Below are 72,089 nucleotides of genomic sequence, written 5' to 3'. Positions count from 1 at the left end.
TCACGGTTTTGATGATGATGGTGGTAGGATTTCACCCAAAAACAACATGCATGTTGTTAATGGTGAAATCCAAGGACCAAAACCTAAGTCAAAATCAACATAATGCCCTTTTATACAAGTTTTGGGTAAAAATCACCACATGTATCCAAATTTTTCTATCAAAAACGATTTTTGAACATTTAAAACTCATGAATGGTCTTCAAAACAACATGCATGTGATGATCTTCAAGCTTAGACGCTTGATGATCAAAGTTTGCTATTAAAAAGCTTTCAAATATGTTAATGAAGGATTTATTTCCAAATAAATATCTAAAAATAATTTTCTGACTGAATCCGATTTTCCCAGATTTTCATCAGTAAAATAAGATGCTATGTAAATTTCCAGAAGATAATTCGTTTTTGTCGAATTATTATAATTAATGAAATAAAATAGGGCAATAAATCATATAAAATACTTCCAGTGGTCTATAAATCCGGAATAAATTCTTAGATGACCCCTTTGGTGAATAATGACCCCTCTTTAAATTTCATCGATTTATGTTGCTGTTTAGTATGAGTTTAGATTTTCTTTTTTTTTTGGGTATAATAAATCACAAAACCACTTTAGGGAGTTTTAAAATTGTATCTAACAATTGTCGTAGCTCTTACCTGTGGTGGGAGACTCAGAAAAATAACTTCATAATTTTTCATCATGCCTTCCTATTTTTCCTAATTTTTGGTAATTATAATGTCCTAAAAATAGGAAAAATAGTTCTGATTATCCAAAATTCATAAACGTTTACCAGAACATCATTTTGTACAGTAGGAGTTTACATAAAAATTTTGATTATTTTTATCTACTGTATACTATTTTTCTCCTATTTTCTAAGGTGAAATACGCTTAAATACACATAAATATCCAAAACCGGATTATACAATATGAAAACCACTTTTGGTATTTTTACCAGATTACTTACAATGTAAATGATGCTAAAAAAAATTTTTGTAATTTATTTTAACTGTTTATTATTTATTCTTCAATTAATGATTATTTAAGGGGATGAAACAAGGAAAAATAGAAATACCCACTGAAAAATATCTTTTATATTTTTTCCAGTCTAGTGATGTATAATAACAGTTAAATCAAAAGTTTGGATAATTTTGGAAACTTTTTTTCGATTTATTTTAATTTTTATTATAATAAATGCACAAAAATCATAAAAATTGGTTAAACAGTTTAGAAACCCATTTTTATATTTTTCACAGATTAAGTATGGGTAATGTCAGTTTTATAAAAAGTGTGGGTAATTTTCCTAACTCATTTCTATTTTTTATGAATTTTTATCTATTTAGAGAATTAAATATATGAAAAATGGTTATACATATCCATAATTCATGAAAATTTTGCTAGAAGTCTTTTAAAACATTTCGAACCAAAATTTTAAGTTTGGTAATTTGTATTAACGTTTTACTATTTTTCCATGATTTTATGATTATTCAAGGAATTAAATGGTGAAAAATAATTAGACAAATCAAAAAGTCAAGAAAATTTATCTTAAGGTCTTTGACTTCAATTAAAACTGAAATGAAAACTTTGGGAAATTTTAGAACTAAATTGATTTAGTTTTTGAATATTTAATCATTGGAACGCCTCTAAAATGTTAAATATTAACATTCCAATAATAGAAATTTTTCCACTTAAATTGTTATAGAACAATTGATTCTTTGAAACTTAATTTCCACAGAAAAATGTTTGTAACTTATCAATATTAAATTTTGACACATAATTGGCATAATTCTATTGTAGTAGTAAGTATACTAGTGTTAGATTTCGATTAGAGACTCACTAGCGAATACCATTATTGTAGGAATCGATAGTGGTACGAGTGGATCTTAGCGCAAGGCATCATTTGCATCATCTCAATACATATTGTGAGTATTCACACACTCCCTATTTTCGATTTTTATGTTTTGGAGTGGAAAAGCATGTCCGAAAATCTAATTATTGTTCATTGTATTTAAATTGATTTGTATCAAAATTGGTTGCTATATTTCGTATGTATGTGTATGTTACTTTAATTCATGAGGAGTGTATCGCGGTTAAGTCCCTGGAATCTCTAGACGCAACTCATTAACTCTTTTGAGCCTATGGTTATTCTGGATAGCGCTATCAGGAGGTTGACAACTCCTCACTCGCACGATTCGCTTGAGTGCATTTTACGAATCTTTATGCGCACATGAAACTTGTACTCTCATGTTAGCAGCGACACTTGTATACTTATTTTAGCAATGAAACTTGTATACTTATTTTAGTAACGAAACTTTTATGCTTATTATAGCAACGAACTTTGTTTCTCACTATAGCAATGAACTCTATTTCTCATTACAACAACGAACTTTTACTACTGGAAACTTATATACATGTTTTAGCAATGAAATTGTTTGCTCCTTGTAGCAACGCAATTGACAGCTCATTTTAGCAATGAAACTTGTTTACTCGTTTGAGTAACGAACTTTATCTTCCATGAGAATATGAATGTTGCATCTTATTTGGGCAACATACTTTATCTCTCATGATGACAAAGAACTTTGTTTTTACAAACTTATTTACTCATTTTAACAATATACTTTTATTATTGGAAACGTTTATCAAAACTTTGATTTCAATTCATGGAACCAATATTATTTTGTTTATCTGTGAGTACTCACCAACTATTTCTATAGTTGACACTCGTTTTACATGCTTTTTCAGGAATCATCGAGTAAGTGGCACTTAGGGACACTTCACTTTTAGGAGCATTCGCATGTGTTGTATTTCAATTTACATTGTAATTTCTTTTAAAAGTTGTTCAAACCCATTGTAAAATTGTAATGATTTTTAATACTATGGTTGGTGTTGTCTTTTAACTTTTGCTATGAAACCCTTTGTACTGCCACGCCCTGCGTTTCCGCTTTAGCGGGGTGTGACAATGTCGTGGACTCCTTCCAGGGTCTTACTCCAGGATACCATGGGCTCCCCCCAAGGTCTTATACTTATGTGTCATGGCCTCCCCCCATGGTCTTTCTGTAAAGCCATGGGCTTCCCCACATGGCCTGACATCCAAGTGCAATGGGCTCTCCCCATGGCCTTTACCTAAAAATCCATGGGTTCCCCTACATGGTCTTACATTCATGTATCATGGGCCACCCCCATTGTCTTTACATGAAAAGCCATGGGCTCCCACATATGGTCTTGCATCCAAGTGCCAAGGGCTATCCCCATGGTCTTTCATGAAAATATCACATAAACAACTAGTATAACACATAAAATATAACCAACTAGTATACCATATATCAGTACATCAACTAGTGTACCACATATCACAAAATGGGTTGGCCTTGGTGCCTTTGACCCATTGGTATGGTGAGGAGACTCACTTCGCACTACTGAAGTCACGTGGATAAAACTCCAGCTGTTGGTTGATAGATTTCCGAACTGTCAACATCAAAATAACACCTTATTAATAATTGGGTTCTAATACATATCCATAATTCCATGTTTGGGGTAAAAAGACTATTTTACCCTTAACCTAACTTGGTCCAAAACCAAGGCCCAAACTCACACTCTGAAGGCACAAAAGCCAACTAATCAACAAATGCCCAACATATGGCCCAAAATTTCCAAATTTGGCCCAAACCTCGACATGGACTTATCTTATGGCCCAACCGTTTATCCTAGTCCAAACACTTGGCATTCCGATGGTCAAATATCTCACAATCATCGAGGCCCAATTATGGCCTACCTATGGCCAAATTTTCGAAATTGGTCCCAATCCTTTCCAATAGGCCTTATCTTCAAGCCCAATAATTTCCTTACTCCATAAACATGTTCTTGGATGGCCCATCAATAACCCAATCACCAAAGCCCAATAGAAAGGCCCAACTCAAGGCCCAAGAAAAATTAGGGTTTTCACATAAAATGACGATTAGGGTTAAGTATTCTTACTTAACCTATTAAGGACTTAATCCATTAAGACCATCACCCTATTAGGTCAAACCTACAATGAGATCGGGCATAAGTGATAACACCAATCCAATGGTCTAAAAAGCGGGACCTGACAAATCCAAGCTAACAAATCCAATAGTAGGGTTTCCAACCCAATTGATGCCAATTAGTCAAACGGTTAGGTTTTTAGGTCAATTAGGGCTTTATTAGGTCAATTAGAGTTAAATAAGTTGGGCACCACCCACTACCACCTTGGGTAGTGGTGGTCAACGACTGAACACGATGGTGGCCACCACCTCGTTGTGGCGGTGGTTATGATTCTAAATCAAAACATATCGAAACATCCCAAAAAGCAATCTAATCGCACAAAAGAGCACATTGCCACCCAAGGTGGCGGCATAATGGCGGTGTGAGGTGGCAGCCACCACCTCACGGTGGTGGTGACGGGTTTTTCAGCCAAAATAACAACATACATACAACAAAATATCCAAAATAAACATGCAATATAACACACACACACATAGCCGCCCTTGCGGTGGCAGACGGTGGTCGGAGGTGGTAGCCACCACCTCACGGTGGTGGTGGTGGCTTTTCTCGTGATCTCTGACCAAGAAAACACACACACATACACAACTCAATCTTAACAACAACCCACGTCAATGTATGCTAAAAATAAAATGAACACAATCTCCCACATGAAGGCATGCAACGGTCGGAGGGTGACTATGGGATGGAGCTGTCGCTGGAGCGACGACGGTGATCGTGACTGAGGCATAGCAACAGGAGGAATGGGGGAATGGAATGGGCGGGAACCATGGAGAACAACGACATTTGCAACCCCGAACCTCATCTTCGCCGGCAGTGAGATGGGGACGATGGTCGTTCCAGTGCATTCTTCGGTGGCTCACAACCCAGTCATGATGAACATAGCGTGTTCCACAGTCCTCGGCGGTCCTCCGGTTACCCACGACTTCCGGTAGCAAGGTTGTAGTGGTGGTGATCGAACTCGACTAGGCGACGGCGGCTGAGAAGTCACAAATGGAAGGTGGCGGCTGTAAGATAAATTAGATTTAGGGTTTAGTTTGGATAAGGTGACAGGTTATACCCGATCACATGAGATCTTTGTTCACAAATACGCTTTCAGCCCCTCTTTATCTCTTTCTTTAGAATTAAGGGAAAAATGACCTAAAAGCCCAACGAAGTTTCTAAACCATTCAAAAAACACCAATCATGTTTTGTGTGCTCAAAAAAACCCAACGAACTTAACATTTTGTCTAAAAAGTCCAACAAAGTTCAAAACCGTTCAAAAAATCCCAATTTTGTTTTGTTTAAGTTCGTTGGGTTTTTTTTTAACAGTCAAAACATGATTGGAGTTTTTAAACGTTTTGGAAACTTCGTTGGCCTAACAAGTCATTTTTCCGATACGGTAATAAGCCACGTCATCTGTTTCTCTTATTTGACTTTCAGGAAAGTATAACTTAGTTGGACTTTTTAGACAAAATGTTAAGTTTGTTGGGTTTTTTTAAACAGACAAAACATGATTGGGTTTTTTTGAACGGTTTGAAAACTTCGTTGGGCTTTTAAGTCATTTTCCCTAGAATTAAATCCAAATATTACCATTCATCCCTCAACATTCCTAAATCCTTTCAATTTAAGTCCAGTAATTTACAAAACACCCCCTGACTTCTAAAAATCTTTACAAAATAAATCCCAGAGTTGCACTTTAACCCTCAAAAATCGAAATCATATCATTTGGCTCCCTAAAACCAACACCCCTCTAAATATTATTGGTTTTCCTATAAAATAATCATAATAATTACATCTCGAGGCTTAAGAGTTTATTATTTACTTAAAACGAAATGTTACAAATCCAATAGACCGGCCTTGGTGCCTAGACCCAAAAGTAAAGTGAGAAGAACTCGCCTTGAATGCAGAAGATCACTGAAGAAATCCCAAGCTGATGCCCTGTCAGCTTCCCGAGCTATCAAAACCAACAACACACCCAATTAGCAATTGGATTCCACACTATAATCAATAATCCTTACTTAGGATCAACCCCATATGGGCCTTATCCTAAGCCCATAATTTTCCTTATTATAATTTAGATTAGCATCAAGCACCCCTTGGGACAAACTTGGTCAAAGACATAAATCAGAAGTCAAAGTCAACGGTCCAAGTTGACCCAACTCGTCGAGTTGTCCTTCAACTCATCGATTTTCTCCATCAACTGCACAGATCGGGAAAAACCAAGTCAACTCGTTGAATTGACCACAAACTCGCCGTGTTCCTTTATCACTCTAAAAATGTTGGGGAAACCGAGCCAACTCGTCGAGTTTATCCAACAAACTCACCGAGTTCGCCTGAAACCCACCTCCTAACACATTAAGCATTTAATCCATGAGGACATGACTCCAAAACATAGATCTGACTTCCGTAAGCTGGAAAACGACCTAAAGGTGCCAACTTTACGTTAATGCATGTCTAAATGAAGTTCTTAAGCTTGGAATAAACTTAATATATGACTTATTTCATGCATAACACGGAAATCCACATAAATTTTGCACCTTTAAGCTCAAGGGTACCAAAACCAACTCGGATATGAAGGAACAACCACTAAAATGACTTTGCTCCATCATCATCCCTCAAATGATGCGAAAACACAATAAAACCTAAAATAAGTAGATCTAATCATCCATAAGTCATGGTATGAACTTTATACCTTAAAGTGACTGCATGAAATAGAGTGATTCTGGATCCAAGACTTCCTTCTCCAAGCTAGAAACTTCAAGATCTTGTAATTCCTTCACAATGCACAAAAGGAACACCAAAGTTCTTTCCAAGGCTCCAAAAACTTAACAATGGAGGCTACAACTCATTTTAGGGTTTGGACAACTATGGAGGCCGATAAGGAGGCCAGAAGAAAGACTTGAGGAATTTAAATAGGGTGCAAGACCCTAAAAACTAGGTTTTCCTTCACAACTGCCAACTCGTCGAGTTGAGGCTCTCCAACTCGTCAAGTTGGTTCATTAATACCTCACAATCCATTCATCTTCAACACGACGAGTTGGTCCCTCCAAGTCGTCGAGTTGACCTAGAATTAGGGTTTTTCTCAACAATTCCTCTTCAAGATTTTAGATGTTACAACTCTCCCCCACTTAAATTTGATTTCTTCCTCGGAATCAATCCTTACTAACACTCATAACCAAAACAAACACTTGAGTAATGCACTCGAAAATTCTGCACATAAACGACCTTCCCAAAACAATCAATCCCGAATGGAAACTATCAACCGGAAGAAGAACAACCCATGATCTCATGCAAAGACCCAACCTTGTATATCCGCACTTGGGTATCAAATTGGTATGACTCCCTAACAGACTTCCTAAACTAATACAATTGGTAAAACCATGACACTTGCCCATCGAACAATCTATCCAACCTTTGATGATAACAATTCCATAAACATACAATAGATATAAAATACAGACTCCCTCGATTGTAGGGCTGATACACTATTGCTAAAAGTCCGGAAACTCATCACTTTACCTTCATTCACGAGATGAAACCACCCTAGAGTGCAGATACATAAGCTAGACTCTGAATCCTACAACTGATGCATTTGATATATACAGATTTCTTTACCTCATCTGCTCTGGATACGGACCTTGCACGATCCCACTCGCGATTCCCAACACGAGTTCCCACTAATAGCCTGCTCGAAAATGGCTACACATGATACATCCTCACGGAATCTTCCCTAAAACTGATTAATATCCATTAGAATCTATCCACAGTCCCTTACTGGAGCATAACTAGAACAATGAAGAATGATCCTTGAAACACACCGACTGCACACTTAACACAAAACAGAACCACATGATGAACCCAAAATCTTAGCAACCCATGACTCTTTGCTATGCCATTACCAACCATTTCTTTGATGAGCAATGATAATCAAACCATGAACTTCTATGATACATCCAACCCTTATCGGTTCTGGTGCACCCTCATTGGGTACCCACTCGATACAATCACTAAGAACTTGATGACTTATGACTGCATAAGAAATTTCCAACTTGAGAATCACAATCTAACAACAGCTCGTGAAAAATAGAATTATAATGCATACATCCTACAGAGACTTTTTTTATACCTGACTGATACTTTCCCGAATCCTTACTGCTTCCCTTATCCAACCAACCGATCTACGACTTGCCCGACCCCCATCAACGCATCCACACCGAAAGCACTCCACGCAGAAGAAATAAACCATTAAGATCACTAGGCCCACAACCTATGACTGGAATACCCCTACAATGTCCTCAAAATAGGCCTGGATTGCCTCTAAGCCCACAACATGAGTCTGGTATGCCCTCCCTGTCCCTCAGCCCATGACTGGAATGCTCCTAATAACATACCGACACTTTCATCATCGCATCATTGGCCCAACACTCCAGGCCTGAAGATACCCACCTCATTGCATTACCTTGAAGGGACCTAAACAACTCCGTTACAATTCCAATTAAGCACCAAAAAATAGATACCAAGCAAAACCTTATGAAAACAAAGTCGCACATAACCCACAGATAGGATAAATGTTGCACTCTTGATCCAAATCGGAAGCTGAAACCCAAGAGAACCATGCACATAATTCGAACCAAGAGCCCCAATGCCCTCTTGCTCAGCTCAGAAGGAGCACTCCCATACACATACTTAAGAAACACATAATCTCTTCCGAAAAGAAAAGAAACACCAGAGATAATCAAAAAGGCCACCTTACTTAAAACAGGAAATATCCTCATGATCCGTCAAACAAGACCCCATACTTGTGAGACTGAATGGATTCCATCACTATACCACTAGCTCGAGAAGACCTTTAAGATGATCCTGAAGGTTACCAAAACCTGATTCTGCTATGAACCAAGCCCCCACTCTACCATTGAGGGTAACCACACCTAAAGACTGAAGGAACATAGAATATACTGAATAGGAAGGTAGCTGATGTATTCCTTGACCATTAACTGTCACCACTTCAATCCTTTGGAGAATTCCCACAAAATAATGAACTCAACGACCAATGTTCTAGGACACCTTGACACCTAAACTAGAGAAACCACAAATAACCTGGAGCTGAACATACCCGCTTCTGAAAAAGGGACCGACCAACATCTGCCCAACAAATTTGAAAGCAACAAAACAAATAGCAAACTGACAAAACCCTCAATGGATGATGCTCAATTTGAGAATCTCAATTCTCCCCCACTTATAACTCAAACCACCACCCACTGGTGGTGAAACCAAAACATAACCCAAACAGCCTAACCAGGTACAACCATACTTGACCATGAAATGAATATCATCCGCAGAATGGTCCTCCAGATACGGATCAAATGAACCCTAAGAAAACCTAAATTTCAACTTAAAGCCTCTGAATTTCCCATAATGACCACTTATAAAGCATAGGTAACTTCCGATTTACGATCCAAACATACACCCCTTTCTTGCAACCCACACGAAAATCCGACACCTAACTTTCCCATCTCCCAAGGATACGACCCTTGCTCACATCACTAAGGTACTCGTGCCACATCAACCACTTGTGCCCACTGGCACTGACATACTGTCACCAACCACCATGACCAATAGACCTCAAACTGAGAATCCAATCTAACTTGCGAGGTCGCAAACCTGCCCACTCATTCTAACTCGAAAAAGAACAGAAGAGCAAGATCCTTGTCACTGATAATGACAATCCAATCTAACAATCTGCCACTTAAATCCCAGATGTGATTTCCAAGTTGATCATATCAACAACTCCCTCACCATATCTAGAGGCCTGAGGCACGACCTCTAATAAAACCCTTGAGACTTCCAATCAACATACTAATCTAGGTCTGAACTACTCAACCCACATCAATTTCGCACAAGGCCCGAACAAACACAAAACCCATCCTCGCTTGAGTAGCCCAAGCCAAAAGATCGATAGATATAGAACCAATGCCTCAAACCATGGTATCCAACCATGCTATCTTTCCAGACCAGCCCTTAGATTCCCCGAATCGAGTATGGATCCTATGCTTTCAGTAGTACAGGCCCAATACTACCTTCCACACCTATCCATACTTTCCTCAAGAATTATCTTGGGTCCTGCATGACCTAGTCATAATATTCCTGAAACCTGCCCAACAGCGAAACAACCGCACTAAAGAGCTCCCTAGGCTATCCTATGGTTCCACACTTCTCTGCCATCAGTTGCTGAAGAACAACTCACAATGTTAATTGGTTATTCCATGAATACAATCACATGCAACAAAGCTCTGATAATCCTTCGAGTAACAGACTCATCCCTACAATAGTTGGACTCAGACAAGAGCTGTGCAACAGGGTCAAATCCTTCACTTTGAGATTATCCAACCTTTTTCACATGTGACTTGACATATTCACTTAATGGCTGACTCACATAACTCATGATTAGCACAAAGCATGAAGCATTCGTGTAGAGGATCCGACTGCCACTAAAATGCAATAAGATTTGACAGATCCTCCTACAAAATCCTCGATCTCAGACTCCTAGCATCTCGTGCGCATCTTTGCCCTTCCCTCACTCCCTTAAGAGTGGCTAACCCTTCCTCATGCCAACCCGCTATGAACTGCGCCCAAACCAGGGAAACCATCACTACCTCATCCAATAATGTGACTGGATGGCTGACCCCATACGGCTCAACATACCATAATTGCCACACAACTCTCCATTGGTGCCAGAAGAATATCGCCTGAATACAGTCACATACCCCACCATTCAATCTTAGATCCTTTAAACCATGTAGCATGTGACTTAGTGTAGCTACTCAATAGCCATTTCACATGCAAAAGAGTCACACAACATACAAACAAAGGAACTCTATAGGATCTAAGGCATCACATAGTCATGCAATTATATCATGAAAATACTGAAGATCCCTAGCCTATCACTAGCATGATATTCTAACATAACACAATATCAAATAATAGTATGGTATTTTGGGCTCTACTTACTAGCTTTGGCTGATCGTACACATCATATCCTCCTTAAGTATTTTGAAAACCATTTGAAAATCATTTTGAAAATCTTTTTCCTTAGTTTGAGACTGGATTCACACGAGTGTTCCTCCAATTCACTCAAACCAAGGCTCTGATACCAACTTGTAACATCCATAAAAATTTCTTAAAAAATTAAATTTTTCAAAACAACCATTTTTCTATAGAAATGTTTACAAAAACGTTGTTCCCAAAACGTTATTTAAAAATCAGAATCTCTTTTAACATAGTTTTCAAAACATTCACATTATCAGAGTTTCCTTGACATTTAAGTCCAAAATGCTAGGATGTGTATGGTCACACATTCACGTTACGACTATCCACCAAAGTACCTGAAACCACAAACCAAAACTGTAAGCACGAAGCTTAGTGAGTTCCCCCAAAGTACCAACACCCAAACAGATAACATATACAAATAACAGCATGCATTGGGTCCACATCTAAAAGACTGGATTACCTTTGAGCCCACAATATGATTCTGGCTTGCATATTGGGCCCACAACTCACATCTGGCTTGCTCTTAAGCCCACAAGATAAGTCTGGCTTGCCCTCAGGGCCCACAACTTTTGTCTGGGTTTCTCCCTATACCAATCAGTTATCAGACTAAATTATCAACGTATAGCCCTCAACACAAGTCTAGCATACCAACCGGGTCGTCAGCTCGTATCTAGAATGCTATTGACCCTTAAGTATGAGTCTAGCATGCCTTACCCGACCCTCAGCTCATATCTGGATTGCTCCAATACCCTCAAGCCCTCAGTACGAGTCTGGCATACCTAATGGGTCCTCAGATCATATCAGGAATGCTATTGCGCCCTCGATATGAGTCCGGCATGCCCTACCCAACCCTCAGCTCATATATGGAATGCCCCAAGGTTTGTTGGCTACAACACGGAGTAGTACAACCAAACCCAACACAACATACTGACATATAACATATAAACATATAAACTGTCTACAAGTTGTCAGGCAGATCTACAGATCAGTACTAATAGCATCATTCTATAAACCAGGATCCAATCTAACAGATCACTACTATATAATAACATACTATCACATACCAGGATATCTAATCCAATGGACCGACCTTGGTGCCTTAGATCCAAAAGTATAGTGAGAAGACCTCACCTCGAATGCAGAAGCTCACTAAAGAAATCCGAAGCTGCTACCCTGCCGGCTTCCCGAGCTATCAAAACCAAAAACACACCCAATTACCAATTAGGTTCCATGCTATAATCAATAATCCTTACTTGGGATAAAATGACCATTTTACCCCTGACTCCACATGAACCAAGACTGAGGCCTAAAACCAAAAGATCCACAAAGGCCCACTGATGGCCTAATTTTCCAAATTGGGCCCAACCCCATATGGGCCTTATCCTAAGCCAATAATTTTATTTATTACAATTCAGATTACCATCAAGCACCCCTTGGGAAAAACTTGGTCAAAGACATAAATCAAAAGTCAAAGTCAATGGTCCAAGTTGACCCAACTCATCGAGTTGTCCTTCAACTCGTCGAGTTTCTCCATTAACTGCATAACTCGGGAAAAACCAAGTCAACTCGCCGAATTGACCACAAACTTGCCGAGTTGATCCCTCCAACTCGTCGAGTTGACCTAGAATTAGGGTTTTTCTCAATAATTCCTCTTCAAGATTCTTGATGTTACAAAGGAACATTGTTCAATACCAACATCACCTTGTTGGGAAGGTGAGGGTGGATTATATGGAGACTCCTCGTTGGTGTGTGTAGTTGTTTTTGAAACGTCGAAGAGTACTCATACAAGTGGGCAGGTGGGGTAAGATGATGACCAGAGTTAGTTGAAAAGTCTTTGACAGACTCGTTTGGAGAGGAAGTGTCGAATTTGGCTCTCTTTTGGCTTTAGGTTTGGAGGGAGAGGTTTTTCTTTTGGTAGCCTTCTTTTTCTTTTCCGCCAGTTGAGATTGGCTTGGCCACATCCGAGGTGGGCTCAACAGAGATAGGGGTAGAATATGTAGGGCTATACACAATCAAAGTCTCCAAGTGTTGTTTCAAATGAGGGGACTCGGATTTTAGGTTGGCCAACATGTGTTTAGGAAATTTATGAATTGGTTCGAAGGATTCTTGGTTCGGAAGGCGATAAGACTTAATTGATTTAAAATATAAAAAAAAACCTTTTTTATAATTATGTCGACTGGGATTTGTTCTTGCCTCTCTCGATATAGTTGTTGAATGGTCTGAGCCCATAATCTTCAACTCGATATCTCTTGTGGCTTTAGTTTGATAGTAAACTTCCAAAAGTGTTGCCATAAGACTTCCGTTAGATCGACGACGTTTGTTTTTCCTGAGAAGATGTTGTACACGACATAGAGCTAATCCTTGCTCATTGTGTCCATGCTTCTACGTTTACCAGACAAACCTCGGAGGATTAAGTGCATAAGGATTGTCAATAGCCCAGGTACTGCAGATTTATTAAATTTATTTGCTTTGAACTCTTTAGCTTACCCAATGTGGTTGAGAGATGTCTGAAACTCTTCAGATGACGGTTCTTGTACTTTGAAACCGTTAGGGTTTTCAGGAATCCCAATAGCCTTGAAGAAGGATGATTTGTGAATAGGTACAATACGATCACCAGTGATTCTTATCTCAACAACTCCGTTTTCAATCTTGATTCAGTCAAAGGTTGTGTGCAGGAGGCGAAGAGGAATGGGTGGTTCAAAAATTTTGCTGAGCAGAACTGAGATGGGATGGTGAGCTACAAACTCGATCATGAACCTGATAGAATCACCATAGTCCATGGTATCTAAGGAGAAGAGTTGAGTGGTATCATGGAGAAATGGTTCAGTGGATGAAGATGAGGCAGAACCTTTGGAGGTTTTCTTGTTGGGAGCGGTTTTGTTGATTTTGGGATCGGAGTATGATGACGCCATTGTTGCAGGTTATCAGAGCTCAAAGAACAGTTTTCTTGTAGAGAGATGGAGATGAAGGTTTTGAGAGCATAAAGTGACAAATGGGTTTTTGAAGGATTATTATAGTTTCAAGATAAAGTGGGTTAGGTTGAAAAAGCGTAATGATGATACCCGGATACGGATATGGTCCACATTAAATGTGCTGCCACAATTAGAATGAGTTTACCTGTAAAGATCGAAGAATACTATGGCAAGACATGCAAAATGGAAAACATCATTTGATTGACATGATTTTAACTTTATGGAGACGTGTGCAAAAAGGTGTGTTTTTCTATGATTAAAAGATAATCATCATTAATAAAATATAACCGATTGAGTTCTTTAAGAAAACGTTTCAAAAAAAACAATGAAAAACATTTTGAACTTCTTTTCAAGAGAATGATCTTAGAGCCTAAAAGTTTCTAGATGATTTGACAAATGGATCTCGGAGCATGAAAGTTATGAGATAGATCGTCATAAGATACTTCCCAGTTGAAAAAGAAAACACTTGTACATGATATAGAGTCCAAGATTGCATAGACTTAGGTTGAATATCAGATATAAAAGGAAGGAAGATCTTAGAGGACATATTTAAACAGATTTTGAAGGTCTGAGATGAGAAGGAATTGATCTCGGACAGGGTAAGATACAAAAGTACATTACCATTTCGGAATTGAATTCCAAGTTGAACTTCCTAACACACTTTATGATACAGATTCCAAGATGCGATAAAACAAAATACCAATGTGACTATATTGGTCATGAACTTCCAAAGATTGAGTGAGTTGTACAACTTATGAATAGAAGAAGAGGTTAGATTAAAAGACATATAAAACGCTCCTATTTATTCCGAAAGGCAACGATTCCGAGATGAGAAATAGATTTGACATCATAATTATTTCACTTTCTAATGATGGCATCAGAGAGACCAAGCCTCTTGAAAGAAGTGAGGATCAGGCAACATCATACCCATTTTGTTCAAAAAACCATTGATTTGGTTTCGTCTAATTCCTTAGTAAAGACATGAGCAATCTATCGTCAAATCGAACAAAAATAAGTTTAATGTTTCCATTTAAAACATGATCTTTAATGAAATGGTACCGTATATCGATGTGCTTCATCATGAAGTGCTTAATTGGATTGTGTGAAATCGCAATGGCACTTTGTGAATCACAATAGATGGGAATTTGTTGAAACCATTGACCATAATCCATGAGATATGAATTCATCCAAAGAACTTGAGAGGAACTAGTAGCAGCAATGTATTCCGCTTCGGTTGTTGATAGTGCAATGCGATTCTGCTTTTTAAATGAACAACTAACTAGTCTTCCACCCAAAGATTGGTAGCCACCAGAGGTGCTTTTTCTGTCCAATTGAAGACCACCATATTTCAAATCAGAATATGCTTGTAGAATGAAACTCTCATTTGTTGGGTACCAGATTTCGAGACTCTTTGTACCTTTGAGGTATCAGAATATTTGTTGAACAGCCAAAAGAGAAGACATCTTTGGATTAACTTGAAATATGGAACACAAACATCTGGAGAATATGATGTCCGAACGACTTGTTGTTAGGTAGAGTAGCTACCTAATCATTCCTCTATACTTCTTTTCATCGACAGCAACACCAGATGGGTCCGAGACGATCTTGTGTCCGAAACCCATAGGTACCTTTGTAGAGGCACATGTGTCCATTGAACACTTTTTAAGAAGTTTAGAGTTGTATTTTTATTGGTGAATAAAGATTCCTCTAATGGTCTTTTTTACTTGGACACCTAGGAAGAAACTTAGTTCACGATTCATGCTCATTTGGAACCGGCTAACCATTAATTTGGAAAAATCAGCAACCATTGAAGAATCCGTGGATCCAAAAATGATATCGTCAATGTAGATTTGGACCAGCATGAGATGCTTTCCATTTGATCTTCGAAACAGGGTAGGATCGAGAATTCCTCTTTGAAAACCAGAAAACTTGAGAAAGTCGATGAGAGTCTCGCACCAGGCGCGATGAGCTTACTTGAGGCCATAAACATCTTTTGGGAGCTTGTAGAAATAGTTCACCATTAAGAAAATCACCCTTAACGTCCATTTGGTAAAACTTAAAGCCTTTATGATGGCTTCAAGACGTGCAACAGGAGCAAAGGTCTCGTCATAATCAAGTCCTTCAATATGTGTGAATCCTTTGGCCACCAATCTTGCTTTCTTTCGAATGATAACTCATGCATCATCTATCTTGTTAAGGAACACCCATCTCGTACCTACAATGGGATGATCTTGAGGAGGAGGAACGAGAGTCCATACTTTATTTTTGTCGAATCCTGCTAACTTTTTTTTGCATGGATGTAATCCAGTCAACCAGTTCAAGTGCTTCCTTGATGTATTTTGGTTCAACCGTTGAGATAAATGTCGACAAATGACATTCATTTTGGATGTTAGTGGCAGAGCGAGTTTGAATATCGACATTTAGATTTCTAATGACCTGGTTTGGAGGATCATCCTTGGTCCGGATGTGTAGTCTATGAAGCTCTTATATAGTAGATGATCTGACATAAACAATGTGGTTGTGTTGCTTCCCCTGAATAACTTGAGTTGGAGGATGACGCTCCCCCTGAACTTCTAAACCAGAGATATCATCATTTTCGTCCAAAAAGTCAAAGAAGTTGGCGTTGTAGTTTTTGTTCTCCGGAATAGGATTGAAATTAGCAAATCGATCCGCTGCATCTTAGAATCCTTCAACATTTGATTCAAGAAAGGGAAAACCATTCCTCCCCTCAACTTGAGAAAGTTGAATTGGTTCGGTATCAAATGGAGGAAATATAGGAGTCGAACCAGAAACATTTTGTGAGATAGGAGCTATAACGAATGATGATTTTCATGATCGAGATTCCAAATCAAGAGCAGTTTCTAATGGTCCGAACAAGGTTTCAAAATCAAACTCATAAATTATTTGAGGATTCGGACATCATGGCGATGGAGCATCGGGCTCCATGATGTGGGTTGTGACATGGGTTGGGCCAGAATTCAGAATGTAATTGTCATCAAATGTAACATCAAATCTTTCTTCAAGAACATGAGTTTGTCGATTCACAACCCGGTAAGCTTTTGATTTTGCTGAGTATCCAAGAAAAGTTGCTTCATCAGCTTTGGGCGGAAATTTCATGAGCTGATGATGATTGTTCTTGATAAAGCACTGACAGCGAAATACATGCAGAAAGGAGATACTCAGCTTTCTACCATTCATGGCTTCATATGGTGTTATATTGAAGCGTCGATTAATGATGTTACAATTCTGAGTAAAACATGCAATTGATACGACTTCAACCCAGAGATACAATGAAAGATTTACAAAATTGAGCATCGATTGACAACTTCAACTAAAGTTCTATTGCGTCTTTTGACTATGCAGTTTTGTTGAGGGGTGTAGGGAGCTGAGAAATTGTGGTCAATTCCTTTCTCGGATAGGAATTTCTCAATGGTAACATTGATACACTTCATGCTATTATCACTTCGGATTCGACAAACATGCAGTTTCACTAGAACTTTAATACCCTTAATGAAGGATAAGTTCCGAGCTGGTTTCTAGTTTGAGCCCAAGGAAGAAAACTTAGGTTAACCTTGTAAAATCATGCATAATCACAAGAATGTATTTTTTTATGATGTAGACTTTCTACAGTGGAGGGTCCACATAGATCAATACGAAGCAGTTCTAACGGTTCGGAGAGAAGACAGAGTTGAGGCTTGCCAATGATCATCTTGATGTCAAGAGGATACATGTTTTTGTTGAGATTTGACTTGATTAGACATTCGTTCCAACCTTCGGTCATGACATAGATGTGTTTCTTGTAGAATATAACTCATCGATTTGCATCAGTAAGTTGAGCTACACAAATTAGATTGTGCCTCAGGTCATCTACATATGGAACGTTTGATATAGAGAAGTTTCCATTGGTGAGGATGCCATAACCTCAGATTTGAGATTTGGAGTTGTTGCCATATGTCACATAGCCAAAAATTTTGGTGAGAATTTAAGATTGCATAGGAAGTCTTTCTGCCCCGTCATGTGCATGGAACAAGCACTATAAATATACCATATTGTATATTGTTCCGAAGTACAGAGTGCCCGCAAAACTTAGTGAAGTTTGGAGTTTTTAGGCGCCGAGTTAGGTTTTGGGACATGGGCACGAGCTTTGGACTTTGGTAGTGACCTTTGAGCAATAGGAGTTTCGGAAGGCTTGTTCCGAGATCCTTTTGGAAAAAAGCACAATTACAAGGTCTTTTCGTTGATCCAGAAATCATATTCAATGATAGGTTGTTTTGGAACAACTATCCAGAAATGATATTCAATGTTACTTGAGGTTGCAAAATATTTTTCACTCTGAGTTCTCCACTCAAATTTTTGTTTTGAATTTTTTGAAAATGTTTGAGTGACAGTGTTTTTAACCAAACCTTCTTTGTACGAAATTTTTGATTGTGTACTCAGTTTTGAAAGCTGTTAAGGTTTAAAAATCATACCATCGGATTTAGCAATGAAAACAGAGGAGACAGTCTGAGGAAGGTTATTATTTGTGAGACAAGTATCAACAATCCTTTTCGGTATGGGACTCATAGCTTTTTTTTAACACATATCATATCCTCCTGTCCTACAGTATAATGAGCAAACTCATCACAGTCTGTTGTTAGTCAAACAAATGATCAGCTGTTGATCTAGAAAATCTCTGCACTAATCAATTAATTAAAACCCTAATTAATAATTAGGCCATAAACCATAACTGGGTATTTAGTTCATTTGTCCAACACCCAGGGTAAAAGACCATTTTACTCTTTCCTCACTTGGCCAAATAACTGTGACATCCTCAATTTCACTGCTAGAAAAGACTGATTTTTTTATGCTTATTTAAAAATTAGAGTATCCTTTTTGAGGAATAATATTGCATAATTTGTTCCCAGAAAACATGATAATGATATTATCAAAGCATTTCCGAAGAATGGTATTTTATTTATATTAAAATATCGTGATGTCATCTTCAATACATAACATAATCATAACAAAATATTACAAGCCTTACAGTAATTAAACTAGTGGCCTAATACTCCTTGAATCTCTCATCAGAATGTTTTTTTATATCGCTACCTGTGATACAGTAAATTGAGTGGGTAAAGTTGGGAAACCTGGTGAGTACGTAGGGTTTTCAACCCACAATCATATAATTAATATGTTTAATCATCAAACAATTAACCCAATTTCCTATCCCCATTATCTTCTTTATTCATAAGGATTTTCCCTAAGGATCATCTATGCTGACAGTACTAGTTCATGGATTCCTCCATGATACTTTTCAGTAGGTATTCTTCTATAATTATTCCTAAGGATTTATCCTATGGAATAGGCACGAAGTCCATCACTGCCAGGGTTTAGCTAACAGGCACTAAGTCCATAGCTTCCAGTGTTATCTATTAGGCACTAAGTTCATAGCTTCCAGTGCTTATCTAATAGGCACCAAGTCCGTATCTGCCCTGGGTTTATCTTCTTTATTGAGAATATTATTTTAGGTAGTCCACCCACAATACATCTCAATGGGTTTTTAGAGTACATTTGATGAACACTTACTTAAAAAATATCTATAAGCTGTGTGTCTGCTAGCGTTCCACTGGATTGTCTAGAATAGTCCATGGCTGTTATCTATACTCTGCTAGATGCCTGGTCTCTATTGGGCCTGGTCTCTTGCCCTATCTATGGCATGGTCTCTCACCACTATTCTATCTCTGGTACGGTTTCTCATCATTATTCTATCTCTGGTATGGTTTCTCACCATTATTCTATATCTCGTACTTAGTGTTAGGATCCAATCACAAAAGTATTTAGAATTGACAAACGAATGAATGGATAGATAATTTTTATGATTAAAATAAAAAACACTTTCACAAACAACCAACGATTAATATTGAGGATTAAACGTTGAGATGTTTCAAGATATAAAATTCAATTATTATTATTGTTGTTGTTGTTACCAAGTTTTGTCATGAAATCAGAGTTATCCTTTACGATCAGATCTAATTGTAAGAAAGGAGTAGAATCAGACTCACCTGTTATTGGACACATTTAAATGTGCAACAATGATGTAAAACCGACACATTGATGGCTGATCATGATTGTAGAAAATTGCACGGATCAAACTCCTATCCTTAATGGTTTTTACTTCGCTTTTATCGGTTGTAAGCAATAGAGTAAAACCTTAGGAGTTAATGCAGATGTATCGGTTTTATAATAGCAATGGAAAACAATAAACACAAAGTGAATACTCAGAAACCAAGAAGAAATCGCCAAGACGGAGAGCGATATATATATATATATATATATATATATATATATATATATATATATATATATATATATATATATATATATATATATATATATATATAGAGAGAGAGAGAGAGAGAGAGAGACAGGGAAAGAGAGAGATGTGAATTTTTGTGTCTGGAATACGGTTCCTAAGGATCTATATTTATAGATGTCGAAACCCTAAAAGGCAGCTGTAACAATTGAGAATTTTCTGTTATTGATTGTTACTAGGAGTTAGGATCGACTCATAATGACAAAAACTTCCCATATTGAAGGATAATATGGAAAGTTAAGTCGAAAATAATGTAATCAAAAAGTTAAAATGGTTAGTGTATTTGGAAAATACGCGGCCTAATGATCCCAAAAATATAAACGTCGAGAAAATATAACTCTGGTTGGAAGAGTTATGATTTTATGACAAATAGAAACCAACCACATTAGTAATGTTATTGACATCAAAAATAGAAAACAGAGAATGGTTGAGATTCAGCTAACACTACAAAAAGAAAATTAGGTTTAGGTGATTTTTGGTCACTTAACTTTTGGTTTTGTGCTCATTTGGTCACTTAACTCTTTTTAAGTTTTAAAAAGGGTAAGAAACAAAGTTCATATGAAGAAAATATGAATTTTTAAAAAGGATTTAAGAGTGCACGTTAATGTGCACGCTATTTCCATCGCCACGTTTGACCTCCAGATTCATTGGAGATTTGGAAGCATGGACCACCAGAAGGGTGGCATGTGGCAACATTCGGATGGGCCATCAAGCAAGTGCACACCGCGATGGAAGAGTGCCTGACACGCAGAATCACTATAAATAGAGGTGCTTGCCTCCTGGTGTTTCATCTCAAACCAACCTCCATACTCTCTCTCTCTCTCTCTCTCTCTCTATATATATATATATATATATATATATATATATATATATATATATATATATATATATACTTTAATACCCTCTCGATGGCAAGAAACTCTGGTTGCAACGGTTTAGACGCTTCCCATACAGAGTGAGTTCACAATTCCTATTTTACTACTTTAAAATGTTTTCACCGGGGGAATACATGCTTAAAAATGATTTTGTAAAACATTTATTTTATAATTTTTAAATCATTTTATAATAAGCTAGATGCCTAAGGATAGGATAACTATAGATACAATGCCTAGATTTAAGTTATGATTTGTGTCTAAAGAATATGATGCCCGATAATCTAGGAGTATGTATTACCTAGATGTTATAATGACAAAATCTCTAGGAAACCTTAGTACCTAGAAGTTATTCTAGACAAGATTTAGGATATGCATTGAACTTAGTTGTTACGCTGTCTAAATATTCTGTCAAAATAACAATAATTAGGGTATATATATATACACACACACACACATACATATATATATATATATATATATATATATATATATATATATATATATATATATATATATGTATATACTTCACACTATCTTTGTATATACCTCTCCTATGTATATATACAAAAATCATTTGTTGATATATAACCGGAAGAGGTATATACAAAGATAGTGTGAAGTATATATATATATATATATATATATATATATATATATATATATATGTGTGTGTGTGTGTGTATGCGTGTGTGTGTGCATGTGTGTAGGGTAATAATGATAAAGATAAAAGATAAAAGCCTAGGGTTAATACATTAGTGAGTTGGTTATTAATCCATTAGTCTTGATAACATTCGGCATATCCCCAATACCGATAATCGTATCTTGCTAGAGCTACGAAGTTATGTATAGATCTATATGGGGTTATGACAACCCCACCTGTGATTGCTAGTCATAATTCCGACATGATACATTCCATATAAGTTACTATTCGACGTCCGATGCAACGTTGTAACTAGGGTTAAATTTACGGTCGTAACGTTAAGTAGAGGAGCTCACATTAATAAATTGAAAATTTGCTTGGAGTTTAGATTTCCATTAGGGACGCCTGCTATGGTAATTAAAATACGTTAGGATCGTTAGAAATCCTTAAAGGATAGTAAATTAGGGTTAACGAAAGATAATCCTAATTAAAATACGTTAGGATCGTTAGCTATCCTGAAAAGATAGTAATTTCAGATTAATAAAAGATAACCTAAAAGATAGAAGGCTAGGTAAATAAATAGAAAAGGTTTTCAAAAAAATAAAAGTATTCTTAAAAGAAATTGAAATAAAAAATCGTGCACTCACCAATATTATGTTGACTTTGAAAATGCATGTATTCTCAGGTTAATAGGATTGGTGCTCTTTATACCATCACACAACTCGGTTTTTCCACCAAAGGCAGGACAGTGGCTGTGACATCAGCAAAAAAAATTATAGGTCGGCCCCTAGAAACCCAAGTGCGATGCCTTGTTCTCCAAGAAATCCTTTTTTGTGCCTTCCAAAATATTCCTACATAAATTGCGGTGCGAGACTACTGTCATGACGCGATTTCCACGAACCAGATTTGGTGCAAATCGACCGATCCCGAACCTAATAAAAAGTAAAGCTCCATAGACCCCATCGACGAATGCGTCGTACGAACTGTCAAGTGTGCCTAAATTGTGACATTTCGTGTAGTTGGGTCGTCGGCGAGGAGCGCATGTGTGGGCTTGGCCCATCTCTTTATCCACTTAAAGCCTTTAATGGTTTATTAAGAGAAAATCATTATAAGCCCACTAAATGTTTCTTCCCTACAAAAATACAGGATGAAGGAAAATATCCAACTTGCTATTATGCCTTCATAATTTCCAACGCATTGTTTAGAGAAAATTCTGGCTAATTTTTAACATTCGAATATTAAGGAATTCAATAATCCTTTTAATTAATGTGTGAAACTAAACATTAGTTTTGGTTGAGCAGTGTATCAACTAGAAGATGCTAGTGTAATTTTGAGCATGATGTATGCAAAGAATTGCACTCGACCAGACATTGCATTTGCTTTAAGAAAACTTAGTCAATTTATTGTGAATTCAGGGACCGAACACTGGATTCTAGCGGGTAGATTATTGGAATACCTGGAAAGGACAAGTACCTTTGAATTGGTATATTCGTCACCTAACGGCATAGTAGAAGGGTATTTTGATGCTAGCTAGATAGATCACACAAATGATTCAAAATCCAAAAGTGGTTGGATTTATACTCTAGCCGGGGGTTCTGTTTCTTGGGAGAGAAAGAAACTAACATGCATAGCTCATTCAAAAATGGAAGCAGCGCTAATTGCCTTAGCAACAATAGGAAAAGTGGCAGATTGGATTTGAGATCAACTCATGGATATCTGTCTGTGGGATATTCCAATGCCATCTATACCCATGTACTGTGACAATGAGACCACATTGTCTAAAGTATACAACACGGTATATAATGGAAAGTCGAGGCATGTAGGTCTGACACATAATTTTGTGAGAAAACTCATCAAGAGTGGTACCATCAAAGTTGTCTATGTCAATAAAAGTAGGAACTTAGCAGATCCGCTTACGAAACCTCTGGCGAGATATTAAGTTACACCTACCACGAGAGTCATGGGTCTAAAACCACAATAGAATTGCTTAGTGATGGAAACCTAACTTGATATTAGTACTCCTAATTCTAAAGTTTAAAGGGTAACAACGAAGTAACTAACGATAGAAGGTATTATTATTAATTATATATATATATATATACACATGTGAGGTATGATAGTATGTCGTTGCCGAGAACGAGGTTGAGTAATGCTCTAAACAATGTTTTAGAGACATCTAAGCAACGAAGATGTTGTAAAAGTTTGCTTATATGTTCTAGAGGTGGTTTCGCCTTAATTGTAGATTACTGGTTTATCTTCTAAAGGGTCATGAAAAGGATTTATAGCGCATGACCATATTAGCACTCAAGGGTTATGCAATGAAAAAATGTGATGTGTGGTGGTAAACCAGTGAGTTCATCAGGTTTGTGGTTTAAACCTATAAGGATATTATTGAATCGGTCTCTTCTTTTTTGTCCTTATTAAATTAGGGTTTAATCTTTATGACATCCAAGTGACATCATTTGTCCCAGTTTAAGGAAACTATCCAACTTGTTAGGGTATTATTGGAAATTATGAAGGCATAATAGCAAGTTGACTATTTTCCTTCATCCCACATTGGTGGGGGAAGAAACATTTAGTTGGTTTATAATGCTTTTCTCTTGTTAGTCCTTTAGAGGCTTTATGTGGATCAAGAGATGCGCCAAACCCAAAAACGTGTGCCTAGCCTAGCTTATGATGTGAGTGCGTGAAATGGCACGATTTAGGCGTACTTGGCACTTTGCATGACGCATCAGTCGCTGGGAACTAAGGAACTTTTATTTTTTGCAGGTTCAGGATCGGTAGAGTTTGACTGAATCCGATTTGTGGAAATCACATTGTGGCAATGAGATCGCACCGTGATTTGCGTTAGAATATTCTGGAAGGTTATCACACCCCAAAACCGGAATGGCGGAAATGTTCGGGGGTGGAGGACGTCATGTTTAGTATCACAAGACATGCATCATAGTAATCAAAGTAATAAACAACCATTTCATTAGAAAGAACATGTTTACAAAGTATGTGGTTCACATAACATAGACAAAAAGTAAATAACAAAACAAGACATGAAGCTATACTGCTCCATCTTCTGAATTCCCAGTACGCGTACCTATCTACTAGTTTCCTGAGACTACAAGTTATTTTGAAAGAGTAGATCTACAGTTAAGCTGGAGAGTTCATAAGATTTTAGTGATGTAAGTAAGCTGTAAGAAAGTTGTAGTAAGTTGTAAGTTCTGTTTAGAAAAGTTCGCCTGTTCCTATAGAAAATCCTATATTTCCTGCTTTGATGAAAGATAAGTAAAAATGACTCTAAAATCCTTTCTATGAGTAGTAAGTGGATAAAAGATATATAAAACCCAGAGTAAACAAATAATCGATTGTGTGTATCTACCTTAAGCCCACAACTAAACAAGGAACATGGAATGAGGCGGAAGACACACCTCCCATTGGTTGTTAGATCATCGTTGTATATAACCCTAGCATATGCACTTGGTACTCACGGAGTTAACTGTAATAGTTCCTTTATATTTGATGAAAAGATCCTTTAAGAAAACCCTTATTTCTTTTAGTAAAAATTGGTAACCATAATGATCTCTTAGTTTATACTAGCTTTATATAATCTAATATCGAACAGATAGTTAATTGTGTGAATCTGCTCTAAACCCACAACCAAACAAGGAACGGGAAATAAGGCAGAAAGCAGACATCTAACTATCTATCGGGTATTAATTATATATAACCCTGATGTATAAACTAAGGTATTATAGAATTAACCACCTAAGGTCCTTTAAGTTATTTTGGTTTAATAAAATGGATTAAACCCTTTAATGGTAAGTTTCTAGTTTTGTATACCAAATGTTCTATTTGAAAAGCATGTTTTGTACTAGAAAATGTGCATTGAATTAGTGTCCTATGACCTGACCCATACTCGGTACCCCTTATGATGACTTGGTGTATATGGAACATATATATAGCTAAGATTGAATAGATAGTAGGCTGGGTGAATCTACTCTAAGCCTACAATCAAACAAGGAACAAAAAATGAAGCAGAAAGCACCATCCTATTGATGGGTTTTGAGCATTCTAACACTTCCTAAGTGTACATGCAACCCTAATAACCTTGGATCTATGTTTGTCTAATTATCATGCAAAGTTGAATTCCAAGGTTATATTCCTATCTAGCATACATGGGGAACAATTTTAACTTGAATCATAGATAGAATAACTTACCTTGTTGTTGCTTGTGTTCCTTGAAACCTTGTGAGCCTAGCACCCCAAGTGTGATGCCTCAAATGCTTCACACAACACCAAATGCTCTTGGAAAGACTCTTGAGATAACACACACTTCAAAAATCGGCCAAGCCCTCTTGTTTCTTAGTAGTGCCGATTTTGGTGGAGAATATGCTTCTTATATAGTGTTGACACATCTAGGGTTACACCATGTAAACCCTAATGTGTCATGACTCTTCATTTTCATGACCCATGGGTTTGTAACTCCCATGGAGTATCCATGGAGCATCCTATGGGTAGAACCCAACTTGATAATCCATGGAGCTTCTTAGTCCACTATACAAGATATGGATGATTTACACAATCAACCCATATATTTAATTAGTTATCCTTTGATCACTTAATTAATTCCAAATTAATTCTTTGATCAACTAATCAAATAATATTATTAATATATTAGAACTTATAATATATTAATAATCTCCAAGTGTTATTTCTCTCATTTAGTCTATCCAATTGCATGGTGCCATGCAACCCAAATGGACCATGCCGGGTCGGGTCAAGTACAAGCCCGAAATAGTTATGGACTTAGACACTTTATCCAACACCTATTACCTGTCGGATCCGATTAATATATATCCCTGATGTGTACACTAAGGAATCATAAAGTTAGCATTATAGGTCCCTTTCTATTGAATGTACTAGACTTGACTGTTCTGTTCTTCGTTTGAAAAGATGTAAGTTTTCCCTAGTTTATAACTATCTTAACTCGAAAATAGTTGGCATTAAATTTCAAGTGGAACTGTCACAATATGAAAGTAATGGGAACATGTAACTACTCATTTATCTTTTGAATTGACATCCCGACGTATTGATTACCTTAAAACAAGTTTGTTTTATTAAGGTCATAATGTGATGAATAGTACCCATACTATACGCTCTCCCTGCAAGAGATTCTGGGGACCAAACGTGACTTCCGCAAACAAATTGCTAGGCCGTGTAAATTCACATTAAAGTTATATGAACATGTATACCCAATTTACCATCACCTTTTGTTTAGAGCAATGAGTTAGTGATTATTGGTATAATTAGATCCTATATTGTTCTCCTGCTATAGCATTTAGTATGTTCTTTCTGTTTATAGTATCTTAGTATGTTCCTTCTGTTATCGTGTATTGTATCTTCCGCCCCGTTTCTCTTTATAGTATGTTCTAGTATCTAGTATGAACTGAACCCCTAAACTATACCTATTATAGTTTACTAGTATGTTTACTTGAACTATTATTGAAAAGACTCATTTATATACTAAGTTATGATTGTACTTTAAAAACAGAATTTTATAAACTATAAAGTAACATAACTTAAAAAGAGTTTTTGAAATGTTTTGGTCACTTATAAAAACATAAGCAAGCATTGAAAGATGTTTATATCAAACATTTACACAATTATCAATTGTGTTTAACTTATATTCCCCCCTCCCCTTAAAAGCATTTAAAACAGTTTAAAAGATTGATTATAGGGGTATGAACTCACCTTATGTGGGTGATTCAATTGCAGATGCGTGTAAGGATGAGAAGTTCCACGAATGAACTCCCGAGACACAAATGTGTCCTAAATGACATATAATGGCATATATTGGCATGAATTATAGTGTTTAGAAGCAACCATATACAAGGAAACACCTTTAGGGACTAGGAAACACTTGAAATGAAGTGTTGAATCACATGTGATTGATCAAAGGAGTGGTCACGACCACCAAATGGTGTCTACGGCCATGGTTTTACGGCCATGGAGTTTACGGCCATAAATTCATGGTAAAACATGTATAAGAGGGTGGTTTAAGGTCCTCTCTATCATCCCTTAGGGTTCAAGGTCTAGTGCTTGGATATAAGAAGGGTTTGCGGCCAAAACATGACCAATCCATGGGTTTACGGCCAAGGGAGAGTCCATGGCCGTAAACTCATGATGTTTATGAGCTTGATAATGTTTTCAAGGCTATGATCTAGTGATTAACAAGCCTAACTAGATGATAGATGGAATACTCACACTTTTGAGGGCCTTTGGGGAGTTTTTGGCCACCAAGAACAAGTGTGTGTTCTTGGTGAAAGATGAAGATTATGGAAATCTAGACAAAAGATTTGGTTTCATGGATGAATCAAGAGATAACAACTTAAAGGTGGAAGAAACACTTGCGTTTTTGAAGATCTAGGATGAAAGGCTTGATGATACTTGAGAGAGAATGGGTGTTCTTGACTTGAAAGTGGAAGGAATGAAAGAAAAGTGAAGGAAATGAGGTTTTAAGGGGGAGTTTACAACCAACCTTAAGATTACGGCCGTAAACTCAAGTGTTGTGGCAGTGAACTCCTTTTGGTGGTGATTAAGGCTTGAACGTTGTACAGAGACTCTAGCAGGTACTTCCTAACACTCATTCCTTGAATGTATTAGGCTTAAAACTCATTGGAATGACCCTTAACAAGGTTAGAAGGCAATGAACTTAAGTCTGACTCTCGATTGGCTGGACTTAAAAAGTAAAAAAAAAAATTCAGGTTGTCACAAAGGTCTAGAAAACGTCTTGCAAGAAGAGCATGGTGTCACCCTAGGGTTTCTAGGGTAGACCTATAAGGTTTTTTTTCGCTTCTTTTTAGGGTTTCGACACCTATAAATATAGCTCCCGAGGAGTCCTATTCCAAACACGAAAATTCACATCTCTCTCTCTCTCTCTCTCTCTCTCTCTCTCTGCGATTTCTTCCTGGTTTCTAAGTATTAACTTTGCGTTTATCGTTTTCCATTGTTGTTGGAAAACCAACATTAAATCCTAAGGTTTTACTCTGTTGCTTACAACTAATAGATACGAAATAAAAACTTTTAAGGACATGAGTCCGATGCCTACAGTTTTCTACAATAAATATCAACCATCAACAAGTCGATTTTACATTATTGTTGCACATTTAAATTCCTTCTGATTTCTTACAGTCAGATCTGATCGTGAATGATCATTATAAATAACTGAATTTATTATCTTACAACATCTTGACATTTAATCTTCAATATTAATCGGTGGTTGTTTGTAAAAACGTTTTGGATATTTAATCATAAATAGTATATATCCATTCATTCGTGTGTTAATTCTAAATAATTTGTAATTAATTCATAATATTGATTATTGTATTGTTTAAATATCAAGCCTGAAATTTCAACAAAATGCAATTAAACAGATAATCATTTCATCAATTGTCCACCTTTAAGCAAATCTGAAATTTTGTACTATGTAACGCTGCCAAGGTTGGCATTCACCAGTACAATCGAAGTAAATGTTCATATAGATAGCGGGCCACACGTACGTACATAAAGATGGACCCTTTTGGTCATTATTCGAGCCAACTGTTACATTTACAAGATACAAATAGGCAAATTTAAATTCAAAGGTAGGATAATGGGGCGTCGTATTGATTGTGAATCATTTATTTCACCTACAAATAATTAAATATGTATTCACTATGAGTCAAAAGTTATATTTCAAAAACGATTTTAAAATTTAGTTTTATTTTTTTTTTCAAATTAAAATTACGATGTTTATATGATTAATATTTATGTTAGAACTAATAATTTCTATTATTGTAATTGTTGATAGACCTGTGAATCCGACGAGTTTTGGCCCTGATTAGAGAATTAGAGATTTAATTGGAAGCTTCCTTCTTTTTTCTGGTAAAAAATTAGACTTTATTCCCCTAGCGGTGTAACCTATATATATTGAAAATCCTCCCTCCCTCCCCCCCCCCCCCCCCCCCCCCCCCCCCCCTAGAGGATTCATGTTCCATAATAAAAAAACAATATGTAAATTTTCTACTAGAATTAATAAGTGTGTATATTTAGTTCTTCTAAAAAATAAAAATATGGGGTTTTCTTTAGGTGATCCTACAATAATACCTACCCAAATGCAATAAATGTTTTTATATAGATCCCGTGTTCCACTGTTTGTTGATATAAAAAATATATTGAAGTCTATTCATCAACATTAATCTTTCCTTTTTGATAATAGAAAACCTAAATACATCATCCAAAAATACGACTTCTAAAATATTTTAACTAAATACATAAACCATATCTAAAGCGTGACATAACATAAGTTTGAAAATTTCTCCCACGTAAACAAGATCAATACAAAACAACGAAAACATATTTTCATTGTTTAATCCTAAGCATTGTTAAATTCCATCATGTTTTCATCGACAAACTTTACATTTTCAAGGGTCATTCGTTTATGAGATTTACAAGCAAGAAACTTCTCATTCAAGCATATTTACAGTTAATAGAACTTGAAAAGATCAATTACAGAGATACAGAATTAAACAAAATTTGCGTTTGATTATTCTAGAATGGAAGCATTTTACCCATTCCATTGACATTTGAGAACAACCCTACTTGCCTATATGGTAGATACGATTTCCTCTTACCCATTTCATTTTCTGCTCTTTTTTGAACGTAAAACTGTTCATGAACAGGAGTTTGAGCCTTCAACCTGCCGGCGACTTTGGAAACCTCACCGGAATTCTGTTTTTGCTTTCGAGTTAGCACCACCACCGGTTCCTTCCCTTGGCTGTTGCTCCGCCGGAGCAAATACCGGATCTTCCACTTCTTCGATCCAGATCCGGTAGAGCTACTCTTCTTAATTTTATTCATAACAGGTGAAGATCCACCTTCGGTCTTAGGCCTCCAAACGCAGTAAGTTCCAGAAGGTAGAGCTTCCAATTCGTCGGCTTCTGATGATGAACACGATGAAGATTCTTCTGGTTTATCAATGAACATCTTATGTAATGAACTGGTGATAGAATCAGAAGCATGAACCTCAGGATCTACCTCATCTTTCAGCAGAAGATCTTGATTGAAAAGAGGATAAACAGTCCAGCCTCGCGAGTTAATCACTTTAGCTGAAACTTCCTCTTCGGTTAACTTCAATGAAAATTCAAAATCATCTTCATTGGAATCCCCAAATTCGTGAAATAAAGCTGCCTGTTCTTCACGTTCTTCACCGGTAACTTTAGCGGCTGCTGTGGATGTTGAACTATTAGAAGTGTAAAAACTGAAGCTAGGACTGGATCCAGAACCTTCTGTTTCCCTTAGTTGTTGTTCCATTATTATGCTGAAAAGTTTCAGTAATCTTTTGGTTTTTTTATAATGGGAAGTGAACAAGTAGATGAGGAGTAGAAATTGGTAGCAAGGTTATTTATAGAGAGGGGACTATTATTTTCCGTTTTGTATTTTAATCGCGAATCAGTATCAGCTTACTTAATCGTGTACGTCGTTAATAAAATACGGCAGATTCATTGAAATTGTTCCCCCACCTGCACAGCCACACAAGTATAACTCACATATAAATATTAATGCAAGTGTTTGGACCAAGTGCTAGTGTTTGGACCAAGGGCTAGGACCGTGGGCCTTAGTCGTGTCGTGTCAAGACATTAAATAGAGTGAGAGAGATTAACTTTGTGTCGCGTCATGTCAATCTGTTTGCTTCCGTGTCGGTTTTTATCCGATTTCGGGTTAAGATTTAGACGTTCCAAATATGTTGTGTCATGTTGAAACATTTTACAGATTAGAAAATAAGAGACGGTGAGACGAGAAGGAAAATGTGAAACGGTGGAGTTGGAATGTGAAATGACAAAATCACTAATAAGTTTAGAAGGCCAAATTGAAAAATAAGAGTTTGGGATGCAAAGGTGCTAGGTCGTGAGGATGAGATTTAGACGTTCTAAATATGTCCTGTCGTGTCAATCCATCTACATAAACTTGTCGAAATCACTTACCTAAATACGTTTATTTTGTGTCGGTTTGTTGTGTCGTGTCAGGGTGAGCAATGTCTCTGCATAATTCAAGATGGATCTCAACATTATGTCCGAATTCTCTTCTTGCCACGTACTAATCGTTGCAAACTTCTAGTTGATGTGTTCGTCGAATGGTTTTGCTTTCATCATACTCACATTTAATGTTTTATTCATCTTCGAATATCATATTATGTAATATAATACACATATACATCATCTCTCTCATATTTTTATACTAAAAAAAATATGGTGTTTGTAGTAGATGTCAACGTTTTTTAAGAGCTCGAAACGCTCACTCAACATCTTTCTTCGATTTTTCCTGAGTTTCTTTTTGTTTTAAAGTTTAACCTCTTTTGATCATTAAGTCATGTCAACATTTTGAAAAACATGATCATAATGCGTAGGGTAGATCCCTTCCACATGATAATTCTGATACCCGTAACACGGTTAATGCACTACAAAAGAAAATCTGGTAAAGTTCCGTTATATATGTCCTTGAATATCAGTGACATATTTAGAGCATTGATGTTGTTAAAGGAACATGGAGCACCGAAGAAGGCATGTTGTGTCAAAATATCGTGTGACACAATAGCTTAATGTATGATAGTTAGATAGCCTTGGTTAGCTATCATGTATTGACCATGATATGCTTTCAGGCAATTTCTCTATTCCCAATAGAGACAATCCAAGATTCTTAATATTCCAACGAGACCATATACGTTTGCATGATGACCAAGTACGCGTGGAAATCATAATATTCCCATCTAGTCGATTGGGAGGGTGGCATATGATATCATTCAAAGTGCAACTTTGCATTTTTTTTAATGGAATAAAATATAATGTATCTCTTTGCAACCGGGGATTGTTAGAATTATGGACACTCTTCCATAAACAAATGTTTGTTCAATCTGAATTGACTTCGGGAAAAGCACCCTTGAACAATTACATGCTCGTCCAAATAATTGTACATGAGACCTTGGTAGGAAGCTTCATGATTTGTATATGTATATTTCCTTTTTTAGGCATCACGTTTTCAGCTTTCTTATTGTGTCGTTCTTTTATCTTGCTCGCCACAGTGTTAATAATGCATATCGACAGTTGTAGCAATATCTCAAAAGTTCCCGAAGATGAATAAATTTTGAAGATTGTATGGAAGAAAGTGTCTGTACCATTTAAAAATGTGTTTTAGGTCAGTTTTTATAGTGTTTTAGAATTTAAAAAACCAATTTTATAAAAGTATTCGTTAGCTTGACATTCAAATGAGAAGTCAAGAGAGAGAGTCTCGGAACTAGACCCATATTGCTCAGCATGCTAAGGTAAGGCATGGTGTGTGCTAAGCACACCTTAGCAAACACGAAATGCCACATACCCTCCAACCTAAAAAATAAATTTATATAAAATATTCTTTATTCAACACAAATATACAAAACTGAGAAAATACATGTTCTCAATTAATTGAAAAGTTTCATAAAAATCGATTAACAGAATATATTATGAATAAGAAAATTTAGATATATATTAATGTAAATTATATATATATATATATATATATATATATATATATATATATATATATATATATATATATATATATATATTCAATTGACAAATGAATAGTATAGTATACGGGTGTTAAAATTTGGTCACAATGGTATTCATGACCGCAGTTTTAGTGTCCAAACTTCTCTGGGTTTCAATATTTAGCCACATCCGTTTTTTATATTTTTAGTTTTGGTCCCTAGAATTTTTGAATTTCAAAATTTGTCCACATGACTTTTTTATATTGACAGGTATGGCCACAAAAATTTCTTATATTTGCAGGGTTTGTTACTTACATTTTCGTAGTTACACAGGTTTGGTCCTCACCCCCACCCCCCCACCCACAATGCGGGGGTAGTAGCTTACTAGTTTTAGACCAAATTGCATGTTTTTTTCTAGCCTATCACCTTTACTCCACAAGATTCGTTCCTAGCATATTTCAACACTATTTCATACATTTGTTTTATCTTTCGTCTCTCTCACTAACGATTGTTAAACCCCTGACTTAAATCCCCTCATGTACAATGCAAATGAGGGTATTTTGTTATTTTCTCATATTAATTAGCACCCCCACACATACACATTTTCCCTCTCTCTTTCTTTCTTTCTTTCTCTCTCTCTCTCTCTCTCTCTCTCTCTATATATATATATATATATATATATATATATATATATATATCAAAATGCATCTACAACAATTCTAAAAATCACTGGAATAATTTTAATGTTCAAACCTAACATTGAAAGATTAGTTGTTGTTTTGAAGTTAGTTATTAATTTAATTTGATTGCATGAAGTGGTGTTTCTAATGAATTGAAGTGAAGAGGACTTGAAATGTTAAAGATGGTGAAAAACATAGGATTTATGTGTTAGAAGTCTAAAGTATGTTAGTTGTTATCATTCTCCTGAAAGATCAAGGTCTAAAATGTAAATTACTCAGCTATAAAAACAAGCAAAGGGTGAAACTCTGATCACTTTTGTCTCGTGTTCTTTCTACTAAAACTGTAAAGAATAGAAAAAACCATTTTCTCTTCTTGTGTAGCACCCAAGTCGCCAGATATATGAAGTTAATGATTTAATCTATTTTAATTCAATTAAAAGGTGATGGAGGGTTTGTGAGTACGGTAGGGGTACACTAGGTACGCATGGTGTACTCCTTGCGTGTGCACCATCAGGGTCCCGACGTATGCTGGGCATACTCAAGCCAGGGGAAAACCCTAATTTTTAGGGTTTTCACCCTATTTAAAGACCTTAAGTCCCTCAAGTCCATTACCTTTTCAGCCTACATTGCCCTTTTAGTGCCAATCTCAAACCCTAACCTTCTTGAGTGTATTTTTGAGCTTACCTTGAGTGTTTGGGTGTTCTTTGGTGGTTTTGAAGAAGAAGGAAGTTTGGGAAGTAGCAAAGGAGAAGAAGGACCTTGTAGATCCAGAGTTTGTACACAATTTATAGCATGTTAAAGGTATAATGTTTGAACCTTGATCATTTTAAGCTTAGATCTAGGTTTACAGTAGATTTTAGCATCTTTTGATCCCATAACTGGGTTTCTTGGAGTATGAGCTACTCCATACCATTTGAGCTATCCTTTTGGAATCTTGTAAGTGTATGGAGTCATAAAAATTGTTTCTTACAGGATAAGACTCAACCATGCGTGTGTTAGTGACCACCATGTGCGGAATCGACGAGTTCATGTGTTATTTCATCCTACTCGTCGAGTAGGTTCTTGCACTCGACGAGTAGGAGGCCCTGAATGCATATTTTCGAGTTTTGTTGCTGGAAATGGACTAGAAACATTACCCTAAACTGTTTTGGTCTTATAAAACTTGTGTTAGATGGAGTAATGGTTATGCTAATCCATTTACAACGGCAATTATCAAAATTTCAAGTTTTGTATGTGTTATTTATGATTCTTGAAATTGTTGATATGAATGTCCATACACTTAAGAGTTTAGAAGATCATAGGAATTATTTGCAAATAGTTTGTTGGTTTAATTCTTGATCTTGATGTGTTTTAATGGAATCCATAATTTGTCCTCAAGTTATAGATTACCAAAAGTCTTCATTTTAAAGTCCATTAAAGAATGCATAAGTTACATAAAATGAAGAGTCTTTCATTTTAATAAACCATTAAATCACAAGTTATGAACTTGAAAAGTTTTGAAAGTTATAAAACATGCCCTCAAGTTTTGGAACATGTAAAGTCACTTTAAAAAACTTTAGTTCCAACCCCTAGAATTTTAAAAGTTAAAATTCAACCCTTATACTTTATAATATTATAAGTTTATATATATATATATATATATATATATATATATATATATATATATATATATACACATATATGTATAAGAACAAGTCGTTTTACCGTTAGTAGGCCTCATTCACGAATCCGGTCTATAAGGGGGATATAAGGTTGTTGCCTATAAGATGGCAGCTTAATGGGTGTCCACTCTCACCCATCGCTTCCTTGACTGGTGGAGGGTCGCTAGCCGAATAGGTAGGACAATGACTGTAATCCTCATTAAAAGTATGATGGTTATAAAGTAACTAAATGTTTATAGAAATTCTCGATCTTAGTTACTTTAGGAATATCTGAATATGGTGCTAACCCATGAAATTACACTTTGCACTTTTCTTAAGTCGTTAGTTGAGCGTGTGTGGTTAACCGACACACTAACCTGGACTTAACAAGGTAGGCAAATGGTGGCTTAACGTTTATCATAGATCGGTGGAACACGTGTAGTTAACCGGCACATCAGTTAGGTAATAAACGTTAAGAGTACCAAGTAATTTGCATGGTTAATTCACACCTTATTCTGTGATCCTCGGCATCCCACTCAGAAAACTTGAAGGGCACACTCGAGATTGAAACATGCCATTGAAAAGTTCAATGAATCTCAAAAGAATCTAGGAGTTTCAAAACCAATTGAAACCTAATAATTTATTTCGTTTTTCATGGTGGAAATTGGTGAATCGTCATTCACCTACCTTCAAATATTTTATAGCTTGGATTACGACATCCCTCTTCTAAGTTATAAAATATTGGGTTGGGTCCTATCCTTAATATTACATTTGGGTGTCTTATTAAGTACTATCTTTATATCTAATCTAAACTTGTTCTTTTTTTCTTTTTAGATGTCTTCCAACAATGCTGCTTCTGGCTCAAACCCTACCGGCTCCTTCTCTCTCATAAACCTTTGTGGGAGAGTCATCTTTGATGGTTCCAACTTTATGGATTGGATCCGGAACATCAGGATGGTCATGAGATTACAAGGACAAGGAATATGTCCTCGACAAGGAGCTGAAGGAACTTGATGAGTCGTCTGCTACTCCTGATGAGATCACTGAATTTCGGACTCATGAGAGAGATGCCACCAAAGTGGCGTGTATCATGTTGGCCACAATGAAAGTCGAGCTCCAAAAGTCCTATGAGTACCATTACCCTTTTGAGATGAACTAGGACTTGATGGACCACTACCATCAAAGTGCTTGTTAAGAGAGGTATGACATCATCTCCTCCATGATAACAACCCGAATGAAGGATGGTGAACCCATCACTTTTACCTCCACGATGTGGAGGTAAAAGTTGGTGGAATTTGGCAATCCTATTAGGCCTACAAAACCTGTAATTTATAGATTTTTTTTACCTCCACGACGTGGAAATAGCTTTACCATGGTGTGTAAATGGGTTTCCTTTCCGCACACGAACTTGTAGACCGGAACAGGGAGTTTTCAGGATTTTTTGAGCTTCTATAACATGGAAGTTCCTTTTCCATGGCATGGAAATTATATTTAAATTTGGTTCGAACATGAAAGTCAACCAAAATTTTGTCTAGTTTCTGGGACATCTTTAATCTCCTTAATCGGAGTTACGAGTCATTAGATATGGTCAAAACACCGTAGAGATGTCAAGATGTCAATCTACCACCTTTTTGTGTCTTTTTCGGTTTGGTTCTCCTGCTTTTGCATCACAACTCCCATTGTAATTGTAATTGAACATATCTTAATCAAATATATTAAGATAATATCCTAAAATATATAGTTAAATAAAACCATATCGAAATAGATCAACTTATCTTTTGCTTGTCCTCAAGCAACAATTAGATTGTGATTATGTCATATCAAAACTTTGCTCACCAACATCACATGGAATAACTTAATTTTAATTCGCAAATTATGTCTCGCATCAAGGCATATTTTTGTTTCTAAAAGATCATAAATACTTCCTAATCCAAAATACTCACAATCCTTGAATTTGCACCATTTTATTACTCCTTTGTTTCAAAAGTTATTACCAAATTTCTAAGAGACATGACAAAAAGCAAATTTGAAAACGATATATATATATATATATATATATATATATATATATATATATATATATATATATATAAGAGTAGTATCAAATGATAACACCTAAAAGGTTGAGAACGCGAGAACACTTATCAACCAATCGTTTTATTATGGTATTTAAGTAAATTTGTATTTAATATAATTTTTAATTAATATAATACAATTAATAATCAATATATTATCAATTATTATTTACCTATAATTAAGGGATATTCCATAGTGATCGTTGAATTGAAGATACGATTTCTGATTTCCAGTATACCATTCGTGATTTAGTCAATCGAAATTTGTATCTCTACATCGTTTATGGTTGAAGATAACAACGTAGGAATTTTTTAACGAAGCAATATCGATGTCGGACTGTTTTGATTACAGTAGCGATGATACCGAACATGATGATCAATATGGCGACAAAGCATTCGACAATAATCAATATGATGAAGACGACTTCTATCATTCGGATGATCAACACAGCGGAAGAATTCAATTATCTGATTATGCGAGTGAAGGTAACAATTGAACATCTTTTAAAGACAAATCGTGTATTACAATCAGTACTAAATGTATGTATATGATGAATAAGACGTGTCATTTATTCAGTACATATTTGTACATGATTAATCATATACGTTTTATGTATTAATTAGTTAATGCTTGTGTATATCACAAATCGGTGTTGATTGTTTCGTAAGTTTAATACAGTGTTTCTTAAGTTTGATAAGCATTGGTGATTATGCGACAACACAATTATATATGTGATAATGATTTAAATCTTTTTACATAGTTATGTGTATTTTAAAATGAGTAAACACTTCAACTTTGAATACTGTTTCACACACGTTGATTATGATTAGAAAATTGTTTAGTTTATGGGGACTCCTAGTTTATGAATACGTAATTGATCTAAATTTATATCATGTCTCTCATGCCGCATTATTGTTTTTTGTTGTCTAAAAAACAGGTACAAATCGAATTGATTCTTAAGAGGAATCATTCAATAGTAATGTTGTTGACTCGCCCAGTGGGAAAACCAAGTTGTGGAAACCTATTGTTCCTAAAGAATTTATGCCAGATGTAGATGCTACTTATCAATCATTAGAGGAGGCGGTTGAAATGTATAAATTATATGCAGATAAAGCAGGTTTTGGTGTCATGTTAAATACAGTAACGAGGTTTGGTGACAAAACCATTAAAAAAATGTATGTAGTGTGCAACAAAATGGGTAAAATACCTAACAGATCAACTGACACTTTGGATCCTGAGGGAACTGGAAGGAATAAACGAAACTCAAACTTCAGAATCACGGACTGCAAGGCATTGATAAAGTTTGAAAGGTTACTTATGCGAACTAATGCTTGTAAAATATATGAGTTTGAAGAGAAGCACAACCACCCCCTAGAAACTAAAGAAGAAAGACGTTATTCCAAACGTGCACGACGACTTAGTTATAAAGACAAGGAGTTTATAGTGTGTTCTTCAACATATACACATAAGTTACAAGCTAGTTTGCAAGGAGGTTATGAAAATGTTGGCCCTGAAGCAATTGATTATAAAAATTTTAGAAGGAAGATGGGAAACATTATAGGAGACAAGCATGCACAACTGGTTGTTGACAAAATGAACATGAGGAAAGACAAGTTACCTAACTACACATTTGAGTATAAATGTGTTGATAGTGTGTTAAACGCAAGGTTTTGGGCGAATGAAACCGATATGTTATATTACAAGAAGTTTAGAGATGTGATCTCATTTGATGCTACATTCCGAACAAATAAGTATGCTCTTATAGTTATCTTTTTTTTTCTTTAAATATGATTATTGATGTTTTTTGAGTTTATAAGCATTGTTCAATTTGTTTTTAATTACGTTTTTAATACAGGTATGGAATGGCTTTTGTGCCGTTTACAGCCATTGATAACCACAAATGTTCGATAAACATTGGAGTAGGTTTGTTAAGCAACGAGTCAATAGAATCTTATCGTTGGTTGTTAGAAGCTTTTTTGAAAGCACATGGAAAACACCCTCAATTAGTGTTAACAGACCAAGATCCAACAATTCTACAGGCCGTTGAAGCAATATTTCCTAGTTCTAATCATCGTTTATGTATGTGACACATTATAAAAAAACTACAAGCTAAGGTGTGTACATTTTGGTTAAAGTTAACACGCATCATTTTTTATTCAGCAATGATTTACACAGTTTACGTATTTTTAAAAATGATTAGCATAGATATTGTTTATTCATAGATAATCTTATAAAATTCTAATGTTTTATTTAGGTTTCAGCCAATTTTTTTGAAAAACACTAATTTTCAAAAGCGTTTTACTAAGCTTGTTTGGAATGTCTACATCGAGCCTGAAGTCTTTGAATCAAGGTGGGAACTGCTTATGAGAAGATTCAAACTACATGACAAAAGATGGTTCAAAGACATGTACAGGGATCGAAAGCTTTGGATTCCAGCCTATTTTAAAGACATGCCACTACACAGTCTGATGAAAACTACTTCAAGGTCTAAAAGCGTCAACTCATTTTTTAATAAATACTTTAACTCTGGTAATTTGCTTATCTATTTCATGATGAACTACAACACTGCAATTGGAAAGCAACGAAATGGTCAACAGAAACTAGAACATGATACAAAAAATGCAAAGCATGAAATGATGCTTCCAAGTGGATTACTAGAACATGCAGCTACGGTTTACACTAAAACCGTTTTCTATGAGGTCAAAAAGGAAATATTTAAAGCAGCCTGGTACTGTTCTATTGACAGTGTTGAAATGATTGATGGGTGAAAAGTTGTTATGATACACAAACGGATAAGAGCAAACAATTGAAGATAAAATGCAAGGTTATATTCATCATTTAAACGTTATTCATTAGTGATCATACAAGTATATTTTATCATTATTTTTAAATTACATATACTTGTTTCAATATTATGCAATAACCACCAGCTAATATGTTACTTCAATCAGTTACTAACATACATTATTTTTATTATACAATGTAGGTGGAACCAAAGTTTCCTGAAAAAGAAGTTAAATGTTCATGAAATCACTTCACACGTACTGGCATTTTGTGTCGTCATATTTTTCTTGTATTGAAAAGCAACCGTGTTGAAGAGATTCCAGAGTAGTATATTCTCAGAAGATGGAGAAGGGACGCAATTTCCAGCCATTTGCTTGCCATGAAACATGTTGCCATGGAAACAGAAGATGACACCTTTAAACTTCTAACAGAGGCATACAACAATATTGAATACTGGTTGGATCATTTCAAAAGAAGCAATGAGAAATTGTTAAAATTTGTTGAAAAAACACGTAACTTGAAGCAGGAAGCAATGGAGTTTGTCCGTTCAAACCAAACATCATCTGATAATGATGAAAAAGAAATTATACGGATGCTTGGAATACACAGCATTCCTGATGAAATAAATATCCATCCACCTTCATCTATACGTACCAAAGGTAGTGGAACTAAGAAAAGAATGGTTAGTGCAATTGAGAAAGCTGTTGCAGCTGCAAAGAAAAAAACCAGAATGTGCACAGGTTGCAATCAATATGTTAACCATAATTAGAGGACTTACAAAGTGAGACTTGCACGAGAGTAAAAACCACCGTAAAATGGCCCATTCGTTTGCCCAATAGATTTTACTTTTATATTAGATTTATGAATAAGAATATGTTTCTATGATTTAGTATGTTATTTTATCTTAAAACACCTTCATTATTTTAAATGTTTTGTTTTATTCAGCAATGAATAAGAGCATAAACAAATATGTTAATCCTAACAGATTAATGATATTAACAGGCATTTAAACATCTGTTATTTGATTAAAACAATTTTCACTTAGAATAGATATATTTTTCCTTTGTTGAAATTATAAAACCATCAATCATTATAGACTACAGTCATATACAATTCAAGCAGTATTCATAGTTTATTGTATACTGTTAGTAGTATATCATAATAACAAACGTTTGTACGATTAACTTTTAAAACACCTATACATCATATATTGATTTATGTTTGCTTCTGGGTATATTTTAGTCATAATTTTAATCATAGTAGACTTTAAACCATTTTTGGTAGTCAATAATGAAAAATATCATAAATACATTAATTACTTTCAACATATTAATGATATGAAAATTGTGAAATACTCTCCTATTAAGTTAAAACAATTTGCATTTAAAATATAATATGTTATGAATAATTCATGTATTTATGCTGTTAGTCAATATTGAAAGACAACATACTTTAAGATATAAAAACAACAACAATCATTATAGAATATAGATACATTCATTTAAATTAATAAAAGTTCTGATTGTATGGTCATCGTAGTATAGCATATTAACAGTTGTTTGTTAGTAAGAAATCATTGGTGAATATACATTAAAATTATACCAGTCATGTTAATCATTATTTTTTGACATAATTTAATTTTTCAAAAGTTAAAGTTATAACCATTAAAATATCACCATTCCATTACTAAAAGTAGCAAACCAAAACGAACTATTGTACGTTCTGCAACCTAAGTTAATATCCTTAGCATATAAAACCATTGTTTTAAAACTATCTAAAAGAAACCATCGAAGTCATAACTAAAATAACTTTTTTAACATAACTAACTAAAATCATCCAATCTCGTGTGAATTTGTTTCTTTGCAATGGCCAACAGTTGAGAACGTTGTCTTGAAGGAATCTTGTGGAATTCATCAACCTTTTGGAGCACATAATCTTTTTGCACATTATATTCATGAGTGACGATTTTGTATAAATACTTTGTCCTCAATTTAACAAGTTGATCATCTTGTGCAGAAGACTCGTTCTTGAACCCAACTTTAAACTCATTCATACTTCCACCCATATACGTTTCCATGTGACGCATTGTAAACACACCACAATCAATGTGTTTGTTTATTGTTCTCCAAGGCATTTCCAGTCTATGTGGCATCACATGTGAAAACATCTCAGCTTTTGGATGATTCTGAGATTTTAAGTAATGCACTATGTACTCTTTCTGAAAATGTAAAAAACATTGTCAACACATATAAAATTTTATTAACTATGTAATGTAACTTTTATTAACCACTTACAATGATTTGGGGCAACTGACCATATCTCTCATCAATATGATCATCAACTTTGTTGTTGTCAATGATTACAAACTGTGGGTGTTGTAGATTGACCACAAAAAGGAAAATGTGGAAGGAACGGATGACTAGTAGGAAAAGATGTAACGTTTATTCATTTACATGTATTCACTTTATTTAATATTCATATTTGATCCATGATAAACAAACACATAAGTAAACTGTTTAGATATATCTCTTACCAAGCCAACGTAACGTAGGCTTGCATCCATATCTTCAATAGAAAGCACCAGATTCTCAATGAATTTATCTTTACGTTGACTTTCTGTTAAATCACTTTCAAGATAAGAATTCTGTAATCCATTTTTAAAAACTCATTAGCTTATTTATATGTTGTATTTAAAAAATAGTATAATCAACATTGATCAATATTAAGTTATACCGTCACATCTGTCTTGCAATAAACTCTCAGAGGCGATTCAGGTGCACGCTTACTTTCATCAAGATTCAACACTTGACTCCAACAATCAATCACATGTTGGAAAACTATATCATTGCAAAAGACGTGACCAATTATTACTAATTTTAATAAGCAACCAACAAAATTAAGTAATTTTAAACATATTTTAAATGCATCTTACTCTGGCTCTCCCTGGAGAGAGAATATCCGTTCCGCTACACGTTTTTCTTGTCGTGGAACTCCTTTGATGATATCAACAGCCCGTATAATGTAAGGAGATTTTAGATATTCTGATTTCATTCGAGGCCTGTACCCTCTTCTCTTAAACCCCTTTTCATCATTGTTAAATAGTACTACAGACAAAGGAATTGGCATTTCCATTTCATATGGTGGTGTAGTCTGAAAAGATTTTCTTCCAGATCTATTCACGAAGTCTGCATATTCCTGTGACATCTGAATACTGCATTTTGCTATCGGGGAGTTGTCAAACTGTTTGTGAGATGTTGCTAGAATCAGCGTACGTTCAATTTCACCCGCGTTATCATACCACCATTGAGATTTTTCTGGTTCCTCTGATGCGGAAACTTTATTAAACAAATCATTTACTTTGTTTTTCCATTCTTTGACCAACCGATTCTCAGGATATTTCTTGACAGCATCATTTATTTTGTCTTCCAACACTTTCTTTTGCTGCACTAGCATGTCATGCATCTCCTTTATTGTTGAAATAGTTGTCTAATACGGTCACCACAATATATTTACGTTACAAACCAAATAAAAACATTAATATGTCATTTAGTATTAATTTATACTATAGTAACTCATAATTCAAATGTGAATAAATAGTAAACTACCTCAACACTTTCCCCACTTCCACTAAAAATTTCCTCTCCTTGATTTCCCTACGAAAATTAATACACTATTAGTTTTTGTACTATTAGCTTATTATTTATTAATGATTATATTATATTAATACCTTACACCTTCTATCACTAATTGTCACACCTCCTGCATCATTTCCCTGTCAACATTTATTAATGTAATTAATTTAGATTATACAAAATAACAAATTTTAAATTTCATATGCTTTATTCAATATAATATAATACTACCTGAACTTTTTCTTGCCCTACATTACTAGTTCCCGATGCTTCATTGATGAATTGAAATGGTTCTTGAAATTCACCCATACCTAGACCTATTGTCCTACACTCTACTCTTTCTCGCTCACACAGTTTATCAACATTCCAAATACATATTGCTGGTCTGCCTCGTACAATCTTCACTGAATCGCATCGAAAACTTTCTACGTACAGCAACTACAACAAAGACAAATAAATACTGTATTAATTAAATACACTTTAATGAATCTATACACATAAGTCAACCAATATTGAATGACAACTGAATTTAAAACAACTCTTACCAGCAGCAATATAATTGGCCCAACATAGAATCCTTTTTTGCTGTTTGGATTCCATGCACTTTTTGTCTCCTTAAGTCAATCAAAAACATATCCACACCAATCAATGTCACTTAGATCCAGGTCTTTCGTGACTTTTGATAACATGGACCCATGCTCATCGACTGACCTAGTGTATTACACAGCAGGACAAAGATGTTTACTTTAAAGAGTAAATCCGCATGTGTGGTTTACATAATAACTTGTTGAACTGCCCTTGGTCTAATGTTATCTTCATCATCGAATTGTTTCTTCCAAACAGTTATCGTGTCGTCTGTGACTTCTCTATAAGCCATGGACTTTATTGTAACATTTCCCAGAGGCAGACCCAACATTTCGTGAATAACCTGCCGATTAATTGGTATCTCTCCATGATGAAGATTGAGTACCATCCTATCTGCATCAAAATTCCTTACTACATAATGTCCCATAATTGATGCACACCCATCCACTTTCATATTCAACAGATGCCCTAGACCAATAGAAGAAACATACGCTTCCTATTCCTTGCTAAGGTTATGCATACTACTATACAAAACATTTGGAGATGTTCGTACTTGTATTCTATTTGCTTCTTTTGCATCATTTCTTACAACTTTAGGCATTTTCCTTGCTTTCACTACATTTCATTCTTTATTCTTTTGTCTTTTAAATTTCCTCACATTTTCTTTGTCATCATTTTTGAAGGAAGAATAATGCATTCTCTTTTTCCTTGTAAGCACAGGTTTAGCATCTTCAAAATCAGAGTCTTCATCTTCATTAAGCTTATTGACAGTAACATTATCTTTTCCTGTTAATACATTTTTAACACAAGGAATGATTACAACTAAATTACAAACATAATACTATACTAAATTTAATTAAAAATAAATCATTACCTGAACATGAGTTTAAAACAACAACATCATCACCTTTTATTTTACATCTATCAAACCGTCTTTTTGTTCTCAATTCATTTTCCCTATGTATTCCATTATCTTCTATCATGTCAACACTTTCAATCAAACCTGCCAATATGTAGACAACATAATCATAACTAAAGACACTTTGATATACAACTTACATTACACGAAATCATCATTGATACCTTTTTGTTTCTGTATCTTTTTTTAGATTTGAAATCCTTGCTTTTCTTGCAGCAAACTTCTTCACATTGACTTTGGGTTTCATTTTCTTTTCTATTAATAAATATAAAACAATACAAGCTATTAAAACTAACTACAAAAATAAGCTCTATGAAGGACCCAAATTAGTGGTTTGGTCTAGGATTTGCAATGTAATAGTAGTTTGGTTTAGTTGGAGTATGTTAGTAGATGTTATAGCTAGTTTACGGTTGTAATGTGTTTACGGCCGTAAAATCTTCTCGGTCGTGGTCCCTATAAATAGAGGGTTAGTCAGATTATTTTGGTTGTTGATGCCTTATTGTTCACGGCTTTCTATTGAGTTGTACCAGACGTTAATAGCTATAAAACGTGTGCAAGCTTGGTTTATTTTCTTTTCGCCTCTATTCTTGTTTTGTGTGATTGTGTTTGCTATTGATCTTTGGTAAGATCCGTTCTCAGGACCTTACAATTGGTATCAGAGCAAAACCAGCGTCAAAGGCCCTCTACAATCATTTTTAAAGCAAGTTTTGTTGCCTAGTGATTAAGTTCATGTTTTTCTGCAAGAGGGTTTTTGGTTTCATCGAGAAACTGCAAAAATCGTTGTTTACGGCTCGAGCTTATGGCCGTAATCTCTATTTACGGCCGCAATATCATCATTGTTCTTCAACCGTGAACTGTATTCTTGAACCGTAAACACGGAATCGAAGACTGAGTGTTCTTGCACCGTGAACCTTGAACCGTATTCTCCTTTCAACTGCAAACTTTGAGTTTACGGCCGCAAACTAATTTTGGCCAGTAAACTCTTTTTTGATAGCAAATCGGATTTTAACTGTGACCAAGAACTCAATTTAAATTTTAATTAATTTTTTTTATTTCACATTTATTAAACAATAAAAATGGAATCTCAAAGTCAAAATCATTTTCAAGAACTTGATGCTGTCATGGGCACCACTACACGAATTCCAAGGTTAATGTCTGCTGATGGTTTTCTCGAGTGGAAGTACAGAATAGAGAAATACATAAAAATGAAAGACTTCAAGATATGGAAATGCATCATCAAGGATCCAGTCAAAATAACCACTACAGTTGCAGGGCAAGTGGTTGACAAAAAGATAGAAAATTACACTGATGAAGACTTTGAGAGTGTTGAAGAGTAGGAGAAGGCTTTGGCCATCTTGACCATGGCCCTGTCACCAGATATTTCTCAAGGTTTCATAGAGTATACGTCTGCTAAGGCTTTGTGGGAAGCCTTAATTGAGGTTTATGAAGGGAACGAAGACATGCGAGAGAGTCGCCAAGACATGCTGCGACAACAATTCAATATGTTCAATTATGTTCCTGAAGAGACTCTTGAAGCACCGCTGCAGCGGTTCACATCTCTCAATACTGAAATGATTGTGGTTGGGATTTTCTATACAAACTCAGAAATAAACAAGAAGCTACTGAATGCTCTCCCAAAATCGTGGGACATGAATGTAGCTGTCATTAAGAAGACTAAGGATCTCAGCCGTCTCACTCTTGCTGAAGTGATGGCAATCATCAAGGCATGTGATATTGATGAAAAGCAGCGGGAGATCAACCATGTGAACTCATACTTAGCTGCGAACCTTGGCATCTCTTCTAATAATACTCTTTCATCCTTTTATTTTCTTCTTCCTTCTACAGGTCAATCATTTACTACTCCGCAAGCTCAGATTCAGACTTTTCCCACTCCATCAGCTTCCTCTGCATCAGCCATGCCTTTCTCGCAGAATCAATCATTCGTGGCTTCTCAAGCTACTTCATCCTCAACTGGGGCTTCTTCTTCAAAGGGAAAGGAGGGTGATGAAAATCTTGCACTTGCTTCGGGGCTTGTCAATTGCTACAATGCACTCGTAGCCGAGGATCTTCCACCCCAACTGTCATTTTCCGATCTTGATCAGATTCACCCTGAAGACGTTGAGGAGATGGATATTACATGGCAAATTGCCATGGCAGTATTTAGGGCGAAACAGTTTGCCAAAAAGACTGGAAAGAACAACTGGGGGATGAGTGCTGACAAGAAGGTTGGGTTCAGAAAGGGAAAGTTGTGATGCTTCAACTGCCACGAGCCAGGGCATTTTGCTCGTGATTGTCCACAGCCAGACAAAAGATTAAATAGTGATAGGACAATTTTTGCAGTCGGAAACAATCGAAGTGGCACTCAAATGAACAACGAGAAGGCTATGGTCGCTCAGTCATTTGACTGGGAGGATCAGATACAAGCCCTGAACTTGTCTGGACCTGAAACTGCCCACCAGGCATAAGTTTGTGATGATGCCCCGGTAGAGATTGTGGTAGCCGAAGATAAGATGATGGAGCTGCAGTTTGCGTTGATGGTATCTTCTTCTCATGAACCTAATACAACTGAGGTAAGTTTACCATCATGTTCTCAAGCTTGTATTGATTATGTTAAGATTCTGCATGAGACAATTGATACATTAGATAGTGAGGTAGAAAGCCTTAAGATTCTTTGTGAACTTAATGACTCATTAAAAAGGGAAGTAGAAGACCTTGGATTTGAAGGTTACCAACTTAGGAAAGGTCAAAAACAACTTAAAGCCATATTGGAATAAAAAATAAAGGAATTTAGGAGACTTCAGGAAGACTACATTAATAAATTTGAAAATTATGATTATGTAGTGAAACAGAACGCTGAACTAGTGGCTAAAATTGAATCTTTAAAGGGAAAATTTGAAACCGTTGATTTTGATTTTAGGAAATTTTATGTCTCGAGTGAGGTAGTTGCAAATATGATAAACCACTGCATGCAATTTAAGAAAAATCAATCAAAGGGTCTAGGTTATAATCAAGTGCCTCCTCCCTTCAATCATTCATATCAACATAAGCCCCTGTCCAAAGAAGAGATTGCCAACGAACCATTCATGGTTTATGGCAAGCCATCTGGTTTTGTTTCGGGAGGATTTATTAATGTTGAAAGTACTAACATTTCTAGTTCTCCTGTAGATCAATCCTTGAATCAGTCAAAGCACAAAGTTGAAGGATCTGTTTCTGAAAATAAAACTGAGTCCGAACCTGAAGTTTTAGTTTTTAATAAAGACAATAATTTTTCTGATGTTTTAAGTGACAATGTTTTTTTGTGGTGGTGTTTCTATTACTTCTGATACTGTTTTGAATGGTTTGAAAAAGTCTAGTTTGAACAATTTGGTTGACAATTCTGATGTGTGTGATAATGATTTTGAAAAACCACCAGTTTCACAAACTTCTCCATCTAATGTACCCTCGCTTGCCTCACAACCTAATTCCTGTTCATGTTCTTGTGAGAGAAGCAAGGGTGATAGTATGGAAAACAAATCTGATCAATGTAGCACAAGTTATAACAATAACAAATAAATTTGTTTCAATTGTGGTGTTGGTGGTCATATAGCTAGAAATTGTCAAAATCGTATGTTTGTACATTTCGAATTTCCAAGAGGAGAGAACGAATCCAGAGGAAGGTCTTTAACTAGAAAGTCCTCTAGAAATCGTTCCCGGAATGATGATTGGAAAGATGATCAGAGTAGAAAACGAGCCATTTTTCAAAAGCATAAAAAGTTTTTTTTATCACAAAGTCCCAGGAAGTTTGACAAAACCGAGCGTGGCCAAGCCATGGTCGGTTTCGTCAAGAGGCAGCAGTGAGTCTTCTACCAAATCTGGTAGAAAACCCACATGCCTTAAGCAAACTGATAAACATTCAACCTCAAAAACACCCGGGACTATTAGAAAACCCAATTATAAATGGCTGCCCAAACTAGCTTCCAATTCATCTTCCGTGTCCTCTAAAAATTCCGAACATTATCAGTCTGAAAAGGCATTGGGGCCACCCAGGAGAGTAATGAACTGGGTTCCCAAATCTAATTACACCTGCAGATTTTGCAGGGACAGTTGCGTGGAAATGTCGTCAGACCCTGGTTCATCGACAGCGGCTGTTCCCGGCATATGACAGGAGATATCGCCCAATTGCACATCATTCAATCATTTAATGGGGGATACATCTCCTTTGCGGGTGGAGATGGTGGCAAAATCACTCAACGAGGAACTGTCTCAAATGGGGTTTTAAGTTTCGAGAATGTTAATTTTTCTCCCAAGCTGAAGCATAATTTGTTAAGTGTTTCTCAGATCTGTGACAAGGGCTATTCTACGCATTTCACTGATAAGGAATGCATGATTCTCAAGCCAGGCTTTGTCATCCCAAAAGAGTGGATTCTTGTAAAATCTAAAAAGGATGGAAATGCCTATATCATTGATATGAATAGCAATCTTCCAGAACAAGTTACATGCCTTTTCTCCAAGATCTCCGAACAAACTGCAATGTTGTGGCACAGAATACTGGGTCATGCTAATGCCAAGCACTTGAATCATCTTGCGAAGAATGAGATGGTCTGTGGATTTCTTGTCAAGGACTTCATTACGTTTGAAAAATGTGTGTCATGTGCCCAAGGAAAGCATCATAGAAAACCACACCTACCAAAACAGGTCAACTCAATTAGCCAGTTGCTTCAATTGCTACATACGGATTTGTTTGGTCCAGTAAATGTCCTCAGTATCAACAGAAGTTCTTATTGTATGGTTGTGATGATGATTTCTCTCGGTTTACATGGGTTTTCTTTCTATCCAACAAAGCTGGAGTTGTTGATTTGATCAAGAAGTTCATTGTATTAGTTGAGAACCAAACTAACAATCGAGTGAAGGCGCTTTGTACCAATAACGGAACAGAGTTCAAGAACTCTGTACTCAATCACTTATATGTGCATATTTAGTTCATATTAAGTGTAGATTTTTATTCATTTATTAGCTAAATTATTGCATTTCATGGACAAAAGGTACTTAAAAGTGTTTGGCTTATATTTTCAGTCCAAAAATGAAGCTCGGAAGCAAAAAGAAGCAGGAGAAGTGGTTGAGAGTTCGAGAATGGAACAAAGAAGAAAAACACTAAAAATAACACCTACTCGGCGAGTAGGGTCGACTACTCGGCGAGTCCACACGAATATTGGAGAAGATAAACACTCGGGGACCCAGAGACTTATCACATACGGGGACTGAGAGATTGATTCGACGAGTCGGAACCTGACTCGACGAGTCGTTTCGCATATATAAAGATAACTTCCCAGAACGATGGGGAGAGAATTCTGGAACGATTCAGAGGAGTTCAGCTGCGATTAAGAAGTCAGAAAAACCCTAGGGGACGAAGATACAAGCTAGAATTTAATTCCGAAGAAGATTTGAGGAAAATTTCATCATTCTACTTAGTCTTTTGTTTTTCATTATGGTTAAAAAATTAGAATCTGTTTGTTTGTTGTTATTTACTTTAATCATGAGTTAAAACTTTTAGACTTCTGTTTGGAGATACAAAATTGATACTCTGGTTTGATTCTTGGTAGGATTAACTTAGATTTGGTGATTTTTGTTATTTTAGCTTGCTAAAGAACCTTGTGTGTGAATGATAATTAATTTTCTGTTAATAGGAAGGTAATTGATTAGCATGAACATCTTTTGATTATCAACCTCATATGCTATGTGATCACTTTATCATATGTCTAGGATTAATGAACATGAAACTAGAGTTAATAAGAAAATTAAGTAAATTCATGTGTGAGCTTGGGTGATGACCATCAACAAGAAGTTAATTAAAGAACCAAATTAGTTAACTATTGAAAGTCTAAATTAACCCGAATAAATAACCTAGTGAATTGAATTAAATTAGACAACTGGTCACTGTTTAAGTTAGTTTATTTGATAAGGATTAGTGTAGTGAATGCGAATCTAATCACTTGAATCGGTAACCAACAAAAGAATTAATCCATTGCACCATTACCTTGAAATCAACCATAGGATCAATTGAGTTGAACTAAACAGAAGTTCCTTCCCGTTATTGAATCTAGTTAATTCTTTGTTTTTCTAAGTTTTAGATTAAGTAATAGTTAGTAAGTTTTTAGTCTTGTAAAACTAGAGAAAACCCCCTACTTATTAATTAATTTAGATAGAATTAGTTTTTAGTTTTAATTTGCCGTTCCCTGTGTTCGATACCCTACTTATTTAACTATACCACAATTGATAGGTTCATTGCCTTTGTGTGTTATTTTATAATTAAAAGTAGGTTTAAAACTAAGTGAGTTTGCACACATCAATCACTTTTGCGCAGAAAAGGGTATCCTGCGTCAGTTCAGTTCCGCTCACACACCCCAACAAAATGGTGTTGCTGAAAGAAGGAACAAAACGTTAAAGGACACTGCAAGGACGATGCTGTGTGATTCAAAGCTACCGGTTTTATTTTGGGCCGAGGCAATAAACACTGCCTGTTATGTTCAGAATCGAGTGTTGATCAACAAAGCGTGCATGTAGACCCTGTATGAGATTCTCTATGGTCACAAGCCGTCAGTCAGTCATTTCCGTGTATTTGGCTTTCCCTGCACTCTTCTTTACTTAGATACCAACCCGACGTTTAATGCCAATGCCGGTGACTGTTACTTTGTAGGGTATGCTGCTCGTACTGCTTATAGAGTCTATAATAACAAGACAAAACAGATTGTGGAATCCTATGATGTGCGTTGGTTGGAAGAAAAATGAGACGAACGCTAGAGTGGGTCCGGATTAGCTGTTTGATTACACATCGCTTTTCAAATCAATAAGTGTGTCTTCGAGTGGCTCATCTGGATCTATTTCTGGTTTGAAGAAGATTTCTAAATACAAAGACGAAGAAGTTGTCTACAGACCTCCATCTGCATCCTCTTCATCATTCAAAGGGAAGTCCCCGGTCTCTTCTGAGGGGGAGTCCTCTACTATGCATGAGGGGGAGTCCTCTGCTACACCAGAGGGGGAGTCATCTGCGCAACATGATAGTCCTAAATCTCCAGTCCAAAATGATACTCCTGATGCTGAAGCTATGCCATCTACACCTATGGAGAGAGAGTTCATGCCTAATGATCCTTCCGCAACCACCTTAACCTTTATGGAACTACTATTTCCTGAATTTATCTCTAATGAGTTTGTGGCAGAGCCTTCTGGAGCGGCTCAATCAGCAAATGAAGGAGGTATCAACATTCACACTCTTCCTATCTCTCTCAATGATATCAGCCAAGAGATACCCTCAAGAATTCAACGCGATCATCCGATCGATAACATCATTGGTCAGCTGGGCAACGGTGTTAAAACAAGAAGTCAGAGTGGAGATGTTAATACCTGTCTCTACTCTTGCTTTATCTCTCAAATAGAGCCCAAGAATGTTGAAATGGCTCTGAATGAGCCCAGCTGGGTAGATGCAATGCATGAGGAACTGCGTCAATTTGAAAAACTCGGTTTTTGGAAATTAGTTGAGTTACCAAAGGGCAAGAAGTCTTTTGACGCAAGATGGGTTTATCGCAATAAGCAGGACGATTCAGGGGTCATTGTGCGAAATAAATCTCGACTGGTGGTTCGCGAGTTTCGGCAAGTCGAGGGTCTTGATTACACTGAAGTTTATGCTCTAGTAGATTGCCTGGAGGCTATTCGTATCTTTCTAGCATATGCTTCTTACATGAAGTTTACCGTGTACCAAATGGACGTCAAGACTGCCTTCTTGTATGGCAAGGTGAAGGAAGAAATCTACGTTGATCAACCTCCTGGGTTCGTTAACTCAAAATTTCCTAATCATGTCTACAAGTTGGACAAGGCATTGTATGGGTTACATCAAGCTCCTCGAGCGTGGTACGCAACTCTAACAAAGCATTTGCTCGAGCATGGCTATTCTCGTGGCACCATCGATCAGACCTTGTTCATCAAGCATGTCGGCAATGATCAAATTCTTGTGCAAATCTATGTTGACGACATCATCTTTGGGTCGACCAGTCCGCAACTCTGCAAAGAATTCAAAGGTGTAATGAAGAAACGGTTTGAAATGAGTTCGTTGGGAGAAATGACCATGTTTTTGGGGCTTCAGGTTAAACAGAATTCAACCGGAATCCTGCTACATCAAGCCAAGTATGTGGAGGATATTCTTGAGAAGTTCCAGTTTCACGATGCTAAATTTGCTTCAACACCAATGGCTGAACGACCTCTTCTAACTCCAGATCCTGAAGGCGAATCCATAGATCAGACTCACTATCGATCAATGATCGGATCGCTGATGTATCTTACTGCAAGCCGACCTGACATCATGTTTGCAGTTTGTCAATGCGCACGTTATCAGGCTAATCCTAAACTTTCACATCTTATTGCTGTCAAAAGAATCTTTCGGTACATGAAAGGGAGCCCAAAATTGGGTCTTTAGTATCCGAAGAATTCTGAATTTGATCTTTATGCTTTTGCTTACAGTAATTATGGAGGATGTGAGCTTGACAGGAAATCAACCTTAGGAAGATGTCAATACCTAGGTGACAGACTAGTTTCGTGGCAATGCAAGAAGCAACACACTATCTCAACTTCCACAACGGAGGCGGAATGCGTTGCTGCATCGACCTGCTACTCTCAAGTTATCTGGATCCAACATCAGCTGTTGGACTACGATTTGAATTATTTAGAAACCCTCATTTATTGTGATAATGAAGCTGCTATTCAAATTGCCAAAAACCCAGTCCAACATTCTAAAACCAAGCACATCGACATTAAAATTCATTTCATCAGAGATTGTTATGAATAGGTCCACACTGATAATAATGTGGCGGATTTGTTCACAAAGCCATTTAACAAAGCTCGCTTCGATGTGCTTGTAGGTTTTCTGAAAATGATTCATTTTGAGGATTAAGTTTTTTTATCTTATTTTTTTTTCTTAATTCTTCAATTCTATTTTCAATTTTATTTCTATTTTTAATTTAATTTTTTATTTTTTATTTTTTAATTTCTTAGGATAGATTAAATTTGCGCATTTCACTTTCTTTATTTTTATTCTCACCCATGCACAAATTTAGCGGGAGAAATAATCAAAAATCCAAAAACAATAAAAAATTCCAAAAAATCGAAAAACAATAAAAAACCCAGAAAATTAAAAATATTGCTGATAGTTTTGTGTGTAGGTGTTGTGACGGGAAATGAAATTAGCAAGTGATAACGGGCAATCTGAATCGGCGTAACGTACCTAAGTTGAATCGTCTACGCTCTGTGTTCGATGCGCTGGTAGGCACGAAAGATTTTAAATGGACTTGACTAGGAAAAGTTGAACCTAATGAATTTAAGGACTTGACAAACATTGACCTAGTTGGATCCATTTAACCTGACTTCACGACGCTCGGATAGGTTGAGCAGGGAGATGTACATGGGAATCTACCGGTCACATTAAATAACCCGTATCTAGAACTGTGGATTCACTTTTCCTCGATGTGCGGATTCTGTCGTTAATTCTGGTTGGATGAGGCGACTGGTAAATTCCGATAATTAGGTCTGCAGAAAATTGTTTTCTTTCTTTCTGTATGTTAGTCATATGTTGCCTCCTCTGCGTGATCGGGAGATCCGACCCGGAATGTAACATATACAATTCTATTTCTCTGTAATTCTTTCTATCTGTTAGCCATATACTGTCTCCTCTGCGTGACTCAAAATCCGACCTGGTACACAATATATGCACCATTCTCTTCTTAATCCCTCTAAAACTTCAGTTAGTCATACGTTTCATCCTTTGCGTGATTGAAAGAGATCTGACCTAGACGTACATCATATGCATTCTAAATCTATCTTCTCTCTTAATAATTGTCTGCTCACCCGGTGTAAGGAGTATTTTGGAAGTCCTTGATGGCTGGAGCATATCAGGAAGTAGGAAACACGTTCTAGTACAATTAAAGTTGAACACATACAGTTTGTCTGTAGATCTCGCTGCTCGATTTAGGTGGACGATAATATCTCTGGTTGTAGTAAGTTAAATGGTCATAAGAAAAATCTATTTAAGAATTAGGGCCAATCATGATAATAAAGTTATAATTAGATATATGCATGTATCATGTCATTGGTAAATTGTCCAAATCTTGTCACAAATGTTTCGTGTTTAAGTGGACCACAGTACTGGCCACCGATCAGACGAAGATGTGAAGATAAGGGTACAGACAAGTGGAATAAGGATGTCCAACAACTTTGATCCCAGCGTCACAAATTCAGTCACAGTAGTTAAATTTTGAGATTATGTTTTAGTTGAAGCTAAATTATTTTATTTTATTTTTATTTATTTCTTATTTTTATTTTTATTTCAATTTTTAGCTGTTAAAATTTATAAGTTTTTTTTTTTATTTTTATTCTATTATGCATAATTAAATTTATTTTATTTTATTTTAAATTTTATTTTTGTGTTGTTTTTAAATTTTGCCTTTAGTAAAAATCCTCAAAAAAATTATTTTTAAATTTTTTATCTGTGTTGGACTCTGCTCTATACTGTGTGGTTATCAAGTAAATGGTAAATGGGTATAAAAAGGGGTTTACCGCTGAAATCACCCTCATATCTTTGATTCTGGCAGAAACATCTCTCCCACTCTCTCTCTATCTTCAAAAAAATTTCCGTCAAATCTTGCAAATCTAATCTGATAGTCTCGAAGGTAATGAGTTCTGGATCAGGAATATGTATTTTATTGTGTAATTAACCGAGTTATCAAAGCAGAAATAGAGAAAAAGGACACGACGGAGTTTACGGTCGTAAGCTTCGGCCGCAAACTCTATTCTTGGGCTGTAAACTGGTGTTGACCGCAAAATGCTTGCGACCGCAAACTCCGATTGATTGATAGTTTATTGTCCCGATTTGCGACCGTAAATCCTTAATTAACCGCAATCTTCATGTGTTGGTCGTAAAATCTGTTCGTCGACCGTAAACTCAGTTCATCGACCGCAAACTCTGTTCTTGGGCCGCAAATTAGTGTTGAATGCAAATTTAGATTTGATTTAAATGAAAGTTTTTTTTTTTTTTTTTTTTTTTTTTTTTTTTTTTAATTTTTGACCCAAATTTTTAAATAAAAATTAATTAATATTATTATTTTTTGGATCAAAATTAAACTAAAATTTTTGTTGTTCGTTTGGCTTGTTTTTCTGTCTTACGTTGTATGGTTGACTGCAGGGTAATGGCGAACCTTAAATTTGCGGATATGCACAATCTTGCTATTGTCTTAGCGGATCCTCCAGCTGTTCACTCGGATTTTCGGTCGATGATTCACAGACTTCGGGAGTGCTGTTTGGCATCTGCTATTACAGTAAATCATGTTGTTTACCAAAATTTAATTACAGAATTCTGGGCGACTGCCAAAATGGATATGAGTGATGCCGGTCATTTTACTGTTAAAGCTAAAGTTCAAGGATGCGGAATTATGATTAATGAAAGCTTTATCAGAGTGACGCTGCTGATTGACGATTAACCTAATTACCCTACGGAGATTGGGATTGTAGACACTCAGAGAATTCTAAGGAGAATGAGTTATGAAGGCACCTCACCTCCAACTTTAAAGAAGCTCTTACATCAGTATTGGAGATTGTTAGCACATGTTTTCGTTAGCTGTATTTCAGAGAGAAGATCAGGAGCAAATGAGATTTCTCAAAGGAATACTGGTGCAATTGTTTCTCTGGCTGTAGGAGTGAAGTTCAACTTTTTGAGATTCATCTTGGATGAGTTTGTTGTGAACATTCGAGCTTCAACTCGTGATACTTTCTTATTGTATCCTAGATTCATTCAGTTGTTCATCGATGCTCAGTTTCTGGATGTGAGAAAAGAAGGTGATATTCTGGATATGAAATCATTGGGTCCTCACACTGTAAGACTCATCAAACAGAATCGAAAAGGAAAGTTTATTTTTCAAGGAAAATACCCGCTTGAAAAGTTTGGAAAGTTCACTGAACTGAAAGAACCTACAGAATCTTATGGTTCATCTGACCAGGCTTCTTCTGAGCCTGCATCTTTTGAGAAGTCATCTCCAAACAACGTTGTTATTGATGTATCTGAGGATGAAAGTACTGAAAAAGAAGATACTCCTACTCCTAACGCTCATGTGGCAGAAGAACATGGCGTAATGTCTAATCGTGCTCAAGGTGATGATTCAGGAATGAATCTGGAGTTTGAAGCAAATGTTGAGGGTGATAAAAATGATTCCTTTAGTGATCTTGATCTCACTGGTTTTGATCATGATGATATTGCAGCTTCTCTAGCCAGTAGTGCTAACTTGGTGTCGAATGAGAATCTTGACACAATCTTTAACAATGTCGATGAAGTTGTTCTTCCAATAACGGAGACAAGGGAGTCTAATGAAGTTTTTGAAACTGCAACCCCTACTTCAAACCAAATGGCAAATATTTCTACTCCAATGGAGACGGTTATGGGATTTTCCCCTCATGTTTCTGTTCCTCCTACTTCAGAGCTATTTGTGAGTGATTCTGCAACAACACAATCTGGTCAACCTCCGTTGAAAAGACAAAGAAGGGATCCGAGGCAGAGTGAGTTAATTGCGAGTCTCGTTAGCGGCCTCCCAGTACCACCTACTACTACTCCCAGTCTTACCACAACCAAACATTTTACTGTGGGTCCAGAAACTACTTTTGATGTTGGTGGTTCCTCTATTCCACCAGGGTTGACTCCCCCTCAATCTGATCATGATGAGGCTTCTGTGAGATTAGCCATGCATTTGGATGAGGAGCATTTTTTGATGCCTTCTCCTCGCGGTAAAGATATTTCTATAGGGGATGGTGGTTCTGGAGGAGACAACCTAACTATCTCAGGGCTACAGAAGGAGATATCGGTGCTAAGTCAGAAAAACATTGAGCTTGACATTCGTGTGTCAGATCTTCAAGCTGAAAATTCAAAGCATAATGTTCATGTGTCTGAGCTTCAATCTTATAATTCAAAGCTTGGTATGCAAGTAGCTGATCTTACTAAGGACAAAGATCTAAAGTCAAAACAGATTTCTGATCTTCAAGATCACTTCAATCTCTTGACTTCAAGCTATTTTGAGCTAAAGAAGAAGCTTGAGGAAGACCTCGGTGATAAATACCAGACGTCTGCTGATGAATACAAAAGCAATCTACATATTCAAGCCTTTCTAGTTACTTTGCCAACTGGTCAAACATCAGGAGCGGTTAATCATGTGGAAGATGAGCCTCCTCAAGCCCCCCATGTTTCAGCTACCATTCGTGATGCACAAGAGGAAGCAGTTAAGAAAGGGCAACTACTGTTTAAAAGAAACCCTAATCAGAATGCTTCTTGGGATGAACCTATGATTACAATGACTGATCTTGAAGTCGTTCGATTCAGAGATACTTTCGGTGATAGGTCGGGAATTTTTTCGTGGGGATTTCATGATCCTCTCAAGATGTGGATAGTGCTAAGAAAAAGTGGAAACTCTGAGCTTTACAGAGATAGTCATGATTTCAGTTCATGGACTAGGGTCGATCTGTCAGAATTGTCTCGAGCTCCTTTCTCTAATCTCACAAACAATCCACAGGCGACTCAGTTCAAGCACTTCCTTGAAGATCAAGTTAAGAAAGCGTTTCCTGCCATGAAAACTGTTGATTCTGTTATAGTAGAGCATTCTGATATCATTGATCCTAAAACTAACAAGCCTCTGCAAGTCGTGATGTGGCTTGCAACCAAGTAGGTCAATAGTTCCCTGTGCTTCAAAATTATCAAGATGGATCTCTAAGTTCAATGGAGTGTCGGGTTTTCCATGAAATTACTTCTGCTGTGGTCATCAAGCTCAAGAATGGATGCATTCGACTCTATGATCGAAGAGATTTGTTACAATTCCGAAAATGGGATACTCATCACCTAAGCAACTTTCAGATTTTGGTTGCAGAGGATACTTTTGAGGATGCTACGAAGATGTATACAACTATGGTTGCTGAGATTCTAAACAAGCATATGTGGAATGGGGCAATGGGGCAAGCAGATGTTATGGTAGTCAATAAAGGTTAACTTCAAGCTAGCCCAAACCAATGGGGAGATTGAAGGGCCCAAATTAGTGGTTTGGTCTAGGATTTGCAATGTAATAGTAGTTTCGTTTAGTTGGAGTATGTTAGTAGATGTTATAGCTATTTACAGTTGTAATGAGTTTACGGCCGTAAACTCTTCTCGGTCGTGGTCCCTATAAATAGAGGGTTACTCAGACTATTTTTGTTGTTGATGCCTTATTGTTCACGACTCTCTATTGAGTTGTACCAGACGTTTATAGCTATAAAACTTGTGCAAGCTTGGTTTATTTTCTTTTCGCCTCTATTCTTGTTTTGTGTGATTGTGTTTGCCATCTGTTCTCAGGACCTTACACTCTAAATAAATTTAATTTTAAATAAATACATTACTTGAATCTGAGCTCAAAACTACAACTTTCAGATCCCTTTGTATTGAATTATCTGGTGTGCGATTAACACGTTGCTCCACACCTGTCCAAAAAATAAGACACATAATCAATATAGATTCCAATTGATAATTAACATTTTAATTTTCTTTTAATCAGCATCACCACTAGTTTGTCTTTTAGTTTTCTTCTTAGGTGTCGAACATTTCTTTTGTCCTTCTCTTCTAATCCGAGGTTTTACTGTTTTGTTTCCTTGACTGTCTTCATCTTCATTATCAATAAGCAATAGATTGGATTCTTCATTAGTGAATTTGCTGAATGCCGTCTTTAGTAATATCCTCTCGCTTATCTTTCTACCTAATAGTAGAATTAAAATACCATACTCATTTATAACTCAAAATGGAATCATTAACAACTAAAATAATCATAAATTATCCCTACTAAACACAAACTCAATCAAACACACACCCAAGAACAGAGTAATGTCTACAATAATCATCACTTAACAAACAGTGTAATTAAGTTAGTCACAAAAACCAGTAGGGACTAGTACACCATTATTCATTACTTATTACATCATGTACAGGATCAAAACCACATACATACTCAATAAAGTACCCATTCACAATCGAATATGCCTTTAACAATCTACATAATATATAACCAACAACAAGGATTAATACTAGAAAAGTATTTCTGTAGCACAAACAATCAGATTTTACAAATAATCAATAGTGAAGACATTTATACCCTTCCTTATTCTTTTGCTATTAAACACCATTCAAAATTGAATACTAATATCAATTACTTCTCTTGTCCTACTGATAATCTACTTACTTTGGCATTCAACAATACGACTCTGAAGAAAAAAGTAAAAAAAAAACCCTAATTTTTGGGTTTTCGTAATCATACATCAGTTCAAACTAGTCGACTACGAGTACACATGTATCTACATCTTAAAACTTTCAATCACAATCATAAACGATTAATCTTAAATACATTCCATATTAGACTACCATAACATCGAAACTCATGTATAATTACCAATTTCATTTAAACATTCACGTACACCAACGTTTTATTTGTAAAATACAAACTTTAAATCACCAATCATCAATGATTTAGAGTCACTACAGTACATAATAGATGATATAAAGAAAAAACGAAAAAACCTAATTCTAGGGTTTTAAAAATCGCTAAAATGTACACCTTACGAAACACTAAAGCCACTACTACACCCATTTTCACTCAATCGACATTCAAAAAAGATTAGAAAGCTTACTTCTTCCACTTCGGTTGACGATCGACGACATTCCTCCACCTTCAACCCTTTACGGACTTCTGAAAGCACAAATCTCTTTACAGATGAACAGTAGTAACCGAGTGTCGTATAAATGTATAGCTGTGACAACATTTTGCATTGCAGATACGATCGAATCCTCACATAGATAAGAAGTTAGATGTGATTACTAAAACATAGGAACGATTTCTTTTAGTTGTCAATCTTACCCGATATATTTAAAATGGCTGACATCATAAAATTACTTGAATACCCTTTTATATTTTTTTAATTAAAAAACAATTTAAATTCATTTAATATTATGTTTAAATTAATGATTAATGACAGCCTTAGATTTTAAATATTTAATGTACCAGATTTGTTCTCGCGTTCTCAACCTTTTAATGGTTCTCATTTGATCATTTCGCTATATATATATATATATATATATATATATATATATATATATATATATATATATATATATATATATATATATATATATATATATATATATATATATATATATATATTCAAGATCAAATAAAAAGGAAAATTTTGGTAGGAAGGTAAGAAATTTTTTATATAGATATTTTCTTAGGAAAAAAAATGAAATGAATCATTAGATGATTCAAAAGTATGATGATTCACAAGAAAAAATCCGGAAAAAAACACTTTCGTGATTAAATTTTTTGGTAAGTCATAAAAAAAATTCACTTTTATGACAATTTTAGTGAATATCAACAAAATTATCGTAAAAATGAATCATCGAAATGTTTTATCGGGATTTTTTTTTGTGAATCATGTTATTATTGATTCATCTAATGATTCATTTGTTTTGTTCGTCAAAAAAATAAGCCGAAAACAAATTTCTTACCTTGCTACCAAAAAAAATTTCTTACCGGATATATATATATATATATATATATATATATATATATATATATATATATATATATATATATATATATATATATATAATTTATTGCATCAACCTCTTTTTTGGAACATTTTCTCCTTTTCACTTTTCTTGTTAAATACTTTTCACAAATTTTTTCATATATATATATATATATATAAATATATATATATATATATATATATATATATATATATATATATATATATATATATATATATAATTTATTGCATCTATCTCTTCTATGGAACATTTTATCTTTTTCATTTTTTTAAAATATTTTTCACAATTTTGTCTCTTATATGATCCAGAGGTGGTACCACATCAAATGAACATTACTAGTTGGAGTAGTGAAAAGAGTTTATAACTGTAGTGACTGTGCTCAGTGAGAATAAAAAGTTATATAGCTAGTAATGTATGGGATAAACCGGAGAGCTTACATGGTCCATGGTTTAAATCTATAAGATATCATTGAATAGTATCTTCTTCTTTATTCAAATTGAACTTAATTTGGTTCAATCTTCATGACACCAAGTAATGTCATTTGATGCTATCATGATCCAATCCAGGGGCGGAACACGAGAAGTTGTACGAGGGGCCGGAACCGAAACATTAAAAACCATATAAACAAGATGACTTCGATTCAACATCGAATCATATAAAAAATCAAACAAAAAAATTCAACATCGTAACAATACAATTGTCTATAGAAAACCTTTTTTGCAAGCTCCCTTAAAGTGTTAGATTGTTTCTTCAATTTGATTTAAACTAGTTAACAAATAACTAAAAATTAATAATATAAAAATAACAGTGAACCTATACTATGTATATTTTAAGAACTAATCTACTCAGTTTAGTTATTTCAAAAGATTTTGTGGGATCAACAAACAACAAATAATATTTTCATAATATTATAAAGGTTAAGGTGTAAGTTTTTATTTATGACAGCTGTATTCGTATATCTCTTCCTTTTAAGTTTCAAACATATAATATTATAAAGAGTGAAAGACAAAATAGAAGAGAGAGAGAGAGAGAGAGAGAGAGAGAGAGAGAGAGAGAGAGAGAGAGAGAGAGAGAGAGAGAACCAAGAAGCGTACATATCTGGCCGATATGAGAGACTGGAGAGTCGTCGGTGCTGGACGAAGGTTGATCCTTCGTTGGTCGGTGATACAGAAGTCGGCAAGGACGGACAAGACATATGGAGTGGTTAGCACTCTGGCCGTGGCAGCTACTACAACAATCTGTTTTCGGAAACATAGAAGTTAGCAAGGCGGAGGCTGGTCGGAGAAAGAAACATAAGTGACCAAGGGCGGTTGTCGGTCGGAGACTTAGAAGTCAATGGTTATGTTTTCCAATGCGAACTCCAACGGAGATGAGCACTCCGACGGTGGGTATGTTTTCCGGCAGAAGCAAAGTGATGATTTCTAATATAGTTTTTGTATTTCTCAAAGATTGATCTTTGATTGAGATAATAAGTTAATGCTAGATTTGTTGTTTGGTTTTTTTAATAGAGTTTTAATTTCCTTAAAATTAGTATCCTAATTTTATTAGAATCTTTATTTTTTTCAGCAAATTTCTAAGATTCTGTTAGAATTTATTTATCCTGCCTAATTATCAAATATAACCGATTTTTTGATTTAGAGTTAATTACATATTTGAATAATTTTTCAAATTACATATTGTATATAAATTATAATAAATCGTGGGGGCCAAAGAGGTTTAGTAAATAGATAAATCCTCTATTATATATAATAGAGGTATTAGAACACCAAAAATCAGGGGGGCCATGGCCCCCTGGCCCTCTCTTAGCTCCGCCCTGATCCAATCATAATATCGTGTTTGTGTTGGGTCATCGTAGTTCCTACTAAGAATTAGGAAATGGAGTTCATGAGTACCACCACCACTGTTGTTATGATATTGATAATACTCTTTAATGCGTAAGTTCGAACATGTGTCTTATTGTGAGAGTAAATTTGTATGTTTCTTGTACGTTTTGCACCACCTTTCTTCTTTATTTATACGGAAACATGGCTTTGAACGTGCTATCGGTAGGCTCCCCTTTTTGATCAGCTTGCTTTTTAATATTGATATAGGGATTATTATGCTTTGTATTTTTATTGTTATATGTAGTACTAGCAGATCTTATTGTCTTTGCTAGGACCGTATATTTCGAATAGTGGATATGATGCATGCTTCCATGTGTTTCTTCTCTCTATGGGTAGTGGTTGGTTAATCTATGTTGGGATATGTAGGAACAAAAAGTAAGAAAATATTTAGTTTCTCATAAAAAAAACTATATATTATATATATTATAGATCTAATATAATTACTATTTTCTACATGTAACGTTATACTACTAATTATAAGCGGGCCATGGATGTAGTGATGGACCCTTTTGTCATTCATTAGTCAACCGTACTCGTGAAATACGAATAGGAAAAAAACAAAGTTAAATTGAAGGGTTTGTTTCCCTGGACGTCCATTGTGGGGCGTTTCATTAGTTGTGAAATTTAATTCACCTGACAAATACATTGTATACATTATCAGTTGAAACTTATATGTTCAAAACGTTTTTAAAATTTTCATGCTTTTTTGTAGGAAAAAAGGCGCATCTTTTATATAATTTATGTTTTGTGATATTAAGATATCCTATTCATAAAACACTAAAAACTAGCATTGAAAAAGACTTTAAAATTTTGATTTTGTGTTTTTGGCACAAACAACCTATTTTTAAATAAATAATCTTCATTTATGGAAATACGAAAATTGTGTGTATCTTATATAACTTAAGAAGGATTTTGTTGTGTTGTAAAAAATACTGAATTTCAAAGCCACATGACATGTCTAATACGACACTGTTTGCGAAAGACAATCTCTAGTAAATTGCCATTTTCCGACGTGTCTATCGATTGGGATAGGCTCTTGGGTGGTTGTGTTTATGGGTTCTTGTGGTAGCCATTTTGGGTTGTTGATATGTACTCCTTTAGTTTATTGTGTCTTGAAATCATATTAATCTAGGATGTTAGTTGTTGTTTTGTTGTATGTATAAATGATGCATGAGGTGTACCATTTATAGATATAATGTCGTGTTATAAAAAAAATTCTTTCAATTGTTATAATGTTTGAGGTGGACTCAAAATATTTGTTGATTGGTGAGTTGAATAGTGATATTGATTGATTGAATTTGAAGGGACGTGTCGTTCATTTATGCAAACATGTATACTTGAAGTCATTTGAATATTATTGTTATGTTATTAATAAACAAGAAGCTATCAATGTTTGAATTAATATAAGTTTTTATGCTTTATTTGTTTTTTTGTGATAATGTCCGGGGAACCATATCTCAACTACCATTAAGAAGACACTAATTCGCAAGTTTGAAGGAGAAAAATATGTATGCTTTTTCAAATTTCTTTGTTGCTAATAATCTTGCCTATTTGAAAATGCAGATGAATTTTTTTATAAAAACACGTCTGGCCATTCCATATGGACTCCTACGTGGTGTGAGCTCTTTTTGTTTTGCCAGGTTTGGAGACATTATTCCAGGTTATGCTGAGGAAGAATATGCAATTGGTAAGTAGATTAGGCTATTGAGAACAAACTTGCTCTTATATCTGTGTTGTGTGTCCCAATATTCTAAATTACTTTGTTGTTTCATTTTATTTTATAGATGTAATTGGTTTTGTGACATGATATGTCGACTTGATGATGTGCTCTAAGGATGATTGGTCTACTAAGAGGGCATCGTTTCAATTGAAATATCTTGAGTAAGACGTAATTATGTAATTTTGTAGGGATATAGTTTAGAAGATGTATAAATACTAATTGCATTTGTTGTCTAGTCTGGAACGTATTCTTTGTACTATGTGGGCTAAATCAAACACTTTGTTTCTTTTATCACAAAATTTTAGACGTTTGTTTGGCCCCAGTTAAAAATTGATGATAAAAAAATGTCCATAAAATCATTTATTCTCTTGTTACATAAAATGTATTAATAATAAGAGTAAAAAGAGGAAGACTTTTTTTTTTTCAAACAGGTTTTCAAAACGTGATGTAGATATTGTTGCAGTAGAGCTAAGTTCTTCTATGATAACCTGGAAGAATATTAAAAGACAACAAGTAAAAATTCTTAGTGAGTCTACACAACACTCATCCACTATATTAATTATATACATATCTTGAGCATATAATAGATAAATACTTATCACATAAATCCTAACATATATTGTTGGTACCAACACCAGATTAGATTAATAGGTTGATCAGTCCTTGAAGAGCTCGTCTCAAATACTGTAACTTGATAACCGATCCTCCTTGAAGGGCTCATCATGACCAACTAGCTCAACTATAACACCAATATTGCTAAACATTTATGGTATCTAGCAACTAATAACTAGATCCTTCATAAATCATATTTAAACCAACTTTCTAATAAATAAATATTTACCAACCAAGACAATCGGGAGCAATAACCATCTTGGCATAAAGCCTTTCTGAAATCTAACTACTAGACCGACATGTCCATCCTAGTCATCGCAGTCATAAATAACATAATCAATATAATAATTGGATTTAATTACTCATCTTATATTGATAACTAGGACTTCTTCGACTATAACTTTTTCTGATCTCCATTTCGAAATTGATTCCGTCCAAACACTTTAGCACTTTCCTAACAACATTCTAGAGCCATAATTTCATAAAGGGATTGTTAGGTGTTAGATATTGTGTCATTGGGCTGTTAATTATTAGTCCATTTTATATTCTGTATTGAGCCTATCCAAGCCGCCTCATTTATTAGGTTTTAAGTATTAATAGTGCATGCATGCACCGTAGAGAGTTAACGCTTTTGTTAAGATATCTTTTGTAAACCCTAGCACGCCTCTATAGTTGAAATTCTTCATCGAGTTCATTTGGGGCGTGACTTTTAATCATTCAGCATCAATTTAATCATCTTTGTGTTCTTTACTTACATGTTGAATCTAATCGATCTTTAAGGATTCTCATCCCAACAATTGGTATCAGAACAGGAGATTGTGTAATCTATACGCATCTCTTCTAATTGTTGAGCTACTAGGGTTTCCACTGACATAGGATCTTGCTTGGTCGCCTTTATTGTCACACCCCCAAACCAGAATGGCGTAAACATTCGGGGGTGGATGACTTCACGTAGTATCATAATAGTTGAATATTGTAAAGAAAGTAAACACAACCATCATGAATATAATCAAAGCTTACATTGTTGCGTGTAATACATGTTTCAAAGGAATATTACAAATATGATGATTTAAAATGTTTTGATTATAGACACCTTAGCGTTCCTTCTCCAAAAACGGATGGTTACCTGTATTACTGATTCCCTGAGAAATACAAGTAGTTTTGAAAAAGTATCAACAATTAAGTTGGTGAGTTTATAAGCGTTTTTATACTGAAAATTTGCATGTCCTTTAGCAAAAATAACTGAACGTGTTTTCCAGAAAATCCAATATTTTCTACATATAGTTAGAAAAAGTTCCAAAGGCTGGAGTTCAATAACATCTTTCATGCTCAAAATGCTGAAAGTGTATTTATACTCAAATAATGTATTTACTGAATGCATTCAAGAGTCTCGTAAATCAAACTTATTTTAATACTTCCGTGTGAGTTTTATAACCATGCTATTGACCCAAACTGCCTGTAACAACGTTCTTCAGGCGTTGCGGTGTTATGACATTTGTCACCCCAGACCTGCTGGTGTAACTGTAGCTAACAGTTTAGGTGTGGGATTGTCAATCGTGTATAGATCTATACACAAGTATCACGCTCTTCCTCCAAGAGATTATGGTTTATAATACAGGACTTGAAATGTGTACTTTAGAGTACATTGAAGTTGACTGTCTCACAACACTTAGTATTAATAGATTTACGAAAAAGAGAAGTCTTTAGTTCATGTAGATGAAAGTATGTCCTTTTCGCGATGTTTACGTAAAGATGTAATAAATAACCCGTAAACTATACCCATTATAGTTTTCCGAAAGTGTGTTCCATTTGGTGATAAAAACTCGATGTAATATTAAATTTGCATGTAAAGTATAACGTCGATATCAATGTTGTTTGACATGTTTAAAAAAAATGTAGATGATGTATTTGAATCCGTATAAAACGATAACTTTTTCTCGTATTAAAATTGTATTCCCCCCCCCCCCCCCCTTAAAACATGAAAAGACATGAGAATGTAGGGGTATGAACTCACCTTGAAAGTGTGATGATTCGAAGAAAATGAGATTTTTCTCGGGCGGCACTTCGACCGGAAAGTGGTGTGATTCTCGGGAATCTCGGAGCTTCGGACCTTCGTCGGGACTAAGGTATGAAACCGGGAAGTCGGGATCGTCTCGGGATGCTAAACATGGATTAAAAGTGACAGAGAAAGAGGAAATGGGCAAGGAAAGTCGGAGGTCTCGCATGCTATTTATAGGAGAGGAAACTGCCCTCGTACGCTGGGCGTACACCGAAGTACGTGGGGCGTACCCTCGTATGTGGGGCGTACGTCAGCGATGATATCACGATCTCCGGTCTTCGGAAGGGGTGGCAGTAGAGCGGTAGGGGGCGATGCGGCTGGTCCGAGTCCATGCATCTCGTACGCTGGGCGTACTCCGAAGGATAAGCTTCGTAATGCGTGCCAAAAACTTCAAAAATGCGTAGCTTTCGCATACGAGCTCCGCTTTTGACGTTCTTTATATCCACGTGTAGATGAGATTATACTCTACAAATTTCATTTAGAGTTTATCGGCTAATTTTGAATTTATCTTTTAATACTATATTTTAAATAGGCCAGGACAAGATAATTCCGTTAAAAATCCATAAATCCTTCATCCGATGTCCGTTTTCGTCTGTCTTTTTACCATTGTACTTCTATTGTAGAGACCTTCAACTCTCGTTTAGGTTGCGTCGGCTAAAAATCGTTCAATCTTTATTTCAAGTTTTTAGTTGTCTACCGTTGTTCCGAAACTTAGAAAAATCGTAACTTCTTCATACGAAGTCAGATTTGGGCGTTCGTTTTATGCATGCTCACGATTTAACGTAATCTACAACTTTTGTTTTGATACCTAATGCTAAAAAGTATTTTATTGAAGTTTCACATTTTACTTATCAGTGTTTTACTAGGTGTGTCGTGGATTTTCGATTGATCATAACTTCTTCGTTATAACTCGGATTTGAGTGTTCGTTATATTTTTGGAAACCTTGGCACGATATCTAACACTTTATGCATCCCAATTTAGATTTTAGAACACTTCATTTTTTACGCTGATTTCATTGATTCTAATTAGTTCATTATATTTGACTTTTTGAATGTTACATTGACTTGAAAAATATCGGGTTGTCACATTATCCCCCTGTTAGAGGGAATTTCGTCCCAAAATTTAATCTTAGATAGAGTTCTAGGAAAGAGATGCGGGTACATTTGGTTCATTTGATCCTCGTGTTCCTTGGTGTATCCAAGTCCTCGCTTGGCGTTCCAATGGACCTTCACAATGGGTGTGCGGATTTGTTTAGTTCTTTTAATTTCCCGATCCATGATCTCTACTGGCTCTTCTACAAATTGGATATTCTCGTGGATTTCAATTTCGTCCAGAGGAATAACGAGGGTCTCATCGGACAATCACTTCTTAGGTTCAATACGTGAAAGGTAGGGTGCACGTTATTTAGTTCCTGTGGTAATTGAAGTTTGTATGGCACTGGGCCGATCCTGGCAAGGATCTCAAATGGTCCGATATACCTTGGGTTTAGTTTCCCATGCTTTCTGAAACGTATTAATCCCTTCCAGAGTGAGACTTCTAGTAGTACCTGGTCTCCAACCTGGAATTGCAAGGGTTTCCGTCTTTTATCCGTGTAACTCTTTTGTCTGTCTCTTGAAGCCTTCAGTCGCTCCTAGATTCTAACAATCTTCTCTGTAGTTTCCCTTATGATTTCTGGTCCATTGTGAGTGATGTTGGTTGCTTGTCCTGTTGCTAGTTGTGTATCACCTATTTCAGCCCAGCACAGAGGTGATCTGCACTTTCGGCCGTAGGGGGCATCAAATGGGGCAACCTTGATGCTAGTGTGATAGCTATTGTTGTACGAAAACTCAACCAATGGTAAATGGGTGTCCCACGCCTTACTAAAATCTATCAAACAAGCTCTTAGCATATCTTCCAAGGTTTCTATGGTTCACTCACTCTGGCCATCGGTTTGTGGGTGATGAGCGGTACTCATGTCTAACCTCGTTCCTAGAGATCTTTGTAGCGACTGCTAGAATGTGACAACCCTATATTTTTCCAAAATCGATGTAACACTCAAAAGTCAAAAACTATTTGGAATCAACGAAATTAACCTCAAAAATAAAGTGTTGAAATATCTAAATTGGGATGCATCATATGTTAGATATCGTGACAAGGTTTCCAAAAACATAAAGAACATTCGAAACCGAGTTATATTGAAGAAACTATAACCACTCAAATATTTACGACACACCCGGTAAAACACTATTTAACGTAAAAAGTGAAATTACAATAAAATGCATTTTAGCCTTAAGTATCTAAACAAAAGTTGTAGAGTTCGTTAAACTGTAAACGTACATAAAAAGATCGCCCAAATGGACCTCGTATGAAGAAGTTACGAATTTTCTAAGTTTCGTAACAACAATAAAGGGCTAAAAACTCGAATTGAAGATCGAGCGATATTTAGCTAACGCAACCTAAATGAAAGTTGAAGATCTCCACAATAGGAGTAAGTTGATAAAAAGACAAACGAAAACGAATTTGGATAAAGAAACTATGAATTTTTAACGGACTTTAGCAGTCCCGGCCTATTAAAAACATAGCATTAAAAAAAGTCAAAACTAGCCGACGGAGTCTAAATGAAAGTTGTAGAGCATAATCTCACCTACGCGTGGATATAAAGAACACGAAAAACGGAGCCCGTACGCGAAAGTTACGGAATTTAGAAGATGGAAGCCAGGATTACGCCCAGCGTAATGTAGGAGTACGCCCAGCGTACTCAGGTGCAGGGTCGATTCCCATCGGCTGCAGCTCTACACCTAGCTAGACTCGAGTTGTAAGCCATGACGCAAAGTTACGCCCAGCGTAACCGAAGTACGCCCAGCGTAACGCGTATGCCCAGCGTACTCCGGTGGTACGCCCAGAGTACTCGTCCTTCCAGCCCTATAAAGAGAAGGCATAAGCTCCAGATTTTTGGCACACATTCTCAAACTCACACTCACTCTCACACATTTACAAGCACCAGAAGCCGTCCCGACACCCTCGATTTCCGCACCCGAGCTCCCGACGAAGGTTCTACGCTACCGAGATCCCCGAGAAGCTCAAAGACGCAACTTTCCGCGGTTGAAGTTCTGCTCGACTCTATTCCCACTCTCTTCAAACCGAATAAGTGAGTTCATACCCCTACTTTTCAAGTCTTTTCATGTTTTTAGGGGGGGGGATACAAGTTTAATACAAGAAAATGTATCATTTTATATAGACTTAAATGCAACAACTATCTTTACGTACAAAAGTTTAGTATATCACCAAGTTATTTTCACCAAATGAAACCTACTTTCTGAAAAACTATAATGAGTATAGTTTGTGAGTTATTCATACATTCTTACGTATACATCTTGAAAAACGAAATACTTTCATCTAAAGTGAAATAAATACTTTCTTATTGTAAATCTGTTTTATACTAAGTGATGTGAGATATTCAAACTTCAACGTAT

General features: G+C 35.8%; 3 protein-coding genes and 1 long non-coding RNA gene across 4 annotated transcripts in view; 3 read left to right on the top strand and 1 right to left on the bottom strand.

Annotated features, from left to right (window-relative positions):
- The window catches only part of LOC128133064 (uncharacterized), a 3,166-nt gene extending 280 nt beyond the window's left edge, over positions 1-2,886 (top strand). Inside the window, exons 2-3 of the long non-coding RNA XR_008231256.1 lie at positions 1,848-1,911; positions 2,732-2,886. This is a non-coding gene — a long non-coding RNA (uncharacterized LOC128133064). The remainder of the gene's footprint in view (positions 1-1,847; positions 1,912-2,731) is intronic.
- A 27,359-nt stretch (positions 2,887-30,245) lies between these two features.
- Positions 30,246-31,362, bottom strand: LOC111884839 (uncharacterized). The gene has a single exon (XM_023881139.3). It carries the CDS (start codon positions 31,217-31,219, stop codon positions 30,458-30,460), a length of 762 nt encoding a protein of 253 aa, XP_023736907.1. The 5' UTR covers positions 31,220-31,362; the 3' UTR covers positions 30,246-30,457.
- Positions 31,363-38,152: 6,790 nt separating this feature from the next.
- Positions 38,153-40,592, top strand: LOC111884835 (protein FAR1-RELATED SEQUENCE 5-like). The gene is made up of 5 exons (XM_023881136.1): positions 38,153-38,309; positions 38,786-39,575; positions 39,680-39,903; positions 39,985-40,004; positions 40,086-40,592. The coding sequence occupies exons 1-5, from the start codon at positions 38,153-38,155 to the stop codon at positions 40,590-40,592; spliced, it is 1,698 nt and encodes a 565-aa protein (XP_023736904.1).
- A 395-nt stretch (positions 40,593-40,987) lies between these two features.
- Positions 40,988-41,377, top strand: LOC111884834 (uncharacterized). The gene has a single exon (XM_023881135.1). The coding sequence runs from the start codon at positions 40,988-40,990 to the stop codon at positions 41,375-41,377; it is 390 nt and encodes a 129-aa protein (XP_023736903.1).
- Positions 41,378-72,089: the final 30,712 nt, after the last annotated feature.

Source organism: Lactuca sativa, chromosome 3, assembly GCF_002870075.4.
Source record: "Lactuca sativa cultivar Salinas chromosome 3, Lsat_Salinas_v11, whole genome shotgun sequence".
Classification (NCBI taxonomy): domain Eukaryota; kingdom Viridiplantae; phylum Streptophyta; class Magnoliopsida; order Asterales; family Asteraceae; genus Lactuca; species Lactuca sativa.
The sequence above is the reverse complement of the archived record's forward strand: the minus strand, read 5'-3'. Positions and strand labels throughout refer to the sequence as shown.

Bases quoted from the DNA above. Each gene is read 5' to 3' on its own strand.
- LOC111884839 (XM_023881139.3), bottom strand. From the start codon at position 31,219: ATGGAACAACAACTAAGGGAAACAGAAGGTTCTGGATCCAGTCCTAGC.
- LOC111884835 (XM_023881136.1), top strand. From the start codon at position 38,153: ATGTCGGACTGTTTTGATTACAGTAGCGATGATACCGAACATGATGAT. The intron at 39,904-39,984 runs GTATGTGACACA...TTTTTTATTCAG, and splicing joins TAGTTCTAATCATCGTTTAT to CAATGATTTACACAGTTTAC. The intron at 40,005-40,085 runs GTATTTTTAAAA...TTTAGGTTTCAG, and splicing joins CAATGATTTACACAGTTTAC to CCAATTTTTTTGAAAAACAC.
- LOC111884834 (XM_023881135.1), top strand. From the start codon at position 40,988: ATGAAACATGTTGCCATGGAAACAGAAGATGACACCTTTAAACTTCTA.